The 56,955-nt window shown below is 46.4% G+C and overlaps 1 protein-coding gene across 1 annotated transcript; it reads left to right on the plus strand.

Moving 5' to 3' along the window:
* The first annotated feature begins 3,175 nt into the window (after nucleotides 1-3,175).
* LOC111142832 (macrophage receptor MARCO-like) lies at nucleotides 3,176-40,506 on the plus strand. The gene is made up of 16 exons (XM_022496158.1): nucleotides 3,176-3,478; nucleotides 16,679-16,780; nucleotides 17,601-17,819; nucleotides 18,983-19,018; nucleotides 23,763-23,807; nucleotides 24,105-24,149; nucleotides 24,458-24,556; nucleotides 28,137-28,235; nucleotides 28,332-28,367; nucleotides 28,771-28,869; nucleotides 28,962-29,024; nucleotides 36,087-36,131; nucleotides 37,139-37,237; nucleotides 37,760-37,804; nucleotides 38,362-38,538; nucleotides 40,242-40,506. The coding sequence occupies exons 1-16, from the start codon at nucleotides 3,370-3,372 to the stop codon at nucleotides 40,370-40,372; spliced, it is 1,449 nt and encodes a 482-aa protein (XP_022351866.1). The 5' UTR covers nucleotides 3,176-3,369; the 3' UTR covers nucleotides 40,373-40,506.
* The last annotated feature ends 16,449 nt before the right edge of the window (nucleotides 40,507-56,955 follow it).

Raw genomic sequence — 56,955 nt, forward strand, 5'->3', positions numbered from 1 at the left:
TCAAGAATTCCTGATCTTCCCGGTGGCCCATTGACTAAACTAGTTTGGGGTCAACTGATTCATAGAAAGCCCAGCTCTGCCAAGACCATGAGGCTCGGGGTCGCCTCTGCTTGGGACTCCAGCCCCAATCCTCCTGTCTAAAAGAGCACTGTGAGACACTTGGTTGTCACTCTGGAGAACAATGGAACTTCATGTAACTACATCAGAGCCACTCTGAACACACGTTTAAATTCTCCAACCCAATGATATGCACTTTGCTGGAAAAATAAAGCAAAACCCTGCATTTATTGAACAGCATGGTCCCAAAGGCAAGTCAACCATTTCATCTGGTGCTCAAGAGAAGAAACTGCTAGATCCTTATTACCTGGAGATAACAGTGTCTGAGTGGAAGACACTTAGGAAGAGACTGTACGATATTCCCCCAAATTGTGTGTCTTATACTTTATGGGAGATTTAAGGGATTTTTAAGGGTGACATTGACAATGCAGGGGTTTCACGTTACACGCTGGCTTGATGGAAGATGCCATTCTACTGGTAGCCCTTTCATTTATAAACATGCTTATGCTTTTATTTTGTTTGACCCTCATGCCCACCTTATGGGCCAAGTCAACTACTGGTATTCCATTTTGCAAATGGAGACGCTGAAACACAGAGTAAAGAGCAGAGCCGAGATGAGGGAGAGCAAGTGATGGGTCATTCCAAGTGCACTGTTAGATCCCATCTTTTTAAAATTTTGTTCATCATGAGCTTTTGGCATTAACTTTGATTTTTAAAATACTCCATTAAAATGCTATCTACCTTGATACTGAATCTTTTGCACCCCAATCTAGTGCCTTAATTGCCTTAATCTAGTCCCAGCCCTGCAGGCTGGATGGATTAGCCCGCATCCTATGAAATACCATTTACTGCATGTCAAGAATGGATAAATATCAGTAATTGCGTATATTTCAACCTCATGGATCATTCCAGAAGGGAGTCCTGAGGGCTCCCATGGGTCCCTGCGCTACATGTGACTGCTTCATTTTTCTGTGCAGAGGTCCTTAGCCAGGTTGCACATTTTAACTAGCCTTAGGGTTTTTATGAAAACCAGAATCTCAGGCCAGGGATGGAGAAATGGTAGGTGTGTTTTCAAAAAACTCCTCCACTGTGAACCTCTGCATTACAGCCTTTGGATCAAACTAGGCTTAAACCAGGCTGTAGAGGCAGAGTGTCCTGGATTCAAATTCTGGCGGCATCACTTTCTAACCACAAGATATGAGGCTATTATAGGTTGCTGTGAGTGGTGAGTAATGTGTATAAATGCCCATCACAGTGCTTGATTACCTACTAAATCCTCCATACCAGCTAATGGTTCTAGGAGCTATTACTTTGTGCTGAGGCCTAGAGAAATGAAGTAAGACACCACAGTCACCCAGCAAGTTCCTGAAAGAGTTGGATTTGTGCCCCAGTTCTGTCTGGGCTGATAACTAGAGCCAAAGCCACCATATTTGATGTCCACTAAAAGTTCCGTCCAAGGCCAGCGACCCTCCATCACTAGCCCACTGCACTTCCAATGAGCCCCGTCCGCATTGTCCTGGATGAGGACTGCTTGTTGCCAGAGCCGAGCTGCCCACGCAGGGAGAGGAGGCGCTGCAGGGAGATTCCCCTCCCACAGGGGAAGCCCCCTGAAGCCTCTATTACCTCCAATGGCCGGCCACACTTCGGACAAGAATGGCCAGCTGTTTCCATTTCCTCACTTCCAATTCCTTTAACCTTTTCTGTGCTGGTTTCTGCTCCTAGGACCTCAGCCCACAGCAGGGACTTCCTGAATGTTGAAACCGCGGGTGTCACGGGGACCTCTGCCTTGGGGGCACCGCCAATCACTCTTCTTCCTGAGTTTCTTGCCCTTTCTGTTTTCAGCCACACCACAAGCCAAACAAAGTGAGTGAGTGGGACCCAGCCTCTTCCCTGACCACCTCTCCTCCTCACCTCTCAGGTTCCAACAGCCCCAAAGTCTTGCGGCTCCTGCACCCCAAAACCCTGCCTGGGAGGCTGCCCTTGCCTACCTTTCCTGCCTCAAAGGTCCCACAGCCCCATGTTTCTCTCCAGGCAAACCCACCCCCTCACCCTCGGTCCTCCCTTGAACTCAGAGCTGACCAGCAGCTTTCTCGGGGTATTCCCACCCCTGGCCCCACTGCCTCCAGGTCACTTCCAGCCTCTCACATGACAGCGAGTTTCTAGAATTCAGCTGTATCCACATCCAGCCTACATACCACACTGTGAGCTCCTTTAAGGCAAAAGCCGTTGCCTTCATCTCTCCGGAAACCAGGAGGCTCATGGCATCTCTAGCATCCACAGGACCTCAGTGCCCTCAGCCCGCCAGGCGCCATCTTAACCACCAATGGACGTGATTTAATTCATTCGGCCGACATAACAGATAATAACCCCGGTCTCCCTTATTTGACAAACAAGGAAATCGAGGCCCCCAGAGCTCACGTGATGTTTCTACCATGGTACAGCAGCTGTGGGGAGCAGGTAGAATTTGAACCCAAGCCTCTGAGCTGATAGGGTCTGCATGTCCACTACCACGCTATGCGTCCCTTCTGGCAGGGAACGCCTGACAAAAAGGAGCTAAGGTGGGGGTTTGTCCCCTCAAGGAGCTCAGGTCTCACTGGGGCCAGAGAGAGCACACATGTGCCACCCCCAATAGATGGAACATGGGAAGATACACACAAAGTGTAAGCAGATGCTACAATGTGTGGTCTAGAGCAGTGTTTCTCCATCTCCTACATTCTTCACCTGGAAAGCTACTTCAGCTATAGATCTGGATTCACTGGGATGGGACCCGAGACTCTGCATTTCTAACAGGATCCCAGGTGATACGAATGCTGCTGTCTAAGGTCCACACTTTGAGGAGAAAAGATGAATTCTAAGGCCGAAGTAGGTCAGAGGAGGGAGATTTCAGTGTGAACTGCAGAGGTCCTGGGACACTGCCCTGGGTCTGGCATGATGGCAGCCCTTGGATGGGCAGAGGGGAGGGAGAGAAACAGATCCCCTGGGGTCACCCAACTCCCTCTTCTCAGGGGCCTGGGAGTGAGGGGTGTTTCCAAGGACTATTGACTTATGCCCCAAAGCATAAGTCACTGCCCTTAACAAGCAGCTGCGACAAACAGGAGTTGCACATGTGAATAGCCTGTTTTTGCAACATGCCCAATTCTGATTGTGTCAGGAAACATTTTGCAAATTCAGAAGTCCGAGCCAAAGGGAAGTGCTGTGTGGTCTCCAGTGAGCTGCAGTAGTTAAATGAGAACAATCTTTTCCCAAGTGGTTCCTCTTGAGGACAGCATTTCTGTTGGCTCCAGAACTTTGGGCCATCTATAAAGCTTCACGATGGAAAATAAGGAAATTCTCAAGGAGGAAGAGTTCCTGGCGAGCACTAGAGAAAGAACAGCCATCAACCAAACAATGTTCCCTGCAATGGAGGTCTTTGAAATCAATGGTAAAGTACTGCTTCCCAGTAATGACATTGCCTGGTGATGTACTTTTTTTATTGGCAACATAAGAATAGACAAGGTAATAGGAAGCCTTGGTTTGTACCATAGACTCTCACTAATACATTTCTGGAATGCTTCAATATGGACTTCATGTAATGTTAGGAAGAGACACTATATCTTTAGCGTATAGTTGGGGTTATTTTAGCTTCACAATAAATTGTATTACATTATGTGCCCTTTGGGCCACCTGGGTGGCTCACTGGGTTAAGCCTCTGCCTTCGACTCTGGTCATGATCTCAGGGTCCTGGGATCAAGCCCTGCATCGGGCTCTCGGCTCAGCAGGGAGCCTGCTCCCCCCCCCCCCTCTCTGCCTGCCTCTGTCTACTTGTGATCTCTGTCTGTCAAATAAATAAATAAATCTTTTTTAAAAATATGTGCCCTTCGATTAACGCTAATACTTATCACACGCCCTTCCCTTTTGTTAGTGTCTTATTTTGACACACAGGTTGTACGACAAAATGGCAAAGCAGCCCAAGAGGGATGAAAAAGTTCCACAAAACGAAAGCCAAGTGCCACAAACTTATTTAACGTAATTCCTTTAAAATTCTTTAAGGTGACTTCCGTTGTATCAGCTGTGTTGATCAGGGAGTGCTTTCTTCATTTCGTGCTGGCTAGGATATGTTCGTAGCTTCATAATTAGTTTGTCTTAGATTCAATTCAGGTTTTAAAAATTCAGGCAACTCTGTCATCTTTATTTTTCTCCCTCATCCTTCTATAGGTGATGCATTTTTTAAATCTTCTAGAACTTAAAGTCACCGGGGAGTATTTTCCATGGGGGTTCTCTGATTTTCCATGCCAGAATATCCTCTAGGAATTGCCTTCCAAGCTGATGAGTCATTCCCACTTCCAGTCTTTTCTGGAAATCATATGTTCAGATCAATTGCAGTTCTGTCCCTCAGCCTGAACAGTCCCTCTCACCCAGTATTTGAGTGGGTCACTGGCTGGAATTTAAGGGGGTACAAAGATACAAGGTTGAGTATTCTGCCCTTAGGGATTTACGGTGTAGTAACAGAGAATGTGTGACTTCAATAATTGTTGGCTATTCAGGGGTGCCAGGGTGGCTCAGTCAGTTGAGTGTCTGCCTTCAGCTCGGGTCTTGATCCCAGGGTCTTGGGAGCGAGTCCCATGTCGGGTTCCCTGCTCAAAGGAGCCTGCTTCTCCCTCTGCCTGCCGCTCCCCCTGCTTGTGCTCTCTCTCTCTCTCTCTCTGATAAATAAATAAATAAAATCTTTAAAAAATATGTAATAATTGTTAGCTGTTCAGAACTTTGGGGAATGCAGCCTTCTGGATAGGTGACTTTTTAAGTTACTGAAAATGTGCAAGCAAAGTCAGTTGATCAAACATATTCAGCTCCTGCTGGGCATTGCTCTTGGCACCGAGGAAACACACAAAAATACACAGGGAGTCCTCAGTCATGCCGGCGGTGGCAGGAGATTGGCAGGATCAGGCCACCTGTAAACTATCTCTGTGTAAGCACAGGACAGATAGATCTATGGACAGATGCAACCCGGTCTGACCTGGAGGTCAGAAGTGAGACCTCTTCTAAAGTTTAAAGGATAAAGGGAATTAGTGAAATAAGATGCTGGCTGGGAGTAATAGAAGATCACGGGTTTATTATATATTCCTAGGGAATCTTTAGAGATTACTCACTATCATAGATATTGAATGAGTTAGACAGAGAGAAATGTGGCAGCAAGAGGCAGTGGTTATAAGGATGGAAAAGAGAGAATGTTCTGGAAAGATATTAGAAGTCAAGCCAATAGGACTAAAATGGTGGGATAAGGCAAGTGAGGGGGAGGCCAGCCTTAACGGGGAATTCCAGATTTCTGACTTCGGTTATGGATATCATTAACTAAAACACTAACCAAAAAACAAAACAGCTTGGTTAGAAAGAATATTCTTCTTTCTTTCTTTCTTTCTTTCTTTCTTTCTTTCTTTCTTTCTTTCTTTCAAGATTTGATTTATTTATTTGAGAGAGAGAAGGAGAGAGCATGAGCTGGGGGTGGGGGAAGGGCAGAGGGAGAGGGAGAAGCAGACTCCAGGCTGAGCAGGGAGCCTGACATGGGGCTTAATCCCAGGACCCTGAGATCACAACATGAGCCAAAGGCAGACGCTTAACTGACTGAACCACCCAGGTACCCTGGAAGGAACATTTTGCTAAATACATTCACAACTTCCAGTCTTCTTAAACAAAGATCTTGGAACATATGGAACTTTCTAGATGAATTCCATTATGGACAGTACTCACTGTGAGGCTCTGTAACATAGTGACCCCCTCAGGGCTTAACTGAAATAAGTAAAACTACTTGCTTCAGCACTAAATGGCTTCAAGCATCTTCCTTTCTTTCTCCCACCCTCCCTCCTTTCTCTTATTTCTGCTGAAGATTGCTTTCATTTTCTGAAGAGGTTCGACATACTGCTCCTTTCGCTGCCCTGAAGGTCCAACTAAACTCCAACTCTTTCCTCATGGACCAGTATCTGCAACATCTTACCCCTCCAGTGGGACATTTGGGCTTGAGTGAGAGGGTCTCCATTTGTCCCTGATGACAATACCCTTCATCTGTCTGGACCTCTCCCCCTGAGCCCTCAACTATTTCAGGCTTCACATCTCACTTCTTGATATGTCTTCCCACCAATTTCGATCTGAAGAACATGCCTCTTGACAGAGAGAACCCCCCAAAAGACAGAGAAGTTGTTGCTTGTTTGAAGTTAACATTAAGCCCTGGTTCCCAGCTCTGGGTCTAACTGTCTCTTCTTCCTGCTAAAAAGATAATTTTAAACATTGTCCCAATAGACCTTGACCCTGGAATCAATTCACGGTCACCCTTGTTGATGTGCTCAGTGTCACTTCAGGTCCTTGTTCTGACTTTGTTTTTTGTCATGTCACTATTTCTCAGCACCTTTTAGATGTCCTGCTTTACCCTAGCATTATTTTTTCCCCTATCCTTTTGTTACGAAATAATTATAGATTTCCAGAAACTAGCAAAAAAAAAAAAAGTAGGGAAGTCTCTGTGACCCCCAGTGAGGTTCTCCTCCCAGTGAGAACATCTTGCATAGCTACAGTTCGCTATCACAACCAGGAAATGGATATTGCTACACTTTATGGAGCTTATTTCCATTTCATTCATTTTATAGGTACTCGTTTGTGTGTGGGAATACAGTTGTCTACAATTTTACCATATGCATATATTTGTGTCACCATCCCCAATATCAGAATACCAAACTGTTCCTTCACCGCGCCAGTTTCTCATACTGCCTTTCTAGCCACACACGTCCCGTCACTCCTCCACCAGCAATCACTATCCCCTGACAATCGCCAATCAGTTCCCCATTTCTATAATTTTGTTGTGTAAAGAATGTTATCTAAATGGAAAAAGTATGTAACTTTGTAAAGATTGGCTGGTTTTCACATAGCACGATTCCCTTGAGATCCACCCAAGTTGTTGTATGTATCAGTACTTATTTTTATTAATGAGTGTTTTTCGCGAGTATTATCCCACGGATATGAATGTTTCACAGTTTGTTTAACCAGGCACCCACAGAAAGACGTTTGTGTTGTTGCCTGTTTGGGGCCATTACAAATAAAGCCACTGTGATTGTTGATGTAAAAGTTTTTTTTTGTATGAGCCTAAGGTTTCATTTCTCTAGGATAAATGCCCCAAAGGGCAATTGCGGGATTCTAAGTATATGTTTGGTTTTAGAAGAAGCCCCGATCTATTTTTTCCAGGATGGCTGTGTCATTTACGTTCCTACCAGCGATATACCATAGATTCAGTTTCTCTGACTTCCTGGGAGCAGTTGGTATCATTACTATTTTTATTTTAGCCATTCTGATATGTGTACGATTGTGAGATCTTATTGTAATTTTGATTTGCATTTTCCTAAGGGCTAACAATGTTGGCTATCTTCTCACATGCTTTTTTCCCATTTGTATATGAAATGCCTCTTTGTGTCTTTTGCCAATGTTTAATGGGATCATTTGTTTTCCTATTTCGTTTTGAGAGCACTTTATTCAAAATACAAGTCCTCTACTGGATGGGTGGCTTGCAAATATTCTCTCCCAGTCTGTAACAGGTCTTTTCATCCTCTTAACAGAGTCTTTTTCAAAGGCAAAAGCATTTAACCCTGTGGAGGCCCTACCTAGCAATTTTCCCTTTTATGGATTGTGTTTTTGGTGTCACATCTAAGAACTCTTCACCTGGCCCTAGGCCTCCCAATTTTTCTCTTATGTTTAATTCTAAAATTTGTTATAATTTCTCACTTTATAATTAAGTCCATGGTTCCTATAATATATGTATTATATACATATACTTGTATATATATATAAAATATATGTAATGTATATATATGTAGTATACATATGTAATATATAGGTAATGTATACATGTAATATATATGTATATACTTGTATATACAATGTATTATATGTTTGTAGTATGTATTATATGAATGTAATACATGTAATGTATATATTATACTGTATATGTGTATATAATAGGTATATGATATGTATATGTATTTGTAATATGTATATATATATTTATATTTACATATATAAATAAACAAACAAATCTTGACCTGTATTTCACTCAGGTTAAGATTTGTTTGTTTATTTATTTATTTTTTTTGCCTGTGGGTGTCCAGTTGCTCCAACACCATTTGCTGAAAATGCTGTTTCCTCCATTAAATTACTTCTGTAACTTGTCAAAAAAAACCCCAGTTGGTTATAGCTGTGTAAGGACTATTTCTGTGTCCTTTATTCTGTTGCATAACTCTGTATGTCTATCCCTCCTCCCATCCCACACTGTCTTGATCACAGTGGCTCTATTGTGAGCTTCAACAAGTTTTTATTCCTCACATTTTATTCATCTTTTTCAGGATGATTTTAGCCATTCTGTGGCTTGTCCCTTTCCAGGTAAATTTTAGCATGAGCTTATCAATACCTAGAGAAAGCCTTGCTGGGATTTTGGCAGAGCAGTGTTATACCTCCAGGTCAGTTTTTTTTTTTTTTTTTTAATATTTTATTTATTTATTTGACAGACCGAGATCACAGGTAGGCAGAGAGAGAGGAAGGGAAGCAGGCTCCCCGCTTAGCAGAGAGCCCGATGCGGGGCTCGATCCCAGGACCCTGGGATCATGACCCGAGCCAAAGGCAGAGGCCTTAACCCACTGAACCACCCAGGCACCCCAAACTGACAGTTTTTAATCAGTATTTTATAACGTTCAGCATACAGATCTTATATACATTTTTTACCTTTATACTGAAATATTTCATTTCCTTTGGAGTGACTGTGAATGCCATTATGTTTTAATGGTGATTTCCACTTATTTGCCAGTGGTATATAAAATGGGGCTGAATGAGAGAGTGAGAAGAGACATCCTTGCCTCATTCCCAATCTTCAGACGAAATGATTCTGTGTCACCATTATGGATAATGTTAGCTTTAGATATTTCTTAGATGCTCCTTTAAAAAAAAATTTATTCATTTATTTATTCAAGAGTAAGAGAGTGAGCAAGTAGGAAGAGGAGCAAAGGAAGAGGGACAAGAAGACTCCACACTGAGCATGGTGCCCAATATGGGGCTTGATCCCATGACTCTAGCCAAAATTAAGAGAGTCAGGCACTCGACCGACTGAGCCACCCAGACACCCCCGAAGCTCCTTTTTTTTTAAGTTAAGGAAATTCTCTTTTATTTCTAGTGTGCTGAGAGTTTTTATTATGAATTTATTATTTTTTATGAGAGTTAGAATTATGAATTTTAATTATGAGAGCTTTATTATGAATTTGATTTTGTCAAGTGTTTTTTTCTGCATCAGTTGTATGGTTATGTGATTTTTTTCTTCCTTTAGCTCATTGATATGGTTGATCATATTGATCAATTTCTGGGTATTGAACCAGCTTGTATACCTTGAAATTCCACTTAGTAATGGTATATAGATTCTTTTTATACATTGCTTGATAAGGTTTACCAATATTTTGTTAAGAATTTTTGTGTCAAATTCCACGAAAGACACTGATCTTCAGTTTTTTTCTTTTGCACTGTCTTTGGTTTTCATTTCAAGGTAATCCTGACCTCCTAAAATGAGTTAGAAAGTGTTCTCTACTCTTCCATAATCCATAAGAGAGTGGGTAAAACAGCGTTACTTCTCCTAAAGGCTTGATAAAAGACTCCATTAAAATTATCTGGGCCTGGATATTTCTTTTTCAGGAGGTTTTAAGTACACATTCAGTTTATTTAATAGATGTAGGTATTCATATTGTTTAATATTGGTTGAGTCTTGGTAGTTTGTAATTTTGGAGAAGTTGGTTCATTTCATCTAAGTTGTGAGCATGAAGTGAGTAATAGGATCTTATTTTCTTGGAAGGGCTGCGGATCTGTGGAAATAGCACCCGTTTTGTTCCTGATATTGGTGATTTGTGTCTTTTTCTCTTTTTCTCTTCATCAGTCTTGCCAGAACTTTATCAATTTTATTCAAAGAATCAGCATTTTCCTCTACTGAGCTTCTCTTTTGTTTTGCTATTTTAAATCTCATTGATTTCTGTTCTGACCTCTTTTTTTTTTTTAATTTATTTATTTTTTTCTTGTTGTTAAGGGTTTATTTTGCTCTTCTCTTCCAGTTCCTTGAGCTAGGAACCTAGTTTATCAGCTTGAGATAATTTCTGATTAGTAATGTGAGCCTCTAGGGCTGCTATAAATTTTCCTCCCAATACTACTTTGGCTGAATCCAGTAATTGATATGGTCTATTCTTATTTACAATCAGTCCTATTTTTTAAAAAATTTCTTTAATACTTTATAGCCCATGTATTATTTAATTTTTGAAAAAAATTCCAAGTGTTTAGAGGTTTTCCTGCTGTCTGTTATTGTTTTCTATTTTGATCCCATTGTCTAGAAACATACTCTATGCAACTTCAATTCATTTCCATTTTGTTGGGGTTTGTTTCATGACCGATGATATGGTCTGTCTTGGTGACTATCCTAAGTGCATGGAAAGAATATGTATTCCACTGTTGTTGCATAGAGTAGTCCATAATTATTCATTAGATCCTTTTGATTTATGGTGTTGTTCATTTCTTCTATAGCTTTGCTGATTTCTGAGAGTGGGGTGTTAAAGGTCCCAATACAATTGTTGATATATTGATTTCACCTTTCAGTTACATCAGTTTTTGCTGCATATAAATAGAAACTCTGTTGTTGATTTCTTGGATATAGCAGAGAGTGGAGTCATGCTTTTTAATTTACTTTTGCCACACTCTCTGCCTTCTAATTGGTGTATCTAAACCATTTACATTAAAGTAATTATTGATGTGTTAGGGCTTAAATCTGCCACATTATTATGCATTTTCTCTTTGTCCCTCTGTTTCCCATTAGCAGCTTTTCTTTTCTTACTTTCCTATGGGTTACTTGAGCTTGTTTTAGAATTCGATTTTGATTTATTTATAGTTTTTTGTTTGTTTGTTTGTTTAGTTCTTCATTTGAAATAGTTTTCTTACTTTTTTCCTGGGCATTACAATACACATGTATAATTTATTACAGTCTATCAACATCAACATTCTATCACTTTGAGTCAAGTCTTGAAAACTAATTTCCACTTATGTCTTTTGAGCCTTTCCATTTTTGAAATGTAATTGTCTTAAACATTTCTTCTACATGCAATAGGCATCACTTAATTATTTTTGTTTCAACCATCAGATGTGATTTTAGGGTCACCAAGGTGGCTCAGTCAGTTAAACGTGTCTGCCTTTGGCTCAGGTCATGATCCCAGCATCCTGGGATGGAGCTCCCTGTAGGGCTCCCTGTTCATGAGGAGCCTTCTTCTCCTTCTGCCCCTTCCCCTGCTGTTTTTCTCTCTCTCTCTCTCACACACACACACACTCAAATAAATAAAATATTTTTAAAAATGTGATATAAAAAAATTATGAGAAGGATGGTCTAAACATATCTCCATATTTACCCATTCTTCATTCTTGTTCTTCTTTCCCTTTGGAAGTGCCATGCCTTCTGCTATTATCTTTTCCCTTCTGTTTAAAGAACTTCCTTTAGCTATCCTTTTTTTTTTTTTTTGGAGATTTTATTTTTTTAAAGGTTTTATTTATTTATTTGATGGGGGGGGAGCACAAACAAGAGGAGCTGCAGGCAGAGGGAGAGGGAAAAGCAGGGAGCCTGATGCAGCACTCAATCCCAGGACCCTGGGAACATGACCTGAGCCAAAAGCAGATGCTTAACTGACTGAGCCTTGAACTCATGACCCTGAGATCAAGAGTTTCATATGTTTGGCTGAGCCAGCTGGGTGCCCCTCTTCAGCCATTCTTTCAAGGTAAACCTACTAGCAAAAACTTTTGCTTAGTTTTCCTTCATCTGAGAATCTCTTTACTTCCCATTCATTCTTAAGGGATATTTTCACTAGAGACAGTTGATAATTCATTTCTTTGAGCACATGAAAAATGTCATGTCGCTTCCAATTTCAGATGAGAAATCTGCTGCAATTCAAAGTAGTATCTCTATAGGTAATGGGTTATTTTTCTCTTGGCTGCTTTCAAGATCTTTTCTTTTTCTTTTGATTTTTAATTTTCTTGGTATGTACGGGTTTTTTTTCAGATTTTTAACTCTTATGTGTCTTGTTATTGATTGCTTGAATTTATCATGTTTGGGGTTTGCTCAAGTTCTTAAATTTGCAGGTTGGTGACTTTCACCAAATTTGAGAAGTTTTCAGCCACCATTCTTTCTTTAAATATTTTTTTTCAGCTTCACATCTTTCTGGGACTTTAAGGATATGAATATTATGTGTTTTGTTATTGATACTTAGATCTCTGAGTCTCTGGTTTTTTTTTTTTTTTTTTTTTTTTTTTTTTTTTTTTTAGTCGATTTTCTCTGTTTTTCAGACAGGATCATTTCTATTGTTCTATCCTTTATTTCATTGATTCTCTCCCTTATCACTTTTATTGCACTATTGGGCCCGTTTAGTGAGTATTTTTTTTTTTTAATTGGAACTTTTAAGTCCTATGATTTCCCTTTGGTTCTTCTTTATATTCTCTATTTCTTGGTAGATTAAAAAAATTTTTTTGTTTCAAGAGTATTTGTAATTGCTCATTCAAGCATTTTTATTATGCCTGCTTTAAAATCCTTATTGAATAATTCTGATGTATGTGTCATCTCCATACTGACACTTGTTGATTATCTTTTTTTTTTTTTTGCTCTCTCTCTCTTTTTTTTTAAGGTTTATGTATTTATTTGAGAGAGACAGGGAATGCAGGGAGGGGCAGAGGGAGAGGGAGAGAGAATCCTCAAGCAGACTCCCTGCTGAGCACAGAGCCTGATGCAGGGTTGAATCCCAGGACACTGAAATCATGACCTGAACCAAAATTAAGAGCCAGCCGCTTAATTGACTGAGCCACCCACGTGCCCTATTCATTGTATTTCATCACTCAAGTTGTAATTTTCTCTGTCCTTGGTAGTGTGTATTGTATTGTGGACATTGTGTATGGTCTGTTAGGACACTCTAGATCCTGTTCAGATTTTCTATTTTAAATCATACTGTTTAGGTTTATCACATAAATTCTGGCCCACTTTTGTGAGCTGTGGTTCCAATAACAACTTAGTTTTCAGAGGGCTGACTATTCTATCCTGGTCTGATTTGTTAACTGATACTACTGGTGTTCTTCCTTGCTGCCTGCTGGTGCTGCCTGCCAGGGCAGAAGGTAGTTTTCCAGACTGTCCAGTGATCCTGGGTCAGGGGTGGGAGACATCGAGCCAACAGGGCAGCAACCACTTTGCCCAGTGCCAGGGGCAAGGAGAGGGGACTTCAGTCTGCACAAAACCACCTTCTGCCAGTGGGCAAGGGGTTGGGAGATGGTAGGCCTGGAGACCCTAGAGTTTGTATATAGACTGTTTTCTTCATTGAGATCATTTATGGAATCGAAATTTTATTTCCCTCTGGAGCCACATTTTCACTGTGTCTCAGACAATAGAGCGGTCATATTTTTGAAAACTGCTTTCCTAAAATCTTCACCTGGACTAACCCTAGTTTACTCCAGGGATGCTCATTCTCGTTTACTGGAAGCTTTATTCATTCTCTCATCTTAGATGACCCTTCCTTGTTGGTGAAATCCAACAAGGAAGAGTTGGAGAGTAGATGTTCCTTTGCAGTTTTTCTACACTTTTAGAAATCATCGTAGATGACAAAAGCATTTGTCATCTGCCCACAGATCCAAAAGTCCCAGTTTCTAAGATACCTTGCCTCTACGTTATATGAGAGCTCTGACTTAATAAAGTATTCTGAGCTTTAGTGCACACCTCTGAACGATTCCCATCTGTACTACCATGTTTGTTTTTCCTCTCACTGTCTTCACTCAGATGCCTTCCATTTTTGCTACCATCTAGTTTGAAAATATCTATATTTTCCATGCTGGCCCTCACTGCCACCTCCAACTACTGTAACACTTGTGCCTCTGGAAAGATAACACTATCTATTCCCATCACTTCACGTTTAGTGCTGCCTATGAGATCGTATTCCTCTTCCTCCGTCCATCTTCTGTGAAATACAAGCTTCCTTTGTTCATTACCCATCCTCGCCACGATTGTATGCTTGCCTAAGGTCTGACATCGCCTTCCCGATGCTTTTCCAACCCTTCCAAGCTGGCACTGTTGCACTCTGCACGTGTTCAGGACCCAAACCCCTGCAGCCACTCATTCATCCTTTCATTTGTCATCTTCCTAGCCCACGTTGTGTGGTAGATACCGTGTTGGCGCTGGAAGTCCACTCTAGAAGCTTCCGGAATACTGGGGGTGGAGGAGGGAAACTGAGACATAAAGAGACACAGTGCGGGATGATTGACGCCGTATCAAGTGGAAACACAGAGTGATGTGGGGCAGCAGAGCAGCATCCCACCTGACCTGGCGGAGTCAGAGCCTGTATCCTGGAGAAGCTCCACTCTGCTCAGTCATGCAGTGGGGAGGCAGGAAGGTCATGTAGTCAGAGAAGATACACAGCCTCGAGTGAGATGGGTGTAACGACAAGTGGTCTGGCCTGCCTGAGGGTCAGGGTCCACGTGGGGTGTAGTGTGGAGGTCCAGCCACAGGAGAATTGGCAGGCAGCAAGTCTTCCTGTTTGTCCCAAGGACAGTGAACAGCCATGGGAACCACTGAAGGCAGGGAAGTGGCTTGGCCAGGTTGTGTATTAGAGAGTTTACTTGGGCTGCTGTGTGGGCCCCAAATTCGGAGGCATGGTGTGACACTGAGCGTACCCAAGTGCCACTAACTAAAAAACCACCCAACCAAGAAGTCATTCCCCTTGCTGCTGCCAAAGCCATCTCGAGACCACCATGCATCAGGCGATGCTAAAGCAGGGGTTTCTGTTCTGCACGTGGCTGGAAGCAGTATCAGCAGAACGATGAAGGTTCCACAGACTCGAGGTTCATATGGATCTAGGATAAGAGTCAACTGAAAACCCAACATCACCTACCACAGAGCAAAAAATGTGTTCATGAACCCTGACTCCCTCCCCTGGGATGTCCACAGATGATCTCTTTGACCTTCACACCTGCCCTTGGAGCTCACTGCAACTGCATTTTTCCAAGGGCAACGGTTCATATAGGCGAGTTAGACAAACTCAATCCTTGGGGTTAGATGGGCCCAGGGGCACATGCCTGTTGTGTTGCCCTAACTTTTCTGGACCCCAAGTCTGTAGAAGAGGATGCTCACACCTACCTGCCAGGATTGCCAGAAGCGTTATAGACCATATCAGACAATGCCTGGCACAGAGGAGGTGCTCTGTCAGTAAGAGTGCTGGGAAACACAGGACCTTCTACAGTCTGGCTCCCTGCCTTTGGACGCCCTGAAATGGGGAGACAGCTGGTGTTGGAGAGGGTTGGTGTTGGAAACATGGTGGCCTCTTTTTTTTTTTTTTAAGATTTTATTTATTTATTTGACAGAGAGAGAGCTCACAAGGAGGCAGAGAAGCAGGCAGAGAGAGAGGAGGAAGCAGGGTCCCCGCTGAGCAGAGAGCCCGATGGGGGGCTCGATCCTAGGACCCTGAGATCATGACCTGAGCTGAAGGCAGAGGCTTTAACCCACTGAGCCACCCAGGTGCCCCTACATGGTGACCTCCTTTGCAATGCCCCACACCAGAAACAGCTTGCCCATGGGGAAATGCCTGCATGAATTGTGGCTCTTTTCTTGAAGGGCTCTTAGGCAGCTATTAAAAGGAGAGTTAAATCTTTCTCTACAAAACAAAACAACAACAAATAAACAAGAGGAATGTCCATGGGAAATCATGCATTGCAGAAAAAAATGAGCCATATTATATGTCATATGATATCATTTGTGTAAAATCGAAAGGAAAAAAAAAGTCTGTCCAGCAGTGTACGTATGGGTTTGTCAGTTTCCATGAGTAAGCAGGCTGAGAGCAAGGCCACACCCCAGAAAGCCAGCAAAACTTATGTCAGCAGGTTAGGATGCCAGGGAATTGAGGTCCCCCGAAGTCCCCGATTAAAAGATTATTAACCCTTGTAATGCTGTGTTGTCTGATAAATTATACTAAGTAGGTTTCATTTGTATAATTAATGATCTAAGGAAAAAAGGAAACAATTTATTTATTATTATTATTATTAATGTATAATTAATGATCTAAGGAAAAAAGAAAACAAAAGCCCGAATCTGAGTTCCAGATCAGGGTCTCATCACCTAATAGGTACTTTAACTTCTCCAAACCTCGCTTGGAGTTGATAAACTGGTGACAATCGTTCTCCTCCCAAAGTCGTGGAACTTAAGTCTGTTCATTCATTCATTCACTTGATAAACATCTCTTGAGAGCCTTGAGATGACCTCTCTCAACAGAGCCTCTGTTGCCAGGCGCTGTGCTGGGGCATCGAGAGTGCACCTGGTTTCAGGACTGTACCTGCCACGTAATGGTGGGGGGCGCGAGTGTTTGCCCAGCCCTACCGGCAAGGGAGCAACAGTGGCTCTTCTCAGTTTGTGGGAGGAGGAGAGGACCCAGGGGGAGGATTTCGGGGTAGTGGGACTTTGTGTCTTTATCCTCGACCTCCCGGGGAGCCATCTGCTCACACAGAGAGGGGATTCCCACACAAGTTGGGACCTCCCGGTCTCTGCCTCCTATAGCATCCACCTTCTGCCGGTGTTGTGTTTCAGATCCAAACCCCAGGAAGAGAAGGGGGGTGAACTGCTTCATGGTCATGGTGGCCATCTACCTGATTCTGCTCACCGCGGGTACTGGGCTGTTGGTGGTGAAAGGTAAAGAGGTCCGGTCCTGTCTGGTGCCTCCTGGGGTGATACAGGGCTCAGGCTGAGTGGAGAGCCCTGGGGTCACTGCTACCTGCCTGCTGAGAGGCGGTTCTTAGTCCGTGGGTAGCCGGGTAGTCTCATGGATGGGGGTTGGTGGGGGGAAGTGAACAAGCGAGTATGTGTGTGACAGAGAGAGAGACATGGAGACAGATTGAAAGAGAGAGAGAGAGACCATGCGAGCTTGTGTATGTCAGAGAAGTGAACAATGCAATAATTTCACAAGTCTTTCATCAAGACTTCCCCGTGTCTAAGCAGGAAGGGATGTTATTGATCAAAATGTTCATATTAACATGATTTTACTTGCAAAGTGCTCCCTGTCCAAATGTTAAGGTCACGAAACATTCCCAACTGCGCACACTGAGGTCACCCAAGAACATTGTGTGCCCAGCTGCTATAAACATCCGTCACACATATATTCAGGCCACATGTGATCACATCAGACCAGCATGTTGGTCGTCATATGTTCATGCCAGAGCCTGTAGGAAGGTTGAAGGTTGATCATGATGCTGTGGGTACATCCCTAGGCCATTCAAGAATATTCTATGAATATGTAACGTCATGCCTGAGTGTGTAGTGCCCACATGCAGGATATAGAAAGAAGTCTGTGCTCACACTAGGTCCTCACAGAACATGAAATGCGCGTTCGGTATCCAGGACCCTCAGAAGTCATGCATATATAACACAAGAACGTCAGGGATGTGCTCAGATGCCTGGAGCTTTAATGAGGTCCCCCTAAAAGAAGGCTCTGGGGTGGGGATGGGGTGTCCAGTTTTGAATCTGCAGGAGCGGCTCCGGGTGCTGGAGACTCACTTCAATGGAACGCTGGCCACCGAGGACCATCAGTCCTTCTCTTTGTTCCAGTCCATGCCCCTCCCGCACCTCCCTGGGGGCATGCTGGGGCTGCAGGCCCTACAGGCCCAGATCACCCAGGTTCACACCAGGCAAGAATACCTGCTACGGAAGGTGGACAACTTCACTCGGAGCCCAGGTTCGGCCCCTTCCCCTCTGCACCAGGACTCCTCAGGGGATGGAAAGGAGGGGCTGCGGGTTCATGGGCAAGCGGATTCTTGGGTCCAAATCCCCTTCCCTGGCAAGGAGAGCATTCCAGAATCCTGGGGCCCAAGGAAAGTAGTGAGAGCCATATGGAGTAGGCATGAGGTGGATCTAGAATGTTTGGGAGGATGGGTAAAACACAGAGCCTGGGGCAAGTCCCAGGATCGCTCTTATGCAATCTACTAATACTGGCTCCATGTCTAGAGACAGATTAACCGCAGGCAACAAGAAGTCCGGGCCACATAGGGACCTCAGAAGGACAGGGTGGTGGGCTTGCTGGGGAAGTATGGCCAGCAAGTGTAGCTTGGAAGATAGGGCCCTCGGCAGGAGAAAATGGAAGCCAAGGTGGAGATACTGGGGATCCCCCTCCCCTCGGTTTTCTCGGGGCCCAAGACTGTTTGTACCAGAACAGGGAGGACTAATTTGGGCCGAAGTTGCTCCTACATGTGACCTCACTATTGCCTGGCGCTCCGGCCCCGATGTCTGGAGTGAGCTAGTGTTTAAAGGGTGATCCCATGACCACTGTTCTGTGCCCATGGGAACATGTACTCAATGGGCACAGGGTCCCAGTGGGGGAATTCCCCAGAGGCCGTGGTTTTCCCAGTGAGCACAGATGAAGGCCAAGCCAGGATGCAGGGACAGGGGACAGCTGTGACCAATGGGCAGTGCCCAGGCTCAGATGTTCAGATACTCAGACGCAGGGACCTTTACCCCCTCCCTTGATATACTGCGGAGCTGGTTGTGATCAGCCCGAGGGGCCCCGCTTTTAACCTGAGGCTCTTTTTGAAGGGGTTGGGCCCGCAAGTCTTCCGACAATATAGGGTAAACTCTGGAGGTCTCACCTTCTTTCCCCACTTCCGCAGCTCCCGGGGATCTATGGCTCCCTGGAGCAGACCACTAGCTGCAACGAAACATCTGGCTTTTTCCAAAGCTCAGTCCTGGAAAATACCCAGGTGTTTGCCTCCTGTTGGCCAAATCCCCCAACCACTTGAAACCCTTGCTGCTCAGCTGGAGGGCAGAGACCCCCAACTTAGAGCTGGGTGCCCTGGGTGCATACCCTCCCAGCCCAGCCTACAGCCCTCTCTCCTCCCCTTGCAGAGCTGTTCCGGGTCAAAGGGGAACGAGGCACTCCAGGTATGTTCATTTCCCCTCTGACCCTGCCCACTCACCAAGGCCTTCCCCCAGGGGCTCCTGGGCTTATGCCTTTCTGGACCCTACCCCAGCTTACCTTCCACGGGCCCCCAAAGTTCCCCACAAACTCACTGGTCCTCCATTGGGTCGGCTCTCTGTTCCCTGACCTTGCTGGGACTCCTGGCTTCTGGGCCTTTACCCTCTCCTCGCCTGAAGTGGGAAATGGCTCCCCCATCCTCCCCACCCCACCAAATCTAAGCTGCCTTCCGAGGCCAGCCCAAGGGTGTCCCCCTCAGGTGCCCTCTCCCCCAGCACTCCAGCTGCAGGTGCAGGGCTCCCCCCACCCCGTCTCCAGTAATCACTGTTTCCAGATACCTCTAACCTAACACGGAGCTTCTCCCCCCATCTGTCTGTGATCCTTTCCAGGGGTGCACGCCTCATGCCTCCTAGAGCACATAACAGGAGGGTAGCCTCTGGGACCTGAGTTCTAATCCTAGCCCCACTGCTTCCTGGCTGTGTGACTTTGGACCAGTGATGTCAGTTTTCTGGAACCTCAGCGACTCAGCTGTATAAAAACTAATGGAGATAATTTTGCTCACTTCCCAGGGTGGCTATAAGATGCACGTGAAGAGTGTGCAAAAAAATGTCCGATGATAGCAGGTGCTCTCTGAGGAAAACACCTGTGCCTTCACTGCTTTTTCTTTCTACCTGAACACACAGCTTTGGCTACGCGCATGCACATACATGTGCACTCACTCACGCCTATCGCGTTCTATCAGCGGAGTGGCTGAAATGTCATCTTGAAAATAATTCTGCACGTTGTTCTTGGGATAGAACTCTTTGGCTTCATAATTATTCATGGATGGCCCAGACATGCCACTGGCGAGGGAGAGTTTCGAGGCAGCCTTGCATGATGACATGAGGGTCCCTTTGCATCACTGGCTCTCCTGGGGACAGACCTTGGCTCTCTCTGGAACCAGGTGCCTTGAGCAAGTCACTTAACACTTTGAGCTCTGTGTCCCCCTGCTATAAGATGGGGATAATGATAGGACCTCCTGGGATTGAAGTGAGGATAAAATGATGAATGTAAAAATGTGTAGTCCAGTGCCCAGCTCAGAGTGAGTATTCAAATGTGCCCTTGTTGTTCCGTGTTGTTGTTATTTGCTTTGTTATTTTGTGGGGAAGGTTAAAGGAGCTAACACTTGGGGAGCTCCAGCCGGATGGATGTTGGCTCCTTCCCTCCAAGGAGAGGCTGACACCTCTTCTCAACCCAGTGTTTCGTCTGATGTTGTTTGTGCTTGCTAATTTCAGTTACCATACAGAGCAATATTGGTTTCAGGAGTGGAAGTCAGTGATTCATCACTTACCTACAACACCCAGGGCTCATCACAGCAAGTGCCCTCTTTAGTATCCATCCCCCACCTAGCTGATGTTGAAAGTCTGCTCTAGCCTCTGCCCCAGGCCCAGTGTTCCAGGACCAGACACAGAGCCCAGCTCACCTCCAGGCAGGTAGCAGCCTCCCTTTGGTCCCTCTGTCTCTGTCTCTCTGGCTCTTTCTGTGTGAATGCACACATGGCCCCTGATCAGAGAGGCTCCAGTTACAACTTTTTGACTTCACAATGGTGCGAAAGTGATCGCATTCAGCAGACACTATACTTCAAATTTTGAATTTGTTTTTAGTTTTTTTTCTTAAGGATTTTATTTATTTATTGGTCAGAGAGAGAGAGCACAAGCAGGGAGAGCAGCAGGGAGAGGGAGAGGGAGAAGCAGGCTCCACTGAGCAGGAAGGCCGATGTGGAACTCGATCCCAGAACCCTGGGATCATGACCTGAGCCGAAGGCAGACGCTTAACCTACTGAGCCACCCAGGCGTCCTCAAATTTTGAATTTTGATCTTCTCCCAGGCTAGGGACATGGTGGGGGGTGGGGCATGCTCTCGTATAATCCTGAGCAGGACAGCTCCCCTTCAGCCAGGCACTCCCAAGAGCAAACAACTGATCCGCTGACAACCACTCTGTCCCCAGACAGCCACACTGCTCTCACTGTCAGTATAGGAGTCAGTAAGTTACAGGACAGGGGCAGCTCTGTATTATAAAACAGGCTTTGCATTAGATGATTTTGCACAACTGTGGGCTGATGTCGGTGTTCTGAATATCTTTAAGGGAGGCGAAGCTGCGCTGTGATGTGTAGTTGATTAGGTGTACTAAATGCATTTTTGACTGAAAATATTTTCAATTTCTATTGTTTATTGAGATGTAGCCCCACTGTAAGTTGAAGAAGACCTGTATGCGTGTGTGTGTGTGTGTGTGTGTGTGTATTTGTAATCTACAGCTTCGTCTCCCTGTCTCTCTCCAGACACGGTAGTCTCTGACTACCTCTTTGTCTCTGTCTCTGTCTGTCTCTCTTCTGAAGCCCAGAAAACAGAGGCAGGAAACTGATTCCAGCAGCTAGGGCTCACCCCCGACCCCTTCCCAGCTTCCCCCACCACCCTGGGCCCCCCAGGGGAGGCCCACCATCTCTTTCCCCTCCCCCAAGGCCTGCCTTGCCTGGTCATGCTCCCGCAAAGGCATGTTTTCCTGCACCAGCCCCTGGAAACCAATAGGTGGGTCCCAGAGGATGGCTGGGTACAGGGCCCAGAGGTGATGGGTTTGGCCCCAAAGCAGCCTGCCTTGAAACTGCCCTCTGGCCAGGCTTCCAAAACAGTGCTGGTAGGGGCCGGGGATCCTGCACCTAAGTCAAGTTTGGGAAACGGTGATGTGGAACCCACCCACACCTCTCTGCCCCTCCCCGCTGTGTTCCAGACTTCTCAACAGACATTTACAAAAAGCATCTCAAGGCTGACACCTCCCCAGGCACTGGGAATGCAGACAGAAAAAGACAGAATCCCTGCCCTCAGGGAAGCGTGATTCGGTTACAGCCCTGGCTTGTGCTCTGAGAGACTGGGGCAGCTCCCTAGGTAAGGAGAGCATGAGGGGACTTAACCCCCTCAGGGGCCACAGAAGGTTCCCAGAGAGAACTTTCAGCCTTGACCTGAGTGTGAGTGGAAGGTGCCAGGAAATACGGATGCTAGGCAGAGACCCACACATGCAAAGGCCCTGGGGTATGAGTTAGGAACGGGGATTTGGTGAGCAAAGAAAAGCAAAGAAAGAAGACCTAGTGCTGGAGTGCAAGAATGAGAGGAGCGGAGGTGGGAGACAGGCTGGGAGCTGCAGGGACTAGGCAGGCCTTGGTCAGGAGGTGGGGTGAAGGCAGTAGTCCTAGCTACATGCAAGGTACATTCACCTATGTTTTGTGGATCCCTCACACTAACCGCATGTGGCTGCTGCTATTATCTGCATTTCACAGATGAGGAAACAGGCCCTAAGGGATGTTGACTTGCTCAAGCTAACTCAGGCAAGGCTGAGGAGCAGAATCAGACCCTGGAGGGAGCTGAAGTCTCCTCCCTGTCAGTGGGGCCTGCTGTCAAACCCCAAACTGATTTTCAACTGCCCTTTCCTAGAGCTTGTCTGAGAGGGACTCTAGTCCCCCATCCTGCTTCCATCCCTTGGGACCCCAGGCTTGTGCACACAGGATGGATATAGACTTATGGATTCCACAAATTGGACTGAGGTCCTACTCTGAAATAGAAAGCATGTCATGGGCTTTGTCATCATGGTGTCCTGACATGGGTGAAAGGCTTTGCCCCTGAGAGACCTGGAACCTGCCAGCCTCTCTCCAAATCTCCCTCTCTCTCAGGCAAAGCCATGCCTACCAGAAAGTTGTTTTCCTCTACGGGGATGTGGAGACCCGCTATGGTCTGAGTGTATCTCCTCCAAATGCCTGTGTTGAAAACCTAACCCCTGAGGTGACTGTATTAGGAGGTGGGGCCTTTGGGAGATGATTCAGTGCTAAGAGCAGGGCCCTCTTGAATGGGATTAGTATCCTTATAAAAGACACCCCAATGCTCCCTCACCAACCCCCTCCACCAAGTGAGGACACAGCAAGAAGTCAGAAGAAGCTGACCACACTAGCAACCGAATCTTGGACTTCCAGCCTCTAGAACTGTGAGCAATGCATTTTTGTTGTTTATAGGCCTCCTGCCCTGAGGCTTATAGCAGCTGGAACGGATTAAGACAGGACGAGGAACCCTGTCCCGCCCTCCTGGGTTGTTGTGAGTCTCGAACCTGCAAGCAGCCCTTGGAAAGGGAGAGAACAGTATGTGAGTGACAGTAAAAATAGGTGGCCTGAGTTCAGAGCCTGCCGCCAGGACCGCCCTGCAGAGCTAGTATATTAAGCCCATTCTACCGATGAGGAAACTGAGGCTCAAAAGGAAGAAGTAACTTGAACCACGTCATGCAGCTGAAGGCGCGGTGCTGCTCCTTGAACACGCACCACTGCAGTTCACCTGTTGGGCCCTGAGCTTCTTGGAGGAAGGAGCTCTGCCTTCTCTTCCTTTCCTTCCTCCGCACAGTTTGGCTTGTTCCTGGGGCTCAATGGTAGTGCGTTGGATAAATAGTGGTGTGATAAGTGGCTTTGTCACCCCACCTGTGGGCTGGCTCCTGGGTCTCTGCTCCTGTGCTTCAAGTCTCCCAGGTCAAAAGGGGCCCCGGGCAGGCTTGGCATTGAATCCCACTTCTGCCAAGACCACTGGCTGAGAAGGGGGCCAAGGGGCCAAGGCGAGCCATGGACGCTGGCCTCTGGCTACTAGCCCTATAATCCTTTTCCTCCTCTTTGTCCAGGCTTTGTTCTGAATCCCTTTTCCTTTCCAGGTCCTCCAGGACTCCAGGGCCCGCCTGGAATCAAGGGAGAGGCAGGTGGGTAGGGGTGGGTGTGTGCACGAGCCGAGGGTTGGGAAGCAGGAGGGTTGGCTCATTCATACCTCTATGCCCAAGAAACTCGGCCTCTTATTTCCTCTCTCTCTCTCTCTTTTTCTTCTTGTTCTGAAGAGTGAAATGGTGTCACTGGTATGTGTGTGGCGGGGTTGGGGGGAGCAGATGAGACAGAGAGAGGCGCTTCACCTCGAGTGGGCATCTTATCCTTCTGAGGGGCTCTAGAACATCAGCTGACTGAGGAGCCAAGAGCCCTGTGACTAGTTCTTTCCTTCCTCGCAGGCCTCCGAGGACCCAACGGTGCTCCAGGGAAACAAGGAGCCCCTGGTAATGTGTGTGTCCTCTGCTTGGGCTCAGCGATGCCTTGGCCGAGAGGCTGAGCCAGCTCCCCACAACCTTCTCCCCACAGCTATCCCCCAACCAGCCATCCCCATCCCCGCTGCCTCAGAGGGGCATTGCCCTCCCCTAGTCCTCTGCTCTGGAGTCTTATTGTGCCTCATCGATACACCCAAGAGATGACCTCACCTCCCCCAGACTTCCTCTTCTCCTGGAACGCCCCCTGCCCCATTGCCTAGGAGTCCCTCCCAGGAGGATGGTGGGAGCCCACCTCATTGGCCATTCTCTGCCCACCCCAGGACAGCAGGGAGAGAAGGGCAGCAAAGGTGATGGGGGTCTCGTTGGCCCGAAAGGGGAACCTGGAGCTAAGGGAGACAAAGGAGACCTGGGTCTTCCAGGTAAGGGTCCAGTGGGAGTGTCGGTGCTTGTGTGTGTTGGGGGGGTTGGCTAAGGGCTGGGCCCCGATCCTATGGAAGTGTGTCTGTTCTGTACCACTGAGGACAAAGCAGACAAAGCTGGGCTCTGCCTACCAGTCTCATGGGAGCACCCATGAGGTCCCTTCTGTCCAGGTGAGCAGAGGCCAGGAATATGAAAGCTGAGAGCAGGGGGGTGGGGAGTAAGGAGACACAGTCTCATTCCAGGCACAACCAGTGATGAGTGGGGACACAGGCCATGCTAGGAGCTCGGAGGAGAGGAAGGCGAGGGACAGCAGTGGGACCTGAGGAGGACACAAGGGAGGAGGGTAGACTGGCTGGCAAGGAGGGAAAAGGGATTGATACCAGAAGGAGGTGCTACCTCAGAACTTTTTAGGGCACTTGTTCCAAGTCCAAGAGTGTGTGTTTCGAAGGCCTGGATGATTCTGACCCTGACAGTCTAGCAGGAGCTCTTTGAGAAGCACGGCCCCAGGGGCTCTGGCCATGACCGAGCGCCTCCATGTCCCTTGCCCCTTGGCTTCTTGAGGCCCCCTTGGGGGGTTCTGGGGTATTGTATCATAGGGAGAATGAGTGTTGTGCAGCTAGTGAGCTTGTTATTATTATTTTTTTTTTGAAGATTTATTTATTTTAGAGAGCACGGTGGGGGTAGGGGCAGAGGGAAAGGGAGAGAGAGAATCTCAAACAGACTCCATACTGAGCACAGAGCGGGATGCGGGGCTTGATCCCACGACCTTGAGATTCTGACCTGACAGAAACCAAAGGTTGGACACTCCACCAGCTGCGGCACACGGGCGCCCCGGCTAGTGGGCTGGGACCCCAACCATGCTCTGCACCTGTTCACATGCCTTGCTAGGCACATTTTTAACCAGCTGAGATTTAGTTTCTTCATTTCAGAAAAGAATGGCCGTTAAAATAATCATAATTAAATTATGCATATCTTGTAGGACAGTTAGGAGGGCTAGAGATCATGTTTTCAAACCATCTGCCACATGGTTCAACACTAAATGAATGATAGCCATTAGCCTTTGTGATCCTTTAAGGTAGAAAAGAGAAGGACTTCAGTTCTAAGATCAGACACATCGGGGTCCTAATACAACTCACTAGCTGGGGTAAATGACTCGACCTCACCTGGGGTAAATGACTCGACCTCTCTGACCCTCAATTTACTCACCCATAAAAGGGGGATAATAAGAGCAACCTCTAATAAGGATTAGTTACAACAGGAGTATAAGGCATAAGATGTGTGGCACTATACCTGCAAATAGGAATATTTACATTGTAAGAGACTGGGGTGCTTGTCTTCAGGAAGGGGGCCCTTACCGGGATGTGTTAGCCATGTTCAAACATTAAAAAGTCACTTGTGGAAGAGAAAACAGACTCGCTCTGGGTGCCCATCAATAGAATGAGGAGCGATGATCAAGGGTTTCAGGAGAGCCAATCGTGCTGAAGTAAGGAAGGAGGAAGGCATTAGAACTTAGGGCACCCCAGGGATGAGCCGGGCACTCATGCGCAGATCTCAGGGGCTGCAGCCACGGAGGCGGGGCAGGGGCGGGGGCGGGGGCTGCAGAATTCTCCTGGGCAGGACTGAGCCAAACCTTTGCACCAAGCAATTGGTTAGACCGTTGACCACTGAGGGTGCTTCCAAAGGCGGCCCTCTGCAGTGCTCTCTGCAACAGGAAAGGAGGCCCCCGACTTTCTCAAGCTGGCCCTCCCCTCCCACCCCAGAATGGGGGGTGACAAGCCGGCGCTTTGCGCGTAGAGTCTACGCCCTCCTGTTTCCCAGCCCACATCACCCACCGCCACAGGCCCACGACGATTCCGCAGCAGGGCACGAAGCCCGCACTCGGAGGCGGACTCGGGACTGGAAACGCTGTGGCCAGCCTGCGAGGGGAATTGCCGTAGTTTTTACCCCTCCTCTTCCCAAATTTCGTCTCCCAAGATCACAAGATCTCTTTCACCCACTGGTCCCCAATCTCCATTCCGCAGAGGGGACGCGGGAACCAAGAGAGCCCTGCTTTGGTGGTACTGAGGCTTGGTGCTCTTTGTCACAGTGGATGGGTAATGCCCCTAGTGGAGATCCAGGGGACACTCTTTTTGCCTCACTTCACCTTTAGCTGTGATGGGAAGGTTCAGACATCAGGCACAGCTGGGTTCCTCCGTGGGTGGGTCGTTTCACTAGGAACGCGGGGATTCCCAGGGCTGTCCCCTTTGATGGAGACATGGCGGGCCCAGCCACACACAGACCCCGGCCCAGACCACGCTCCAAAATCCTTGTACAGCCAAGCCATTTCTATCATGTGATGGTTCTGGCTGGCCAGAGCAATCAGGCACCAACCAATTCCTCCAGGGAAGTAATTCCTAGTCCCTTCTAACAAATCCCATTTGTGCCTTCTGCCAAAGAGGACACCCTCAATGCCCGAGAACTGCCTTCCTTGGGGCTTGCCCCTGAGGTTATAAGAGATCTCATCTGTAACCAAGTTCTCTCTGGTTCTTTTGTTTCCCATGAAGGAATAATCATCCTTCAAGTATCTAAACCAGAAAGAATCTACTTCCTAAGCCTTGCCCCTGAGATCACCCCCAGCTTTGATCCAGAAAGCTTTGCATAACCCATGATTCTTTCCCTCTGCTTCAGGACTTTCTGTCTCCTTTCTTGATTCACTGGAGAAAAGGCTGGTATCCCTTTGAGTCCTCCCCTTCCCTATCAAGAAAGTAAGGGAATGGAGCCTTTTAACCAAATTGCACAGTGCTGAGCCCATCCCAGGGCAGAGCGAGCTGCTCTGGGTAGGGCTTCGACTGGCTCCCAGAACAGCAGGTTACTGCTGGGTTACTGCTGAGCAGACCCAGCCTGGCATGGTTAGGAGGGGTGTACAGCCAGCTCCAAAACCAAACTCGTGGACTGGGACGGGGTTGCCAGGCCCTGCTTTGCCAGAAGCCTCCCTCGATTGATATGCACTGAGCAGTGGCAGAAAGGAGGAGGGAGCAGTGGACGACCGAGGAGAGGACAGGCTGGGACAAGCCGTGAATGCAGATGACAAGTGGAAAATTTGATACCTCAGGCACCAAGAGAGGCTGTGACTGAAGCCCTGGCAGGAATTTGAGCTGCCGCAATGTTCTTCTCCCCGCCACCAGCCCCCCCACCCCGTACCTTCGAATCTCTATTCTCAGCATTTGGGATCGACTTTCTGGAATATTCAGATTTCGGTTTGAGAGGCTTGGAAAGTAATTACCCAAAATGCAGACACGAAAATGAGCTCTAGCTAAGCCTGGACTGTGGTCCCTCCCAGGGTCCTGAGAGCCTGGCTTCCCTGGCCCACCCACCACTCAGGCCAGTTGACCTTGGCCGTTTTTCACAAGTTCATGTCTTGTCTCTGGGGCAAGGTGGTGTGCTCCTAGAGGGCACCTATTGTATCTTCCACTTCTGGGCACCAGGTAGCAGGAGCTCAAAGAGTTTGAGTTTGTAATTTGGGTGGGACAAGTGTCAGTGGGATCTGGCGGCTGGGTTTGCCCTCCTCCTGTGCCTGACCACGACTCCTTGATTTTTCAGGAAGCAAGGGGGACATGGGCATGAAAGGAGACACAGGGGTTATGGGTCCCCCCGGAGCCCAGGGGACTAAAGGTGACTCGGGGAAGCCAGGCGCCCCAGGTAAGAGGCTGTCCATCAGACTGTAGCTATTCCTTTCCCCCCTGGTGGACTGAGCTATAAGGGCACAAAATCCCTAAAAGTCCCTCGTCCTTTCAGGTGCAGCTGGATTTCCTGGAATAAAAGGAGATCAAGGTAAGAACTCTGGGAATCCAGGTATCATTCGAGCTGCCACTGTCCCTGGGCAAAGCCAAGTCCAGGACATGACTCCACTATCTCTATCTCATTGTTGTGTTAACCCAGAGCACCCAGGGTCTCTTAAAACTCAGCTCTGCCTGAAAGGAACAGGCTTGATTGGTGGGTCCCTAACCCCAGACCCTGCAGAGTGATGGCCGAGATGAACAAATTGCTCAGGCTCTAACTTTTCTCCTGCTGATTAGGCCTGTTCGCAGCCTCTAAAGGGAGCTGATTAAAGCTGCCCAGGGAACATACAAGGTGGTAGGACATATGCGTGTCACTGCTGAGAAGAGAGGTGTGTTGAGGGGCGGCAACGAGGCTCTCTGGCGACCACACCCAACCTTGCCCTTGTCGCTTGCAGGACAACCTGGAGCGAAGGGTCCTCCTGGCTCTCCGGGCGTGGCAGGATCCCCAGGGGCCAAGGGGGAGCCTGGCACTGCTGGCTCCCCTGGACTAGCAGGTGAGGTCCTCGGCACTGTGGTGGGTATAGGGAGTGATGTCTGAAGACCCACGGAGCTCAGCCCTCATGCCATCTGGGCATCTGTTGTACAGGGCCACCAGGGACACCCGGGAGTCCTGGAGCCCACGGCGTGAAAGGAAGCAAGGGAGACCCAGGTAACAGAGGGTGTGGTTGGGGGTGGGCAGGGTGCTGGGTGTCAGGGGTGGACAGGGAGGAGGACTCCCTCCCAGTGGGCCCACCAGAAGGAGGCAGATGGTCTTCTGTACTCAGGCCCCAGAGGCACCCGGATTAAGGAGGACACTTTCCTCTCTCAGGGCCCTTTGAGCTCAAAGCCCTAGGGCTGTCCTCTCTCTGCTCAGGGTCCCTGAAAGGCCCCAAAGCCATGACCGAACCTCCACCATTAAAGAGAAGGGAAGCTGACCCACATTGTCTCCTGGACCGCCTTCTAGCCCTGGACATAGTTTCCATTCTCTCCAGCTAACCTATAATGGGGCCCCAGGGTCAGGGCTCTGGATTTCGGTGGGGGGGGGGGCAAGGTCAAGAAACCCCTTCTTGAACATTCTCCCAAAGGGCCTCAGGCTGGGAGGAGTGACCCACAGTAACCAAACTCACAGTGACCACTATATAAAACTTCATGTCAACTTAGTCTACATTATAAACCATTGTGCCAACTTAGTATAGGTTATAAACCAGCCAACCAAAGTGGCCTACTTTATAAACCTCTACACCAATTTTGTCTAGTCACTAAGTCAGTCTGGGCAATGGTCTAAAAACTCTGGGCCACTTTTGGGGGGCACTGGGGCACCATGATGTGTAACACCTGCTTCCTGACCTCACGCATACAGGTTGGTGCCTGAGACAGGCAGACAGACTGTTGCCAGACTGTGCCAGGTGCATTCTGTCATGAACTTTTGCATGGAGAAGTGCTGAATGCCCCTTAGAAAGCCAAGTGCAGCCTGGAGGTATTGTAACAGTGCAAGGTCAAGAGAGCAGGCTGGGCAGTGGCTTTGGGTGGCCGTGGACAGTCTGCCGCAGGCCGTTCTCATGCTGTGTCGCAGGTCTGTGTCTCGTGCCGCAGGTCATGCTGTGTTAGCCTGACGCCCTCACGCAGAGCCATGTGCAGACCCACATGAGGGGCAGGTGTTCTTAGGGCTCATTGATCAAGTAGTTGACTAGTAGATGGATTGATTCCTTAAACAAATGTGACTTAACTCAGCTAAATGCTTCAGTTTCATCATGTCCCTTCTCTGGTAGGGGTGGTGAAAGGCAGAGCAGCACGTGAGTGATGTAAGAGCTTGAGATGAGTCTTGTGGAATGAGTGGAGTCTGGCCATGGGGAGGAAGGGAAAGGAAATCTAGAGAGAAGGAAGAGAGCAGGCGAAGTCATGAAAGAATGAGGGAGGGCTCTGTAGGCTTCTGTACCTGGCATCTAGGGTTGGGATGTGAGAGAGGGTCAGGAGCTCTGGCCAGAGGGGTGGGTGGGGGCCACCTCCTGGCTGGCCCTGGACTCTGAGCCTTCAACCATTGGGGTTTTCCTGAAGATCATCGAGAGCTATGGCACAGGCTTTTGTAGTACGTGCTATCCTGGGGTGTCTGGGTGACTCAGTCATTAAGCATCTGCCTTTGGCTTAGGTCATGATCCCAGGGTCCTGGGATCAGGCCCCGCAGCGGGCTTCCTCCTCGGCAAGAAGCCTGCTTCTCCCTCTCTGATTCCCCCTGCTTGTGTTCCCTCTCTCACTATGTGTCTATCAATTAAATAAATAAAATCTTCAGGAAAAAAAAAAAGTACCCACTGTCCTTCCAGCCCATCCAGGCTCTGAGCTGGTTTCTTTTTCACGCTGTGTCATCCACGGCCAGGGATCTGCTGCCTGAGGCCATATCAATGCTACCTGAAGGCCCCCCCCCAGCAAGGTCTCACCTTCTGGTGTGGTGGTCAGCTCTCCCTGCCTTGTTGACTGCCTCCTCCCGATCTTAAATATTTCCACCTTCCTTGCTCCCAGATCCCAGGAAGTCTGACTTCTGGGCACGAGGCGGCCCTACCCCTGAGTTTTCTGCTTGGCTTCATAGTGATGACAGCTTTCAACCCTCAGTTATAAACAAGTCTCTCTCCCAACCCTTCCCCGATTGCCAGACTAATGGTTCTTAACTAAGTAAGGGTATCAGGGGTAAAACACGATTTTACCTACAAGGGACACTGAGCCCCCTTCCCAGGCCCCCCAGCCTGTGTCTCCCACTCTCTGGAGGTAGGAGATTTTGCCCTGCACTCCATACCCTGGGACGGTTTACCTCGGAAGAATCGCTCCGATAACAAGCATTTTCATGATAACCCACTGGGATAAGCACTTTCATTAGTGCAACTTGCCCACACTTGAGGAGCCAGGAGGAGACACAGTGAAGGTTGGAATCGTAGCCTGGCTGGCTCAAAGCCAGGGGCCTTATCCATTACACTCTGTCATGCTCTTTTCCTTCCTAGGCAGCCTGAGAATACCCTTACCCCCAATCAGGCATTCTGATGAGCGACACCTTCCCTCTCCATCCCAGGTCAGGAAGGATTTAAGCTGAGGCTACAGCAGGTTCTTCTTCGATTCCAAGAAGGAAACATGATGTTCTCAGGCCCTGTTATGACTCTTCATTATTTACCCCAAAACCCACCTCCCTGAGAGCCCAGATTCCTTTGGCTCACAGCCTGGGGATGGTTTTAACCTTATTATCAAGTTCCCATGTATTTGTTGAGCACTTTTTTGGGGATCTCCATCAATCAGGCCCAGTGGTGAATACCAATCAGGCAAATTCTAAAGGCTATTCCTTAATTCCGGCTACCCAAGTAAACATGCTGATTACATCTTCAATTTGGAGCATGTGATGATTACAACTTTCATAAAATTGTGTTGGTTTCCCACGCAAATCCAAATGCTTGTCTTGATCTAGTAGCTAATGGTTCCATCTCAAGAGGGAATTTCCACAGGTCCATTATCTGGCCTATTCCCACAGGTCCATTATCAGTCTACCTATCTTCCCAAAGTCAGAGGTTAAGGAACTCTTAGAGAGGTTAGATTTCTCAAGTGGGAAAAGGAAGGATGGGTAGTGATCATGGAAGATAATGCTTACTTTTCAATGTCAGGACACTGGTATTCCCCAAACTGGAGGTAGTATGGTGTCTGTCCCGTGTGGGTTATATCAAGCCAGTTTTTCAACCCAATGTATTTCCTATTTTGTAAATAAAATCATTAATCTCTCAAGAGAACATCAAGCCTCCCTGGATGAAAACAGAGAAATTATAGTGCCTTGGCTTGACCTAGGCTAATAGCCAGATCCCATGATCGTGCATTAATTAAAACAAATGAAATCTGTTTATGATTAACGATACTTCTGGGCCAGGCACTGTGCTTGGGATTTACTCCTATGATCTTAGCTCATCTGCCTGTGTCCCAGAGTTTCATCACCGCTACCTTACAGCGGAGGGAGCAAACATTCCCCGAGGGTGAATCCTCTCCTTGGGGTCTCACAGGTAATATACTCTGAATCTTAATCCCAGAGCCAGATCCCAAAATTGTGCTTTCCCAGACCGTGTTACATAGAATAGCACAGAGTAAACGATTCTAAGAAAGTCGGACTCTCCTGCCCTTGCCACTGCCCCGCAGATGGGTGAATCCTGGCTCAGTCACCAAATCCTCCTGCTGTTGTGAACAGTCGCTTATTGTACTCCAACCCACTCAGGTGGAATGTGTCCCTGTGTTGATACCTCTTGAGAGAAAGCAGCCATCTTAGATTAAAGATGGTGATGAGGAAACGTTTTTCGTTCTGTCTGGAGGACAAACCACACGTTATAGACGGCATGATCACTCGGCAGAAATTTCTCCCAAGGCCATTTCCTTCACCATTCACAAAACAACATTTTACCAGCCTCCCAAAATGGAGTTATTTCTAACCTTTGATCTTTCAAAGGATTACGGAGTTATTTCACTTGGGGGAAAAAGATCGCAAAATAAAAAACAAAAAATCCCACAAAAATTCATTTTAGCTCAAAATCCTTTGGCCATTTTCAAGTTTGTTGGGAAATGATGTGGGCATTTTGCTTTCTAGGATCCCACCTCATGAAATGGCATTAGAAGCAGCCAAGACATTTAAGCTCTGAAACACCCATCTGATCAGAAGGTCTGCATCTCAGCAGCCTTCGTGTCTAAAATATAACAAGAATCTGAATTTTCTATATCCTTTTATTTTCCTCTTGAGGCAAAGCCAAAATGCAAATAACCTAAAATCTATTTTCTCATCTGTATTTGAAGACATTTTATTTTGAAGGTAAGCAACAAAAAGTAATTCATAATAGCAATTAAGCCCTATATTGTGAATATAATTTCTCAGTTGATTCCAGTCCCCATATCAAAGTACTGAGTTGGTCCCAGAATTTATTAAATTCTACCAACTCACATTTCTAAGTTGCCACTCATAAAACCTGTCCTCATTTTCCTCTAAATCTCTCAGAGATATCTGCAAAAGTCTACACCTGTCCCAGTATTAGTCCCCAACCCGCCATCTTACTTCTGCCACATAGCGCCGTCTGTCAGTTGTCAAAGTCATCCTCACTTTGTCAGGCTGCACTTAGCCTGTATGTCAAGATGCTACTTAAGGAGTTTCCTAATGTACTGGAAATTTCTACATTAAATCAGAGCTGGAAGACCTGCCCCGGGCCCATTTCCTTCTGTGTGGAATGTGAAGAATATTCTAGAATAATAGCCAGGTCCCTGCTAGCTTGACAGCACTCTGTGTTTGAAACTGGCAATTTCCCCCTCAGAGCAGAAACATTCTAAGATTTTAGGCAAAACACCAGCTGAACACTGAACAATCCAGAGACATGTGCTTTTTTTTTTTTTAATTTTTATCGTGCTGTATGACCTTTAATTAGGTATAAAGACTTCCAATCACATCACCTAGGGACCATTCTAACTGCTGCTCTGTTTGGCCGCCAGTCTCTTGAGACATGTGCTTTCTAACAAAACGATTTTCTTGGGAGAAAATTATTTCTTTAAGTAAATACCTTGTAAATAAATATTTTGGGTCCTCTCAGCTTGATACATGTGTGATACCCAGAAAAACCCAGTTAGATGTGGTTTAGAGGAGAAATCAGCATTTGTTTTCCCCAGAGACAGGAAGGCTGATCAAAGGTGGTGAGCTGGGAGCTGGTCTTTAAAGAGCCAGTGAGATTTGTTTAAGGCAGTGTTACTCAAAATGTGGTCCCTGGACCAGCAGCATCACCATCAGCTGGGAACCTGCTAGAAAGGCAGCTTCTCAGATCCACTGAATCAGCAACTCCAGGGTCGAGCCTGACAAGCCGGTTTGGTTCGCCAGCGCCGTGCAGGTGACTCTGAAGCACCCCTAGCTCAGCTACTCATTTAGGGGATGGGATGGAACCTGGGAACCAGGTGGACAGGCCAAATGGAAACTCCAGGAAGATGTGAGCTGCTGTGCTAATGGGGCATAGGGAGCTACAGCACTCAGTGGGAGACCCACCTGGGTTACAACCCAGTTTCACCACTCCATCACTGTGTGGCCTTGGATAAATCACCTAGCATCTGTGACTGTGTCTTTCCTCCTCTTCTGTATAAAGGAAAAGGGCACGACCTTGCAGGGTAACTGAAAGGTGGGATGAGGATATGTATAAAGCCCTTAGCAGCGTGCACGGGTCAGCAAGTAAGGGAGTCCCTGTGATTCCTGTCTGAACAGGGTGTGCTTGTCATGTGGTGCTTTGGGGACAGCTGGAGATGGGCATTTCTTTGGGAGGGGACCATAAAGGGAGGTCATGGGGCCTGGCGTCCCTGAACCTTGGTTCCAGGGATGGACTCTTCAGGTAGAGGTTTCTGCAATATTGCGCCCTCTAGACTGCAGACAGAGGGCCAAGGGTCAAGGTATGGACCATTTTAGACTGTTTTTCTATTTACTAACAGCCAAACACAGATGTCTGAGTGTGGCTTCTACTCTCTAATCTTGACACACACAATTCAGATGCCAATGAGCAGAGGAAATTTGTGCTGCCTCTTCTGGCTCAGGTCACCAGTGAACAATTAGGGGGCTTGTTGGGCCAGGAGCCAGGAGCTCCTGTGGGCCAGGGTCTGAGGTGCTTCCTCCGGAGGGGAGACAGATGCACGCAAACAGGGTCTGTGGGGTCTCTGGGGCAGCACCTACTGAGTGCAGGCCAGACATTAGGATCAGCCCGTGACGCAGATGACATTTCAGTCTCAGGACCACCCCCGAGGCAGCCAGGATACTCAGAGTAGGAAAGTGAGGCTCCGAAAGGGCAAGTACCTTGCTCAAGGTCACAGACACAGATGCCAGCCCAGGCCGTCTGGCTCTGGCCCTTCTGCTGCCTCGGGAGGATCACGCCATCCATAGGTGAGGCCAGAGAAGTTTTCGCAGTCACGTGACGTCTGACATCTTAGCAGGTCTTACGGGCTTGATCTGAGTTCTCCAGGGAACAGAACGGGTGAGGCATTCTAAAAAGAGGGACCAAAGCAGGTGCAAATGGCTCACGGTGGGCTCGGGCCTGCCTGCCAAGGTCTGGCCTCTGAGGTTCCTCCAGGTCTTGCAAGAAGCTCGCTAAACCTCAGTTCTGTCCCATCCTTCCCATGAGGGGCTGAACTAGTTGCCCTCTCAGATCCTTCCAGCATGTCCTGCTTTTCTACAGCAGCAGCTTTGAACTCCTGTGGCTTCTGACCTGGCCACACGAATCCTTAGCTACCTTAGAGCCACGATGAAAAGAACCAATAAATTCTATGGAGCATCTGCTGTGGGTGAGGGCTCCCCCCACCCACTCCTTGAGCCCAGGGAGTCTCCTCTTCTGGAAATAAAGGTGCCTTTATTTTCAAAATATGTCTCACTTCTTTTCCAATAAAATGCAGGCAAGAAGGAATGGGGTTGGATTTATACTCCAAGTCAGGCTATCATCGGACCAGGAAGGCCAGCCATTAAATCCAGAGTCTGTCTGTCTGTCTAACTCTGACTTTCATCCACTACCTTTCTACTTCACCCCAACACGTGTCCCCATTTATCTGCGGTCTGTCTCCTTTTATGCTCGGCTAAGGAGGCTTTAAACAATCGTGGAGAACCAATGTGTCTTTCCGTCTGCATTAATCAGACAAAAGGTAGAGGTTGTCTAAGATTAAAAGTGTCTAATATCTAAGTTTTATTATCTTCCCCCCCTTTTTTGTATTTCGATCTTAGGACTTCAAGGACAGAAAGGAACAAAAGGAGAATCAGGAGTTCCAGGTAAAGGGCCGGCTTCATTTTAATTTCTCAGAATGATGTCTGGAAAGGCTCGTGCTCGGAGGGCAGGTCTTGTTGACTTTGAACATTCTGCTTTAACCTTCCCCTAGAGCGGTCGGGGCCCAAGCCTGTTTGAGGCTAAGACTCCAGGGCTCTGTCTCTCAAGCCTCAGATTCTTCCCCTGGAAAACCTGGAGAGGGACAGAACTCAGGGACCTGAGGCAATAGAGAGGGGGACCAAGCTGAGGGTGGAGAAGGGGTAGGAGGGGGCTGGAGAGCTTGGGGTCAGCTGGTGGCTTCAGGGCATGTGGCCTCTGTGGAGCAGGGCAGCCTTATTCTCCAGGTCCCAGGCTGCAAGGCCTCTGCTTCCTCATGCCTGTGCTGGTCCCTCTCCATCTTCTGTTTGTCCCCTGAAGCTCCTCTTGTCCTCCTTCGGCTGCTTGCCACTGGCCTGTTATGGTCACCTTGGTTTTCCAAGCCCCTGCCCGTGGTCCATCACTGAGCACAGGTCTTCACACAGAGCACTTCTAGTCTTCTCCACAGCCCTGCCCTGATGAGGGCCAATGTGAAACTTCTCAGACACATTTCTTGAACTGGCTTTCTTCCTCTGAGCTGGATATTTGGTTCGCATTTAAACTTACTAAAGCAGATCTCGAGGCCTAGAAACATTCTAGCAAGTTCTCCCAGAATGGCCAGAACTTCTACACAATTATGTGGTCTGAGGAAGACCAAAAACCTCCGGAATCCTGTCAGCTCTTGTGACCCGTGTGTTGTCTACCAGCATTCATGTGAGAGTCAGTGGGGGGAGATCACAGCAGTACCCAGACCCTGCCCGCCCTCACCACCTCTCCCAGGTGGACCGAAGGTGCAGGCTGAACATCCAAACAGTCCATTCACGGGGGTGGGGAGTGCGCTTGTCAAGGACAACCCAGTCTTTAAAGACCAAGGCCCTCGGTCCCCCTTGGAAACCAAGGCAGAACATCTGATGGAAGCGGTCTTTCTCCTCTCCAGGCCCTGAGGGCATGAAGGGACAAAAGGGAAACCCGGGCCAGGGAGGCCTCACAGGTGCACCTGGACTGAAAGGCCAAAAGGGAGAGCCAGGAGCAAAAGGTAAGGCCTCAGTCTGTGATTTATGGGCTCTAAGGAGAGGCCCTGTTGTAAGGAGCCTGGGAGTTTTCAGAACCAAAGGTGTAGAGGTTTATTGGCTCCCTGGACAGTTTCTGTGCTGGGATTACCCTCAGCCCTGAGGACACAGAAGTGAATGAGGCACAGCCTGGGCATCCCGGGGACGAGACAAGCGAACGTGTGCTTGCACGACGCCCAGCCGAGCCCTAGCCACCAGAGCTTTCCACAAAGGAGATGCCTCCCCTCCCTGTCTCCTACCTGTTCAGTACTCCTCAGGAATCTAGTTTAAATCCTCCCGCCATAGGACAGGCCTGTTTCGTCTTCTTCAACCAGTGGTGCTCAGTCCCCATGATGCCAGGTCATTGGCAAAGCTGGAGGAGAGAATCTGACCTCCCTGCCCCCACTCTCCTCCCCACCGCCAGCAAAGAAGGGTGAAGGGATCCTGGCTTGGTTTCCTTTAAGTTGTGTGGGTTCTTTTTTTTTCTTTTCTTTTTTTCCTTGCAACAGGATCTTCTGGAGCACAGGGAACTCAGGGAGAAAAAGGTCAAAAAGGTAATTATTATTTCTATTCTCTTTAATGTGTGCCTTTGTGGGAACTCAGTGCTTGAAAACTGTAGGTGTGGTAGGGAACAGACCCTGGTTCTCAGAGAAATGCCTCATTTTGGGAAAAGCTAACAGACTCAGCCTTTGGCGAAGCCCGTCCATGACTATTTAGAGCCACAGCGCAACTGTTTTTTTAGCTCCCATCCCCTCTCCCCTCTCACCTCCCCTCTTCCTTCTCTTTCTTCTTCCCTCCTTCTCCAAATCCTGCTCCTTCCCTTTCTCCCATTCCCCCTTCTTTCCCTCCTTCTATTTTCCCCTCAACTGCTCCTTTTCTTCTCCCCACAAGACAAGATGCGATGCAGCCAGCTGGGTATGCAAGACTGGCTGCAAGTGGACAGAGAATGCTGAGCCACATGCAGGACGTTCCCGGCTCTAGTGACAGTCCAGCAGGGGGACTTCCCCTGCCCCTGAATAACAGAACTGCCAACCAGAAAAAGGCTGAGCCTGCAGCCACACAAAGCCCTAGGCTGCTCTTTTCCCCTCTCCCACGTGTGTCTTTCACCCAGGTGAACCATTACAGACCGTCAGGATTATCGGCAGTAGGAACAGAGGCCGGGCTGAAATTTTCTATAACGGCGTCTGGGGGACAATCTGTGATGATGGCTGGGACAATTCTGACGCCACCGTCTTCTGCCGCATGCTGGGCTACTCCAGGGGAACAGCCCTTACCAACATGTCACCTGGTGAGTGGGTCCTTGGCCAGGAGCCTCTCTCCTGGAGGCTTTCCCTTTGGTTGCAAAGGACTCCATGAATTTAGGTTAAAAGAAAAAGATTGGTTTAAGCAACTGAAAAGTCCTGCTGGTCAGTGCCTTCTAGGCTGGCTGCCCCAGGACAGAGAGGATCTGGACAGCAAAGGCTTGGGTGGGGCTCTGGCTCACCCGGTTGGGTCACTGTCTGTGCAGCATAGAAAGCCAGAGGGCTCCATGGCCAAGGGTGTCTGTGAGTCATGGCTCTCTGAAGGACAGCCAGGTGCCAGTCCTAGAACAACAGAAAAGTTGCAGGGTGGGCAAACACAGGTGCTCATCTCAACTTCTGGAAACTGGAAGCCAGGACATGCCTTGCTGTGATCATTTTCAAGGAAAAGGTGCAAAGGGGAAAATAAACAAATCAGAGCAGGGAATTCCTTAAATCAGTTTTGGAAAGATATCCTGGGGTGCTAGAGACTCGGGCTATCTCTTTCAGCAAAAACTTCAAACTTTCAATAAAGTAGCCAAATCCCCAGACTAAGACCATTTCTTTGGCCACAAGAGCTGACCTGGCAGGAAGATTAGGCTGCCTTCTCCTGCCCCAAACGCTCTCTGTCTTTACTCCACCTTACAGTGCCTACCTGGTTTTTAATCTAGGTACCAGTTGGCTTGTAAAACTCCTTTAAAGTATATATTTTCCTCATATAGATTACACTTATATAGATCACAACACTGTAAACTGTGTGTAAAAGTAAATTACTGTAACCAAATACAGATCATCCTGGGTTTACAATGGGGTTACATCTCAATAAACACAAAGTAAATTGAAAACATTGTGTCAAAGATGCATCTAATACAAAACAGGTCACCTACCAAGACACAGCTTAGCCTCATCTGCCATAAGGGTGCTCAAAACACCTACACCAGAACATAGTTAGGCAAAATCATGTAACACAAAGCCTACTTATGATGAAGTGTCACTAGACCAGGCCATTGATTGGATACTGTACTGAAGGTTACAAACAGCATGGCAGTCTGGATATGGAATGGCTGCCCCAGTATCATGTGTCGGTTGTTTGCTCTCATGAGCACCTGGCTGCCTGGGAGCTTCTGCTGCCCAGCATCTGAAGAGTGCCTCACCCCACATCCCCCTAGCCTGGGAAAAGATCACAATTCAAAATTCCAAGTATGATCACACCATCATAAAGTTGGAAAGTCATAAATCAAACCATGGTAAGTCGGAACTGTCCACCATCCTGCTGTTTTCCTCTGTGCTGTTGATCTGAAATTGATTATATCAGAGGAAGGGATTTGGAGGAACATGTGAATGCTTTCGAGCCAGAGAACGGCCTGGTTCAAAGGGCATTTGAGGAAGGTGGGTACAGCAGCAGGACTAAGCAGGAAAGAGACAAACACTGGGAAGTCCCCAGGAGGAAATTTCAAATAGTGCACAGACTAAGTATCAGTAATTATAAATAGGTGATATATCTCAATCTATCTTAATCAATCTCATCTAATCTTTGGATGAGACTTTTGTTAAAGGGCAGAAAGCAGAAGGGAGGCAGACTCATAGCAGGAGAGGAGACCGGCCATCAGCACCTGGGGCCCGAGTGGCTGCGAGGGAAATTGGCAGTGTACCCCAAATGTAAGTTTGGCGCTAATCCTGCTCCCCTCTTTCTCCCTGCTTTCCCTATATCCAGGCAGTGGGGAGATATGGCTGGATGACGTTGCCTGTCAGGGGACAGAGACGACCCTCTGGAATTGCAGAAAGAGCAACTGGGGGGCCCACAACTGCAACCACAGTGAGGATGCTGGCGTGGAATGCAGATGACCCCCCCACAGTCCCTCAACCATACTGTGGCCGGAAGTGTCTGCAGGCAGAGACACTCAGCTCCCCTGGGGGAGGGCCAGCATTCTCTGAGGGGTTGCTCTGAGGCGGGGTCACTAATAAAACTCAAAGCATGACCTGGTAATGTCTTTGGCTGTGGTCGAACTCATGAGTTCATACCTCCTGTCCCTTATTGATGGGCCCACTCAAAAGACACATTTCACTGAGTTCTCAAAAGGGGATAGTGGAATCTCAACTTATAGCCAGGGAGAGGTGGGACTAAAGGAGTCCTAAATTTGATGTGGAAAGTGAAGAGTGCCAGTAGTCAGAATGATGCATGACCATCCCTGTCCCTTCTGCTTGAGCTCCAGGCCTGGAGCCCTTCACCAGCAAATGGGGAGGTGGGCATGTAGTTGACACCATGTTGCATGCCTTTAAGCATGAAAATGAGTTTTCTTGGGATGTGAGTGCCATTAATGAAAGGACTGTTGTCTATTTTATTCACCCCCATCTAGGGGCTCAGTAAACATGTATTTAACGAATGACCGAATTAAAACAAGAAGGTGGAGCAGCTCATGTTCTGAGCAACTCAGCTCCCCCCTCCCTTTCCAGGCTTCCCCGGGGTTCTATACTTTCTGAGTACAGTCTCATGTGCACGCTCTCTCTCTCTCCCAACATCTTCTAATTAGTCTTCCCTGCACTGCACTTCACCAACAACCTCTTTGTTCTCCAGGCAGCCACCTGAGAGATCTTTTGAAATGACAAAGAAACCACCATAGGGATCCCTGCCTAAAGCCTTCAATGGCTCCCCATTCCCTAAGGCAGGGCGCCACACTCTTCGTCTGGCTTGCAAGGGAGCGCCCTTGACAATCAACCCCACACATCCCTCCGGGAACCTTGATGCTTCGTTTCCTATGTTACGACCAGTATCTCCCACACATTACATGACAGGCTCTTGCTGTCTGTTTTCTGATTGATTTCCTAAATAAACGAAGGAAGGAAGGAAGGAATGTTGTACAGAGCACTCCACTTTTCTGCACTAGGATGGCTTCATAGTCTCCTGCAGCTGGAGGGCAGCTCCAGCTCCTGGTGCCTCGTACTCTAATTATTGTGGCTAAGGACAACCCCCCCGCCCCCAAACAGTTTCCAAGGTGCAAAGGAATGGTGAATCTACTACTTGGTCTTTTGTAATTTATAAGGTTAGCTTTCAAAATAAACTCATGGAGCCCCTGGCGTACTAGGTGTATTATAAATTTCAAAAGTTCATCTCTTCCTGCTGCCTCAACATCCCCACAAACACGTTGTGAACACCCAATCTGGGGAACCAAGTGTACCAGGTGATAAGATGGGCTCCTGCCACCAGCTCCCCTTCTTACCTCTCATGACTGTGACCCAGTGCTGGTCAAACACCAAAGAGCCCCAAGGACAGCCCCTCATGCCCTTTGCCTGTGTACCCACCCTGCCCCACAGTAAACGCCCTGACCCACAGGTTCTTCATTGTCTCTCAGCTCCCCACATGCATGGCTGGGCCTGGTGCCTTGGGGCTTTTCCCACATGGGAAAAGCCTCAGTGACTCAGCCTGCAGTGACTCGGTCTCTCTAAGACCCCTGAGTTTAATAAGCTTTGTTTTCCTGCACCTCTCCTGAGCGCCCTCTTTTGGCTGCCCCTGCGTGACTGCCCCCTAAAAAGACTGGGAACGCTAGAGCATCACATGATATGTGATATTATTCCCATCCTAGAAATGAGTCAACAGAGTTGCAGCGAGGTTAAGTGATGCGGTATATGGCTCCAATCCACCACCCTTCTCTCTGTGGCATTCGCAATGTGACTTCGCCGCTCATCATCGGAAGCCAAGTCTGTCCCTGGTTCACTCTCTGGGCATCCCCGGCATATTAGCAACACTGGTCCGTGCTAGCCCACTGGGGGACAAGAGGGCATGTGAAGCAGGGTCCAGTTACCCCAGCTGAGGTCATCTGTCATCAGCCAGCCTCTAGCTGGCCGTAGTCCCAGTAGGGAGTTCAGCCAAGGCTGGTCAAGTCTGGCCCACATCCGAGGAACTAACTGTCCAACCAACCCATGATCTCGTGAACAACCACAGTTGGTTGCAGCTTAAAGCCACTAAGTCTGGGGTGTGGTTTGTAATATAGCAATAACCGCCTAATGAAATTAATTTGACTAAGGACACACAGCCCGGAAGGGGCAGAGAGGGATTTGAAGCCAGGTCTGTCTGACACTGGTAAGATTAAAAGACGATGGAGAGTTGCTGTCCCCTGCACCTCTGCCAGGCAGCTCCTCTCATAAGCTCTCAGGCCAAGCTAAGCTGAGAAAACACCCCTTCCAGAACCATGGGTGGAAGTGGGGTGTGGGGCACAACACATAGTTCTATGAACACACTGGTTCTGTGGCTGACGGATAGCTGATTGTGGGCGCCAATGAGGAACTGGGTAAAATTAGCATGACAGCACCTGCAAGGGCCAGAGAGCAGACTGGGGTGGGGTGGGCACCCTGGGATGTTCGGCCTGATCTCCTAACCTCTGCCAGACACTGCTGCTCAGGGAAGTAGTTCTCCTTCCTCCTGCTTCCAGTTCCCCTGGCTGAGGCCCACAGGACGACACCAGCATGGGGCAAACTGTGCTGAGCAAGACAGAGATGGCGGGTGCTCCAAGACACGCCCTGTCACTTCCTGCCCAGCAGGGCAAGCGGGGAGAGCTTCCTGGTGTCCAAGGGGAGAGACTTGCTACAAGCACGGTTTCTGGAACCACATTGCCCCATAACAGGCTTCTACCTGGACAGTCGAGGTGTTCAAACTCTCTGGGTTCCTTGTCTATAAAATATAGTAACAATTGCTTTCTCTCAGAGTTCTTGTGAGGTTTAACTGAAATCATAAGTAAAGGGGCGCCTGGGTGGCTCAGTCATTAAGCGTCTGCCTTCTGCTCAGGTCATGATCCCAGGGTCCTGGGATCCAGCCCCATATCAGGCTCCCCGCTGCTTCTCCCTCTCGCACTCCCCCTGCTCTGTTCCCTCTCTCCCTGTGTCTCTCTGTCAGAGAAATAAAATCTTTTTAAAAAGAAGGAGGAGAAAGAAATCATAAGTAAAAAGAAAACATTTAACACGGTGCCTGGCACCTGGCAAATGCTCAGTGTCGGTTACTACTATCTCCAAGGTCCACCCCTTGCCTGGGCACTGCCCTGCTGGGCCCTGTGTTCCAGTAAGCAGGCTTTCTCGGGGATCTGCCAGCCACACCTGGCTCGGGGGGGCAGGACACATGAGGACGGGATGTCCAGGGCCCCACGCAGATGGAGCTGGCCGCGGGAGAGGCTCACGGGGATCAGACATGTGAAAGACAAAAGGTAGGAGGAGCTGGATGGGGCAGGAGAGCCTCACCCCACCTGCCTACGGGACTCCACAGGGAGACATGGAGCGAAGACTGCCCCCAGAGGCTGCTTCTCATGTTGGGTGGGAATAGCCAGGGCCCTAGACTCTCCCTCTGCCCCACTGGGTCCCTGGCTGGGCTGCTCCGGAAGTGCACGGCCTTGACCCGGAAGCGGAGGTGGATAAGGAACCACCACCTTAAGGCTGGAGCCTTCGTGGTCCCGCAGGTCAAGGGGAGGTACTCCCTTGAAGCTGGAGAGCTAGGAGTCCCTCTGTGCCTGCTGGAGTTGTTTTGGGGGGTGGGGGGGGAACTATGGGATTTGGGATCAGATTCAAATTCCAGCACCAATGACCAATTGTGTGGCTTTGGGAAAGTCACATAACTTGTCTGAGTTTCTGTTTCCCCACCTGTAAAGGGGGAAATGATGATGATGACGATGATGATTAAAAATAGAAATAATATACGGCTTTGTGTGGAGTAACTGCAGCGCTCTTTGCACATACTGGGAACTGAATAACAGCAGCATTGACTAGGACAGCTTGACTCTAAGCTTCCTTTCTAACCATGTTTCCACACCCAGAACATCTTCCCTTCCCCCACCCACCACCTCAGAATCCTTTCCACCCTTTCTGGCCCAGTTTACATTGTACTTTCTTTAAGAAAAGTTTTCTGACAGCTCCCACTCCAGAGAAAGCCTTCCTTTCACTCACTCCTGATGATAGATAGATAGATAGATAGATATAGATAGATAGATAACCCATCCATGTAAGGGAGGGAAAATCAGCACAAAATCCAATATCCTCTGAGGTGAGGTCTATTATTGCGGTGGTTACCCTGATCTTATTTATTTTTCACAGCAACACTGAGTTGGAATGTTTCCTTATTATCTCCATTTTATAGATGGAAAAACTGAAGCTAGCTGAAGAAAATGAATTTTTTTTTTGGTCATTAAAATTCATCTCCAGGTCTTCTGGCCTGAATATTTTTTCCTTTGCACCATGCTGGACTCAAGAAGCATTCAGAAAATGTGCATTGTTGCAACACAGGAATCTGTATTAAAATCATGCAAATGACACTCCCCCTGATAGGGATGTTCTAAGTCCTTGGGGTTGAGGAGAGGATCAGAACTCAAGGAATTTGTTCATTTAAACATTCTTCAGTTCCCCTTTGTGGTAGAGTATCAGAGGTGAGTGAGTCCAGGAATATAAACCATCAATTCACAAAAGAGAGACCATAAGCCAATAAACAAACATTTTTTTAAAGTTCATTCTTACCTTCAATAAAAGAAATGCAAAAGAGAGAGAGAGAGAGAGAGAGATCATTTATTTGTATGTCATATTGGCAATTAAAAAAAAAATCCTTGGTGTTGGTCAGAATGGCTATGGCCATTCACCCTTCCTTCCCCTCTGCCTTTCCTCCCACTTCCTTTCCTCTGAGTCCCACACACCTGGATCCAGCCAGCAAGATGGCACCGAGCAGAGTTTAGAACTATTCGTTGCCTCTTTTTGCTCTGTGAGCAGAACTGTGATTGTCCTGGTGGACTCCCATTTTTCAGCATAGCACATATATATCATGTGTGTGTATGTATGTAAGATGTATATATGTAATATATGATTATTTAAATGTAGATGCTTAGGGGAAAATTGGCAAGAAACACATCAAAATGTCTCTCTTTGGCAGGATTATGATTGATTACAATTTATATTTTTAATTTATTTTATCATTGGCCTTTATTTTATTTTTTTTAATATTTTTCCATGAGTTGGGGTGGTCTATCATGAGTATATATTTATAAGCAGAAAAGAAATTGTTGTTTAAAGGAAACAACAAAGTACAATATGCATCAACAAAAAATCCAGAATCTTCCCCATCCTGGGCTTAGACTTTCAGTTCTGGTCCCCCTGTGTGCTACCGTGTGTCCCTTTGTGTCCTGGAGCACAGGCCCCCAGGAGGACAAGAGGCATGGGGCCCAGAAAACGTCTGTGCTGCATGGACTGTGAAGAGAAATGGGGCTGTAGCTGGAGGGAGATGGGGGGTACAGGGGAGGGCTTCATGTTTTATAACAGTCAGTCCTGTTTGTATGTTCAGGGGAATGGCCCTGTAGGGAGGGAGAAATTAATAAGTCAGGAGGGAGGGCATAAATCAGCAGCTAAGTCCTTATGAGGACTAGAGGTCAGAGGGGTTCTGAGCAATTGGTGGGAAGAGGAGAGCTCCTGGATGGCAGCAGGAAGAAAGGCGAAAATATGAATATGTGGAAGCCAGTGCATTTGGTGGTAGGAAGATGAAGGATCGGTGGAGTTCTCATTTGATTACTTCTGTGCTCTCCAAGGGCAGGAACCAACATCAGTACCTGAGTGACAGGGGAAGGAAAGGGTGCTGGGGGGTCCAAGGGAGAAGGATTTGACTCTGGGCCGGGGAGGGAAGGAGGGCCTTGGTGCCTCTACTTAGAAATGTTTAGGGTAGTCAAGCCACCATCCACGGAGGGCTTACCCTGTGCCAGGCACCCTTTCTCTCATTTGATCTTCTAAAACAACCTGCAGGAGGCAGACCATAAATCCACAAAACAAGTTGAAGGTTGTCAAGGTGGGGAAGGGATGGGCAAAAGGGATGCAGGGTGGTAGGAGGTACAGGCTTCCACTTACAGGATGATGAAGTCACGGAGATGAAGGGAACAGCATAGGGAATACAGTCCAGAGTACTGTGATGGACTTGCATGGTGACAGATGGTAGCTACACTTGGGAACATAGCACAGCATTAGAGACTCGTCCAATCATTACATAGTACACCTGAAACTAATGGGACATTGTGCGTCCACCATACTTCAGTTAAAAAAAAAAACACCCTGCAAGGTAAAGATTCCTGAAACCAGCGACTGATGGAGGAATGTGTTCAAGGTCACCCAGCCAGTAGAGGGGCAGAGGGCAGATTTGACCCCAGGTGTGTCTGATGACACAGATAAGTGGTCCTCCACCTACTCCCAGTCAAGTCCTGTTTCCTGAGAAACCAGCACATTCCGGGGGGCTCTCCTATATTGATCGCTGCCAAAGGGAGAGTTGAGGGTGTTTTTGACGAGGGCCCCTCTGTACTTAATACTGAGCTGTACCTCTGCTTGCCTTTCCACTCACCACCACCCTGGTCCCAACCTCACCATCTCACATTTGCATTTTCCCCTGCGATTTGCCAGACCTTCACCTGTGCCTTCTATGAGGGAGTCACCCCCACAAAGATTAAAGACCCAGTTCCTGTCCCCTGCGGTGAGGGTCCACGGAGGGGAGGCGGAGTGTGGGGGGAGGCACAATTCTCTATTCTCAGTAGAGAGTGATGGGCTGGGCTGGCCCAGGAGTGTGTGGGGGGGGGGGCTGGGGGGTGGGTCTTGGCTCTGAACCCCAATCAGGCCCGGGGTCCAACTGGTATTCTTTCCTTCAGTCCCACTCCCCAAATCTATACAGTAAAACCTTAATGAACACTCGTGAAACAGATGTATGGTGTCTCTCCAGTAATTGCACTCAAAATCACATGAAAGGGAACACAAGAAATTTGCAAGTTTGTTAAGAGACACATTAAAACGGCATTTTTAAAAATCTGGATCTTCATACTGCGGTGCTTTGATAAGCCGATGAAAGCTCTTCTCTGGCCCTCCAACCTTTTCGGTTGGGACTAGGAAGAGCAGAGCAGGAGCTCTGCAGGGGCTGGAAGAGCACTGGTCTCAGGCAAGAATTTGGTAGATGCTGGGCGGTGACTGACCATTGCCGGTGGTGGCAGGACTGCTGTTGAGGAACAGTCTGAAAGGGGTGGGTTTCAGGCCTCACACTTCCCTCAAACAGAACCTGGCTGCCTCTGGCCCAGGGCCTGCTGGCTGGACCCTGCTTTCCCTTCAGAAGATTTGATTTATTTATTTGAGAGAGAGAAGGAGAGAGCATGAGCTGGGGGTGGGGGAAGGGCAGAGGGAGAGGGAGAAGCAGACTCCAGGCTGAGCAGGGAGCCTGACATGGGGCTTAATCCCAGGACCCTGAGATCACAACATGAGCCAAAGGCAGACGCTTAACTGACTGAACCACCCAGGTACCCTGGAAGGAACATTTTGCTAAATACATTCACAACTTCCAGTCTTCTTAAACAAAGATCTTGGAACATATGGAACTTTCTAGATGAATTCCATTATGGACAGTACTCACTGTGAGGCTCTGTAACATAGTGACCCCCTCAGGGCTTAACTGAAATAAGTAAAACTACTTGCTTCAGCACTAAATGGCTTCAAGCATCTTCCTTTCTTTCTCCCACCCTCCCTCCTTTCTCTTATTTCTGCTGAAGATTGCTTTCATTTTCTGAAGAGGTTCGACATACTGCTCCTTTCGCTGCCCTGAAGGTCCAACTAAACTCCAACTCTTTCCTCATGGACCAGTATCTGCAACATCTTACCCCTCCAGTGGGACATTTGGGCTTGAGTGAGAGGGTCTCCATTTGTCCCTGATGACAATACCCTTCATCTGTCTGGACCTCTCCCCCTGAGCCCTCAACTATTTCAGGCTTCACATCTCACTTCTTGATATGTCTTCCCACCAATTTCGATCTGAAGAACATGCCTCTTGACAGAGAGAACCCCCCAAAAGACAGAGAAGTTGTTGCTTGTTTGAAGTTAACATTAAGCCCTGGTTCCCAGCTCTGGGTCTAACTGTCTCTTCTTCCTGCTAAAAAGATAATTTTAAACATTGTCCCAATAGACCTTGACCCTGGAATCAATTCACGGTCACCCTTGTTGATGTGCTCAGTGTCACTTCAGGTCCTTGTTCTGACTTTGTTTTTTGTCATGTCACTATTTCTCAGCACCTTTTAGATGTCCTGCTTTACCCTAGCATTATTTTTTCCCCTATCCTTTTGTTACGAAATAATTATAGATTTCCAGAAACTAGCAAAAAAAAAAAAAGTAGGGAAGTCTCTGTGACCCCCAGTGAGGTTCTCCTCCCAGTGAGAACATCTTGCATAGCTACAGTTCGCTATCACAACCAGGAAATGGATATTGCTACACTTTATGGAGCTTATTTCCATTTCATTCATTTTATAGGTACTCGTTTGTGTGTGGGAATACAGTTGTCTACAATTTTACCATATGCATATATTTGTGTCACCATCCCCAATATCAGAATACCAAACTGTTCCTTCACCGCGCCAGTTTCTCATACTGCCTTTCTAGCCACACACGTCCCGTCACTCCTCCACCAGCAATCACTATCCCCTGACAATCGCCAATCAGTTCCCCATTTCTATAATTTTGTTGTGTAAAGAATGTTATCTAAATGGAAAAAGTATGTAACTTTGTAAAGATTGGCTGGTTTTCACATAGCACGATTCCCTTGAGATCCACCCAAGTTGTTGTATGTATCAGTACTTATTTTTATTAATGAGTGTTTTTCGCGAGTATTATCCCACGGATATGAATGTTTCACAGTTTGTTTAACCAGGCACCCACAGAAAGACGTTTGTGTTGTTGCCTGTTTGGGGCCATTACAAATAAAGCCACTGTGATTGTTGATGTAAAAGTTTTTTTTTGTATGAGCCTAAGGTTTCATTTCTCTAGGATAAATGCCCCAAAGGGCAATTGCGGGATTCTAAGTATATGTTTGGTTTTAGAAGAAGCCCCGATCTATTTTTTCCAGGATGGCTGTGTCATTTACGTTCCTACCAGCGATATACCATAGATTCAGTTTCTCTGACTTCCTGGGAGCAGTTGGTATCATTACTATTTTTATTTTAGCCATTCTGATATGTGTACGATTGTGAGATCTTATTGTAATTTTGATTTGCATTTTCCTAAGGGCTAACAATGTTGGCTATCTTCTCACATGCTTTTTTCCCATTTGTATATGAAATGCCTCTTTGTGTCTTTTGCCAATGTTTAATGGGATCATTTGTTTTCCTATTTCGTTTTGAGAGCACTTTATTCAAAATACAAGTCCTCTACTGGATGGGTGGCTTGCAAATATTCTCTCCCAGTCTGTAACAGGTCTTTTCATCCTCTTAACAGAGTCTTTTTCAAAGGCAAAAGCATTTAACCCTGTGGAGGCCCTACCTAGCAATTTTCCCTTTTATGGATTGTGTTTTTGGTGTCACATCTAAGAACTCTTCACCTGGCCCTAGGCCTCCCAATTTTTCTCTTATGTTTAATTCTAAAATTTGTTATAATTTCTCACTTTATAATTAAGTCCATGGTTCCTATAATATATGTATTATATACATATACTTGTATATATATATAAAATATATGTAATGTATATATATGTAGTATACATATGTAATATATAGGTAATGTATACATGTAATATATATGTATATACTTGTATATACAATGTATTATATGTTTGTAGTATGTATTATATGAATGTAATACATGTAATGTATATATTATACTGTATATGTGTATATAATAGGTATATGATATGTATATGTATTTGTAATATGTATATATATATTTATATTTACATATATAAATAAACAAACAAATCTTGACCTGTATTTCACTCAGGTTAAGATTTGTTTGTTTATTTATTTATTTTTTTTGCCTGTGGGTGTCCAGTTGCTCCAACACCATTTGCTGAAAATGCTGTTTCCTCCATTAAATTACTTCTGTAACTTGTCAAAAAAAACCCCAGTTGGTTATAGCTGTGTAAGGACTATTTCTGTGTCCTTTATTCTGTTGCATAACTCTGTATGTCTATCCCTCCTCCCATCCCACACTGTCTTGATCACAGTGGCTCTATTGTGAGCTTCAACAAGTTTTTATTCCTCACATTTTATTCATCTTTTTCAGGATGATTTTAGCCATTCTGTGGCTTGTCCCTTTCCAGGTAAATTTTAGCATGAGCTTATCAATACCTAGAGAAAGCCTTGCTGGGATTTTGGCAGAGCAGTGTTATACCTCCAGGTCAGTTTTTTTTTTTTTTTTTTAATATTTTATTTATTTATTTGACAGACCGAGATCACAGGTAGGCAGAGAGAGAGGAAGGGAAGCAGGCTCCCCGCTTAGCAGAGAGCCCGATGCGGGGCTCGATCCCAGGACCCTGGGATCATGACCCGAGCCAAAGGCAGAGGCCTTAACCCACTGAACCACCCAGGCACCCCAAACTGACAGTTTTTAATCAGTATTTTATAACGTTCAGCATACAGATCTTATATACATTTTTTACCTTTATACTGAAATATTTCATTTCCTTTGGAGTGACTGTGAATGCCATTATGTTTTAATGGTGATTTCCACTTATTTGCCAGTGGTATATAAAATGGGGCTGAATGAGAGAGTGAGAAGAGACATCCTTGCCTCATTCCCAATCTTCAGACGAAATGATTCTGTGTCACCATTATGGATAATGTTAGCTTTAGATATTTCTTAGATGCTCCTTTAAAAAAAAATTTATTCATTTATTTATTCAAGAGTAAGAGAGTGAGCAAGTAGGAAGAGGAGCAAAGGAAGAGGGACAAGAAGACTCCACACTGAGCATGGTGCCCAATATGGGGCTTGATCCCATGACTCTAGCCAAAATTAAGAGAGTCAGGCACTCGACCGACTGAGCCACCCAGACACCCCCGAAGCTCCTTTTTTTTTAAGTTAAGGAAATTCTCTTTTATTTCTAGTGTGCTGAGAGTTTTTATTATGAATTTATTATTTTTTATGAGAGTTAGAATTATGAATTTTAATTATGAGAGCTTTATTATGAATTTGATTTTGTCAAGTGTTTTTTTCTGCATCAGTTGTATGGTTATGTGATTTTTTTCTTCCTTTAGCTCATTGATATGGTTGATCATATTGATCAATTTCTGGGTATTGAACCAGCTTGTATACCTTGAAATTCCACTTAGTAATGGTATATAGATTCTTTTTATACATTGCTTGATAAGGTTTACCAATATTTTGTTAAGAATTTTTGTGTCAAATTCCACGAAAGACACTGATCTTCAGTTTTTTTCTTTTGCACTGTCTTTGGTTTTCATTTCAAGGTAATCCTGACCTCCTAAAATGAGTTAGAAAGTGTTCTCTACTCTTCCATAATCCATAAGAGAGTGGGTAAAACAGCGTTACTTCTCCTAAAGGCTTGATAAAAGACTCCATTAAAATTATCTGGGCCTGGATATTTCTTTTTCAGGAGGTTTTAAGTACACATTCAGTTTATTTAATAGATGTAGGTATTCATATTGTTTAATATTGGTTGAGTCTTGGTAGTTTGTAATTTTGGAGAAGTTGGTTCATTTCATCTAAGTTGTGAGCATGAAGTGAGTAATAGGATCTTATTTTCTTGGAAGGGCTGCGGATCTGTGGAAATAGCACCCGTTTTGTTCCTGATATTGGTGATTTGTGTCTTTTTCTCTTTTTCTCTTCATCAGTCTTGCCAGAACTTTATCAATTTTATTCAAAGAATCAGCATTTTCCTCTACTGAGCTTCTCTTTTGTTTTGCTATTTTAAATCTCATTGATTTCTGTTCTGACCTCTTTTTTTTTTTTAATTTATTTATTTTTTTCTTGTTGTTAAGGGTTTATTTTGCTCTTCTCTTCCAGTTCCTTGAGCTAGGAACCTAGTTTATCAGCTTGAGATAATTTCTGATTAGTAATGTGAGCCTCTAGGGCTGCTATAAATTTTCCTCCCAATACTACTTTGGCTGAATCCAGTAATTGATATGGTCTATTCTTATTTACAATCAGTCCTATTTTTTAAAAAATTTCTTTAATACTTTATAGCCCATGTATTATTTAATTTTTGAAAAAAATTCCAAGTGTTTAGAGGTTTTCCTGCTGTCTGTTATTGTTTTCTATTTTGATCCCATTGTCTAGAAACATACTCTATGCAACTTCAATTCATTTCCATTTTGTTGGGGTTTGTTTCATGACCGATGATATGGTCTGTCTTGGTGACTATCCTAAGTGCATGGAAAGAATATGTATTCCACTGTTGTTGCATAGAGTAGTCCATAATTATTCATTAGATCCTTTTGATTTATGGTGTTGTTCATTTCTTCTATAGCTTTGCTGATTTCTGAGAGTGGGGTGTTAAAGGTCCCAATACAATTGTTGATATATTGATTTCACCTTTCAGTTACATCAGTTTTTGCTGCATATAAATAGAAACTCTGTTGTTGATTTCTTGGATATAGCAGAGAGTGGAGTCATGCTTTTTAATTTACTTTTGCCACACTCTCTGCCTTCTAATTGGTGTATCTAAACCATTTACATTAAAGTAATTATTGATGTGTTAGGGCTTAAATCTGCCACATTATTATGCATTTTCTCTTTGTCCCTCTGTTTCCCATTAGCAGCTTTTCTTTTCTTACTTTCCTATGGGTTACTTGAGCTTGTTTTAGAATTCGATTTTGATTTATTTATAGTTTTTTGTTTGTTTGTTTGTTTAGTTCTTCATTTGAAATAGTTTTCTTACTTTTTTCCTGGGCATTACAATACACATGTATAATTTATTACAGTCTATCAACATCAACATTCTATCACTTTGAGTCAAGTCTTGAAAACTAATTTCCACTTATGTCTTTTGAGCCTTTCCATTTTTGAAATGTAATTGTCTTAAACATTTCTTCTACATGCAATAGGCATCACTTAATTATTTTTGTTTCAACCATCAGATGTGATTTTAGGGTCACCAAGGTGGCTCAGTCAGTTAAACGTGTCTGCCTTTGGCTCAGGTCATGATCCCAGCATCCTGGGATGGAGCTCCCTGTAGGGCTCCCTGTTCATGAGGAGCCTTCTTCTCCTTCTGCCCCTTCCCCTGCTGTTTTTCTCTCTCTCTCTCTCACACACACACACACTCAAATAAATAAAATATTTTTAAAAATGTGATATAAAAAAATTATGAGAAGGATGGTCTAAACATATCTCCATATTTACCCATTCTTCATTCTTGTTCTTCTTTCCCTTTGGAAGTGCCATGCCTTCTGCTATTATCTTTTCCCTTCTGTTTAAAGAACTTCCTTTAGCTTTCTTTTTTTTTTTTTTTGGAGATTTTATTTTTTTAAAGGTTTTATTTATTTATTTGATGGGGGGGGAGCACAAACAAGAGGAGCTGCAGGCAGAGGGAGAGGGAAAAGCAGGGAGCCTGATGCAGCACTCAATCCCAGGACCCTGGGAACATGACCTGAGCCAAAAGCAGATGCTTAACTGACTGAGCCTTGAACTCATGACCCTGAGATCAAGAGTTTCATATGTTTGGCTGAGCCAGCTGGGTGCCCCTCTTCAGCCATTCTTTCAAGGTAAACCTACTAGCAAAAACTTTTGCTTAGTTTTCCTTCATCTGAGAATCTCTTTACTTCCCATTCATTCTTAAGGGATATTTTCACTAGAGACAGTTGATAATTCATTTCTTTGAGCACATGAAAAATGTCATGTCGCTTCCAATTTCAGATGAGAAATCTGCTGCAATTCAAAGTAGTATCTCTATAGGTAATGGGTTATTTTTCTCTTGGCTGCTTTCAAGATCTTTTCTTTTTCTTTTGATTTTTAATTTTCTTGGTATGTACGGGTTTTTTTTCAGATTTTTAACTCTTATGTGTCTTGTTATTGATTGCTTGAATTTATCATGTTTGGGGTTTGCTCAAGTTCTTAAATTTGCAGGTTGGTGACTTTCACCAAATTTGAGAAGTTTTCAGCCACCATTCTTTCTTTAAATATTTTTTTTCAGCTTCACATCTTTCTGGGACTTTAAGGATATGAATATTATGTGTTTTGTTATTGATACTTAGATCTCTGAGTCTCTGGTTTTTTTTTTTTTTTTTTTTTTTTTTTTAGTCGATTTTCTCTGTTTTTCAGACAGGATCATTTCTATTGTTCTATCCTTTATTTCATTGATTCTCTCCCTTATCACTTTTATTGCACTATTGGGCCCGTTTAGTGAGTATTTTTTTTTTTTAATTGGAACTTTTAAGTCCTATGATTTCCCTTTGGTTCTTCTTTATATTCTCTATTTCTTGGTAGATTAAAAAAATTTTTTTGTTTCAAGAGTATTTGTAATTGCTCATTCAAGCATTTTTATTATGCCTGCTTTAAAATCCTTATTGAATAATTCTGATGTATGTGTCATCTCCATACTGACACTTGTTGATTATCTTTTTTTTTTTTTTGCTCTCTCTCTCTTTTTTTTTAAGGTTTATGTATTTATTTGAGAGAGACAGGGAATGCAGGGAGGGGCAGAGGGAGAGGGAGAGAGAATCCTCAAGCAGACTCCCTGCTGAGCACAGAGCCTGATGCAGGGTTGAATCCCAGGACACTGAAATCATGACCTGAACCAAAATTAAGAGCCAGCCGCTTAATTGACTGAGCCACCCACGTGCCCTATTCATTGTATTTCATCACTCAAGTTGTAATTTTCTCTGTCCTTGGTAGTGTGTATTGTATTGTGGACATTGTGTATGGTCTGTTAGGACACTCTAGATCCTGTTCAGATTTTCTATTTTAAATCATACTGTTTAGGTTTATCACATAAATTCTGGCCCACTTTTGTGAGCTGTGGTTCCAATAACAACTTAGTTTTCAGAGGGCTGACTATTCTATCCTGGTCTGATTTGTTAACTGATACTACTGGTGTTCTTCCTTGCTGCCTGCTGGTGCTGCCTGCCAGGGCAGAAGGTAGTTTTCCAGACTGTCCAGTGATCCTGGGTCAGGGGTGGGAGACATCGAGCCAACAGGGCAGCAACCACTTTGCCCAGTGCCAGGGGCAAGGAGAGGGGACTTCAGTCTGCACAAAACCACCTTCTGCCAGTGGGCAAGGGGTTGGGAGATGGTAGGCCTGGAGACCCTAGAGTTTGTATATAGACTGTTTTCTTCATTGAGATCATTTATGGAATCGAAATTTTATTTCCCTCTGGAGCCACATTTTCACTGTGTCTCAGACAATAGAGCGGTCATATTTTTGAAAACTGCTTTCCTAAAATCTTCACCTGGACTAACCCTAGTTTACTCCAGGGATGCTCATTCTCGTTTACTGGAAGCTTTATTCATTCTCTCATCTTAGATGACCCTTCCTTGTTGGTGAAATCCAACAAGGAAGAGTTGGAGAGTAGATGTTCCTTTGCAGTTTTTCTACACTTTTAGAAATCATCGTAGATGACAAAAGCATTTGTCATCTGCCCACAGATCCAAAAGTCCCAGTTTCTAAGATACCTTGCCTCTACGTTATATGAGAGCTCTGACTTAATAAAGTATTCTGAGCTTTAGTGCACACCTCTGAACGATTCCCATCTGTACTACCATGTTTGTTTTTCCTCTCACTGTCTTCACTCAGATGCCTTCCATTTTTGCTACCATCTAGTTTGAAAATATCTATATTTTCCATGCTGGCCCTCACTGCCACCTCCAACTACTGTAACACTTGTGCCTCTGGAAAGATAACACTATCTATTCCCATCACTTCACGTTTAGTGCTGCCTATGAGATCGTATTCCTCTTCCTCCGTCCATCTTCTGTGAAATACAAGCTTCCTTTGTTCATTACCCATCCTCGCCACGATTGTATGCTTGCCTAAGGTCTGACATCGCCTTCCCGATGCTTTTCCAACCCTTCCAAGCTGGCACTGTTGCACTCTGCACGTGTTCAGGACCCAAACCCCTGCAGCCACTCATTCATCCTTTCATTTGTCATCTTCCTAGCCCACGTTGTGTGGTAGATACCGTGTTGGCGCTGGAAGTCCACTCTAGAAGCTTCCGGAATACTGGGGGTGGAGGAGGGAAACTGAGACATAAAGAGACACAGTGCGGGATGATTGACGCCGTATCAAGTGGAAACACAGAGTGATGTGGGGCAGCAGAGCAGCATCCCACCTGACCTGGCGGAGTCAGAGCCTGTATCCTGGAGAAGCTCCACTCTGCTCAGTCATGCAGTGGGGAGGCAGGAAGGTCATGTAGTCAGAGAAGATACACAGCCTCGAGTGAGATGGGTGTAACGACAAGTGGTCTGGCCTGCCTGAGGGTCAGGGTCCACGTGGGGTGTAGTGTGGAGGTCCAGCCACAGGAGAATTGGCAGGCAGCAAGTCTTCCTGTTTGTCCCAAGGACAGTGAACAGCCATGGGAACCACTGAAGGCAGGGAAGTGGCTTGGCCAGGTTGTGTATTAGAGAGTTTACTTGGGCTGCTGTGTGGGCCCCAAATTCGGAGGCATGGTGTGACACTGAGCGTACCCAAGTGCCACTAACTAAAAAACCACCCAACCAAGAAGTCATTCCCCTTGCTG

Source organism: Enhydra lutris, unplaced genomic scaffold (assembly GCF_002288905.1).
Source record: "Enhydra lutris kenyoni isolate GAN:26980312 unplaced genomic scaffold, ASM228890v2 scaffoldscaffold1, whole genome shotgun sequence".
Classification (NCBI taxonomy): domain Eukaryota; kingdom Metazoa; phylum Chordata; class Mammalia; order Carnivora; family Mustelidae; genus Enhydra; species Enhydra lutris.

Bases quoted from the DNA above. Each gene is read 5' to 3' on its own strand.
- LOC111142832 (XM_022496158.1), top strand. From the start codon at position 3,370: ATGGAAAATAAGGAAATTCTCAAGGAGGAAGAGTTCCTGGCGAGCACT. The intron at 19,019-23,762 runs GTATGTTCATTT...TTTCCTTTCCAG, and splicing joins AGGGGAACGAGGCACTCCAG to GTCCTCCAGGACTCCAGGGC. The intron at 38,539-40,241 runs GTGAGTGGGTCC...CCCTATATCCAG, and splicing joins CCTTACCAACATGTCACCTG to GCAGTGGGGAGATATGGCTG.